Source organism: Oryctolagus cuniculus, chromosome 10 (assembly GCF_051225735.1).
Source record: "Oryctolagus cuniculus isolate XC-2025 breed Fujian yellow rabbit chromosome 10, ASM5122573v1, whole genome shotgun sequence".
In the NCBI taxonomy this organism is placed as follows: domain Eukaryota; kingdom Metazoa; phylum Chordata; class Mammalia; order Lagomorpha; family Leporidae; genus Oryctolagus; species Oryctolagus cuniculus.
This window is the reverse complement of record NC_142876.1, coordinates 16,037,177-16,098,124: the sequence shown is the minus strand read 5'-3', so window position 1 is coordinate 16,098,124 and position 60,948 is coordinate 16,037,177. Positions and strand designations below refer to the sequence as shown.

Below are 60,948 nucleotides of genomic sequence, written 5' to 3'. Positions count from 1 at the left end.
TTTCAGCCACTGTTGTGGTGCAGCAGCTCAGCTGCCACCTGCGACACCAGTATCCCACAGCAGAGGGCAGGTTCCAGTCCTGGCTGCTCTGCTGACCCAGCTTCCTGCTAATACTCCCCGGGAGGCAGTGGAAGATTGCCAAAGGACTGGGACTCCAGCCACCTAGACAGGATACCCAGATGGAGTCTGAGGCACATGGCTTCTGCCTGACCCAGCCCCATCCATTGAGGCCATTAGGGGTGTGAACCAGCAGAGGAAGATCACTCTGTTTAACTCTCAGAAAAAGAGGGGGAGAGGGAAGCAGGGGGTAGAATCATGGAGTGAGGTGAGAAAGAGAGCAGGGGCAAGGGGGATGGAGAGACAGACATGGGGGTGGGGAGAGAAACCCCTGTTGGGGGAACCAAGAGAGACAGAGGGGGAAGATGGAGAAAGACCAGGGGGGAGGGGGGAAGGAAGGAGGGAGAGAGAAACCTGGAAGGGGGAGAGAGAAAAGGACAGAGAGAGAGACTCAGGGAAGGGTAGAGAGACAGACAGACCCCATGGGGGATGAAGAGAGAGACTGGGGCAGGGTGGGGCAAGAAGAAAGACCCAGGAGGGTGGGAAGAGACGTGATGAAGCAGAGTCGGGAGATAATGGAGAGAGGCAAACAGGCATGCTGACAGATGGGGCCGCAGAAAAAGACATGGAGGGGGAAAGAAGACAGACATGGTGAGGAGAGAGACATTGAGGTGGGAAGATAGAGACATGGAGAGGCAGAGAGACAGACAAATGGGCATACTAACAGATGGGGCCACAGAGAGAGACAGAGATGGTTGGGGAAAGAGAGACATGGTGGGGAGAGACATGGAGAGGCAGAGACAGACAAACAGGCATACTGACAGATAGGGCCACAGAAATAGACACCATTGGTGGAGAGACAAAGAGAGGAAAAAAGACCAAAAACCAGAGAGGACTGGATTCGATTAAGATGACAGAGTATGGGCCGGTGCCATGGCTCAATAGGCTAATCCTCTGCCTAGTGGCACCGGCACAAGGGGTTCTAGTCCCGGTCGGGGCGCCGAATTCTGTCCTGGTTGCCCCTCTTCCAGGCCAGCTCTCTACTATGGCCTGGGAGTGCAGTGGAGGATGGCCCAAGTGCTTGGGCCCTGCACCTCATGGGAGACCAGGATAAGTACCTGGCTCCTGCCTTCGGATCAGCGTGGTGTGCTGGCTGCAGCGCACCGGCTGCAGCGGCCATTGGGGGGTGAACCAACGGCAAAGGAAGACCTTTCTCTCTGTCTATCTCTCTCACTGTCCTGTCCACTCTGCCTGTAAAAAAGAAAAGAAGGAGAGTATGCAGTCTCAAGGAAGAGTTAAAGAAATGATAGAGGAAATGCCACACAAATTAGAGGGACACTGTGGACCTACGTGGAGGGTGTAGACGCACACAACTCAGGACTCCAGCAGCTGAGAGCCTTCAAATCAGCTTTGGAGAGTGAGGCAAGACCAGTCTGCAGCAGCCCAAATCACTGGCGATAAAGCTGCAGGAAAAGCCTGGAGAAAATCCAGCTTGGAGCCCTGTGGGGAATAGTGTATCTGCCAAACCAGAGGAGAAAATGGGGGTGCTCATTTCTCTCCCCCGATCATCCTGCAATGGTGTCCTGTAATAAGCATATAGAGAGTGGGCACCACTCTGGACATACGTAACAGCTGTACCAGCTCATGTCTGTACCTGGCAACCAGCCAAGACAAGACACCCAAGTCTGGCAGAGAGAACTAAAAGGGGGCTGGGTGCTTGTGACTGTGGGAGGCTTGTGTGCTGGGGCTGAAAACACTGAAGCTGCGTGGGAGGGCTAAGGGTGTGGCTGGGACTTCAGGCAATCACCATGGGAGGCTCCACATGCTCAGGACTCTCCTGGTGGTGGACACTGCTGTGGAATCTGTGCTTACACCGAGGACTGCACAGATCCTTTATGTGGTTCTTGTGCAGTGTGGATGAACGTTGTACCTGCTGGGGCTAGCACCCAGGCACTGGTCTCCTTTGAGGAGAGAAGGTGAGCTGAGTCTATGCCAACAGAACAGAACAAACCCCCCTCCAATTGAAAAAAAAAAAAACACAGAAGATTTACCACAACTAATGTGGGTGTTACGTTGGATACTCCCTTCACCCTGGAGCACTGAACAAGCTCCCTGGCCACACCCATGACATACCTCAATATATTCACTGAAAAAGTAGACATTCAACTAATCCAGAGGCATAGTCCGAAGATAAAAGCTGCCACAGCAAAAAAAAAAAAAAAAAAAAAAAAAAAAGAAAAAAGAAAAAAGAAAAAAGAAAAAGAAAAGAATATCAAGAATATCTCCACAAATGCCAAATAAATGCATCAATTCAAGAAACAATAAGGAACACAACATGACACCCCCAAAAAACACTTCTAGATTGTGAATATGAACATATTGAAGAAATGTGGCTAATGGAATTCAAAAGATTGATCGTAGGATTGCTTAGAAAAACAAGAAGCAAAAACACAAACTAATGTAATCCGTACATCACTTGAAAGAAATTTTCCATGAAATTGAGATCTTAAGATAAATCAAAATGAAATCTTAGAAATGAAGGATTCAATAGAATAAAAAAATGCAGTGCAAAGTCTTAACAGAATTGGCGAGGCAGAAGAATATCTGACTTAGGGCCGGCACTGCGGCTCACTGGGCTAATCCTCCACCTTGCGGCGCTGGCACACCGGGTTCTAGTCCTGGTCGGGGCGCTGGATTCTGTCCTGATTGCCCCTCTTCCAGGCCAGCTCTCTGCTGTGGCCAGGGAGTGCAGTGGAGGATGGCCCAGGTCCTTGGACCCTGCACCCCATGGGAGACCAGGATAAGTACCTGGCTCCTGCCATCGGATCAGCATGGTGCACCGGCCGCAGTGCACCGGCTGCGGTGGCCATTGAAGGGTGAACCAACAGCAATAAGGAAGACCTTTCTCTGTCTCTCTCTCTCACTGTCCACTCTGCCTGTCAAAAAAAAATCTGACTTGGAAGACAAATTTCAGGAACTATATAATGCCAAAAACAAGAAGAAATTAGAAAACTAAAAAACACTGTTGGGAATCTACAGGATGCTACCAAATGATCAAACATGCAGGTTCTAGGAGTTCCTGAAGGCTTGGAAAGAAAAAGGATTAAAAGGCCTTTTTAGTGAAATAACAGAAAACTTCCTAATTTGGAGAAAGAAAGGGCCATCCAAGCATAGGAAGCACATAGAACTCCTAATAGACATGAACAGAAAAGATCTTCATCATAACATATTGTAGTCAAACTCTCCACAGGAAAATAAAGAAATGATTCTAAAATGTGCAAGAGAAAAATGCCAGATTACTTTCAGAGGATCTCCGATTAGACTCACAATGGACTTCTCCTCAGAGACCCTATAGGCTAGGAGAGAATGCAGAGATATAATCCAAGTCTTAAGAGGCAAAAATTGTCAACCCAAAATACCGTACCCTGCAAAGCTCTCATTTATGAATGCAGGTGAAATAAAGATCTTTCATAACAAACAGAAATTGAAAGAATTTGTCACCACTGTCCAAAAGATGCTTAGGGATGTGCTACACAAAAACACAGAAACATGGTCATCAATACCAAAGAAAGTAAAGGCAGAAAATCTCACAGTAAAAGTACAAAGGAAATCCAAAGTAAAAAATAGGAATATTTCTAGGAAAATGTCATGGCAAAGTCATTACTTATCAATAGTCACCTTGAATGTAAACGGCCTCAACTCTCCAGTTAAAAGATACAGACTGGCTGAATGGATTAAAAACAAAACCCATGTATTTCCTGCCTATAAGAAACACATTTCACCAACAAAGATACATGCATACTAAAAGTGAAAAAGATGTAAAATTATATTCCATGCTAACAGAAACCAAAAAAGAGCTCGTGTAGCTATCCTAATATCAGAAAAAAATGGACTTTAATACAACAACCATTAAAAGAATCAAAGAAAGGTACAATGTAATGGTTAAGGGATCAATTCAATAGGAAGCTGTGACTATTATAAATGTATATGCACCTAATTACAGGGCACCTGGCTATTTAAAAGAAATGTTAAGAAATCTAAAGGGAGACAGACTCCAATACAGTAGTAGTGGGGGACTTCCATACCCCACTTTTAGCAATGGACAGATCAACCAGACAGAAAATCAGCAAGGAAGCAGAGTTGACTGACACTGTATACCAAATGGACCTAACATTTCTACAGAACTCTCCATCCTATAGTCACAGAATACATATTCTTCTCACCAGTGCATGAGCTTTCTCTAGGATTGACCACCAGTTAGGCCATGAGGCAAGCTCAGCAAATTAAAAAAAAATCATACCATGCATCTTCTCTGATCACAATGGAGTAAAGCTGGAAATCAGCAACTCAGGAACCTCTAGACCATATGCAAACACATGGAGATTGAACAACATGTTCCTGAATGAACAGCGGTTCATGGAAGAAATCAAAAGTTAATTAAAAAATTTTGGAAACAAATGTAAATTAAAATACAACATATCAAGACTTATGGGATACAGTAAAAGCAGTGTTAAGAGAAAAGTTTATAGCAATAAGTGCCTACATCAAGAAATTAGAAAGGCAACAAATAGCTATCAATGCATCTCAAGGATCTAGAAAAACAGAAACCCAAACCCAAAACTAGGAGAAAAGAAATAATTAAAATTAGAGAAGAAAATTGAAACTCCCCCCCAAAAAAAAACCACCCAAGATCATCAAAATGAAGGGTTTTCTTGAAAAAATTGACACAACATTGACCCAGCTAACCAAAAAAAAAGAGGAAGAGTCAAATCAATAAAATTAAAGATAAAAAAGGAAATGTAACAATAGACACCACAGAAATAAAAAGAATCATCAGAAATCACTACAAAGAGCATATGCCAACAAACTGGGAAACCTAGAAGAAATGGATAGATTCCTGGACACATACAACCTACCTAAATAGAGCCATGAATACATAGAAAACCTAAATAGACCCATAACCAAGATGGAAACTGAATCAGTAATAAAGGCCCTCCCAAAGAAAAGCCCAGAACCAGATGGCTTCACTGCTGAATTCTACCATACATTTAAAGAACTCCAATTCTTCAAGTTACTCAAAACAATTGAAAGGAAGGAAATTCTCCCAAATTCTATGAAGCAAATATCACCTTAATTCCTAAGCCAGAAAAAGATGGAACCAAGAGAATTACAGACCAGTTTCCCCAATGAACACAGATGCAAAAATCCTCAACAAAATATTAGCTAATTGAATCCAATAACCCATCAGAAAGATCATCCACCCAGACCAAGTGGGATTTATCCCTGGTATGCAGGGATGGATCAACAGTCACAAACCAATGTGATACACCACATTAACAAACTGAAGAACAGAAACCGTATGGTTATCTCAATAGAGGCAGAGAAAGCATTTGATAAAATATAATACCCTTTCATGATGAAAGCTCTAAGCAAATTGGGTATAGAGGAACATTCTTCAACACAATCAATGCAATCTATGACAAACACATGGCCAGTGCCCTATTGGATGGGTAAAAGTTGGAAGCATTCCCACTGGGATCTGGTACCAGACAAGGATGCCCACTCTCACCATTGCTATTCAATATAGTTCGGGAAGTTTTAGCCAGAGCTATCACGCAAGAAAAAGAAATCAAAGGGATACAAACTGGGAAGGACAAAGTTGAACTATCCCTATTTGCAGATGACATGATTCTATATATAGGACATCCAAAAGACTCCACTAAGAGACTATTGGAACTCATAGAAGAGTTTGGTAAAGTAGCAATATATAAAATCAGTACACAAAAATCAACAGCCTTTGTATACACAGACAATGTCATGGCTGAGAATGAACTTTTAAGAACAATAATATTCACAATAGCTACAAAAAAATCAAATACTTTAGAATAAATTTAACCACAGATGTCAAGGATCTCGATGATGAGAACTACAAACATTAAAGAAATAGAAGATACAAAAAAAAAAGGGAAAATCTTCCATGTTCATGGATTGGAAGAATCAATATCATCAGAATGTCCATTCTACCAAAAGCAATTTACAGATTCAATATAATAGCAATCAAAATTCCAAGGACATTCTCCTCATAAAAAATGCTGAAATTCATATGGAAACACAGGAGACCTTGAATAGCTAAAGCCATCTTGGACAACAAAAACAAAGCTGGAGACATCACAATACCAGATTTCAAGACATACTACAGGGCTGTTACAATCAAAACAGCCTGGTACTGGCACAAAAACAGATGGAGAGACCAATGGAACAGAATAGAAACACCACAAATCAATCCAAGCATCTACAACCAACTTATATTTGACAAAGGAGCTAAAACCGATCCCTGGGGCAAAGGTAGTCTCTTCAATAAATGATCCCAGAAAAACTGCATTTCCACATGCAGAAGTATGAAGAAAGACCCCTAACTTAGACCTTACACAAAAATCCACTCAAACTGGATTAAAGACCTAAAGTTATGACCCATTATCATCAAATTATCAGAGAACATTGGTGGAACCCTGTGACATTGGCACAGGCAAAGAGTTCTTGGAAAAGACCCCAGAGGCACAGGCATTCAAAGCCAAAATTCACAAATGGGATTATATCAAAACAAGAAGCTTCTATACTGCAAAAGAAATAGGAAAGTGAATAGGCAACTGACAACATGGGAAAATTCATTTGCAAACTATACAACTGATAGAGGATTAATTACCAGAATATATAAAGAGTCAGGAAACTCAACAATAACAAAACCACCTAGTTAAAAAATGAGCAAAGGTCTTAGACATTTTTCAATAAAAGAAATCCAAATGGCCAAAAGACACATAAAAAAGTGTTCGGGATCACTAGCCATCAGGGAAATGCAAATCAAAACCACAATGAGGTTGCACCTCACCCCAGTTAGAATGCTTCATACAGAAATCAATAAACAACAAATGCTGGCAAGGATGTGGGGGGTAAAGGTATCCTAATCCACTGTTGGTGAGAATGTAAACTGGTAAAACCACTGTGGAAGACAATATGGAGATACCCCAGAAATCTGAATATAGACCTACCATATAACCAACCATCCCACTCCTGGGAATTTACTCAAGGGAAATGAAATTGGCATATGAAATAGTCATCTGTATCCCCACGTTTATTGCAGCTTAATCCACAATAGCTAGGACAAGGAATTAACCCAAATGCCTGGCAGCTGAAGACTAGATAAAGAAAATATGGGATATGTACACTATGAAATACTACCCAGTGGTTAAAAAAGTGAAATCTGGTCATTTGCAACAAAATGGATGACTCTACAAAACATCATACTCAGTGAAATAAGCCAGTCTTAAAGGGAAAACACAATATGTTCTCCCTGACCTGTGATAAATAGAGTACCTAAAAGGCAATCTGTAGGAGTGAAATTGACACTTTGAGTAGCAAAGACTTGAACAGACCTTGTCTTGACTGTTGAGCAACAGTTTTATTTTTTCCACACTATTTGTTGAACTCTTTACTTAACATAGAATTAATCAGATGTGTATAGAGTCAATTGAAAATAGATTTTAGTAAAAAAAATAAGAGAATAAGAGATGGAGGAGGAATAAGTGTGGGAGTATGGCTGGGAAGGTGCACACAGTTGGAAGAATCACCATGTTCCTAAAGTTGTAGTTAGGAAGTATATGAATTTTATAACTATAAAGCTGTATAGTTCTGCATACATCATTACGAACTTACTTATAAGAGTACAGTTTGAAAACTTGCCACGGGACCTTAAATCCCCTTAAGCTGGGTCATAAAAATACCATCTTAATGTTATCCATATAAGTAGGATTAAGTGCCTGGTAATAATAATAGAATTAAAAGGAGTGAATGCTACAATATGGGAAGCAGTCCACACAGCAGACTCATAGAATGACAATTGCTTTAAGTGGCAATCTGATCTCAATCAGCCCTTAAGGCATTCTGGTCTGGCTGAAAAGCCCACGAGAACATTTCAGTAATGGAAAGCCAAGACACTATGCAAGAAAATGTCCTACATGAAGGACTTCAGTGGGTGAGACCCTGCATTCTCTCTGCTGTGGTCCAGGAGGGCAGTGGAGGTTGGCCCAAGTACTTGGGCCCCTGCACCCACATGGGAGACCAGGAGGAAGCACTTGGCTCCTGGCTTCGGATTGGTGCAGTGCCAGCCATGGCGGAAAGAAGTTGTCAAAGAAGGATGTACATTTCTCTGAAGGGAGGAGAGAACTTCAACTTTTGTTTATAGCATTATCTAAATACTGACAAAGTTGTGGATTCAAAAGTTTTCCATAGCCTAGGCAGCTCATCAAGAGCCTCAGGTGATCACTGATGTTATAAGAGTATTAATTGTTAACAATAGGAGTCATCGTGCATTAATTTCCCATGGAGGACCTCTATCTTCAAAGAATTGTATTATGAGAGTTAACAAGTAAAACATTCTCAAAGATTTATTTCATTTTAGTGTATTAAGTGGAGGATATTTTTATATCTCATAAGTTTTAGTTATGCCTAAGTGTCCAACTCCATTGCTTGTTTTCCTAGGTGCTTCCTTAATGATAAAGCTCATTTACAAGGACGTTCTTTTAATCTCTTAAATGGAGGAATGGAAGATAGTCTTATGTCTCATAGTTATGTCTAAGTGCTTTCAAAAGATGTATCATTTTTAAGGGCTGGCACCAGGGCTCACTTGGTTAATCCTCTGCCTGTGGCACTGGCATCCCATATGGGCACCGGGTTCTAGTTCTGGTTGTTCTTCTTCCAGTCCAGCTCTCTGCTGTGGTCCAGGAGGGCAGTGGAGGTTGGCCCAAGTACTTGGGCCCCTGCACCCACATGGGAGACCAGGAGGAAGCACTTGGCTCCTGGCTTCGGATTGGTGCAGTGCCAGCCATGGCGGCCATTTGGGGAGTGAACCAATGGAAGACCTTTCTCTCTCTCACTGTCTGTAATTCTACCTGTCAAAAAAAATGCATCCTTTTTAGGTGCTTTAAATTTCTTAAAAAAAAAAAAAAAAGTGAACTTCGAGATGCAAGGACTTTGAACAGCCCTTGTCTCAAGTGTTGAGCAGTTTTTCTTTCATGCAAATTGTTGAACTCAGCCTAGAGTTGGTCTTCTGTGTGTAAAGTTAATTGAAAATGGACCTTAGTGGAAAATGAGACTGGGAAAGGGAGAGGGAGCAGGAGGAGGGGTGGGAATATGGGTGGGAGGTGGGTTTGGTGAGACGAATCACTACATTCCTAAAGTTGTACCCATGAAATATATGAAGTTTGTATTCCTTAAACAAAAGCTTTCTCTGCAGGGCTGACACTGTGGCTTGGAGGGTAAAGCCACTGCTTGCAATGTTAGCATCCCATATGGGTGCCAGTTTGCATCCTGACTGCTCCACTTCCAATCCAGCTCTCTGCTTCTGCTATGGCCTGGGAAAGCAGTGGAAGATGGCCCAAGTCCTTGGGCCCCTGCACAGCGCAGCTCTGGCTGTTGCAGCCATCTGCAGAGTGAACCAGCAGATGGAAGACCTCTCTCTCTCTGCCTCTCTGTAACTCTGCCTTTCAAATGAATAAATCTTTTAAACAACACACACACACACACACACACACACACACACAAAGGGTTTCTTTGGGGAAAAAAAAAGACACACGGAGACCCAGAGAGGGAGAAAGAGAGCAACTGAGGACAACAGAGAAAGTGACACATGAAGTTGGAGACTGAACGACAGATTTGGAGCAGACAATGGCAGAGGGGGACAGAGAGGCCAGGAGCCCGAGAGGCAGAGAGAACCCACTGATCCTCCTGTTCTCCTGTCCGCTGCGCAGAGATGCTCTAGATGCACCTGCTCCTTGTACCGTGTGGGCCCCAAGTGGTTAGTCTGACCACAGCAGATGGAGTCCGTGTGACAGCGAGACAAGATGGGATCTGTTCATTCGGTTCCTGGACCCACGAACTCCCTTGATGGCAGAGACAGCACCGACGTGGGTGCCTTGTCCTCAGCCTCCACCATTTCCTGGCCACCTATGGGTGCTGGGAGAGCCTGGGGTCCCCATGTGCCCTCACATCTTCGTGGTGAAGTGGGTGTGTGGCCGCCACACCCGAATTCTTGAGCTTCTGCCTGCTAGGAGGCCACGCCACACCTCGGCCAGGGCCCGAACCGCAGAGCGCACTACCTGGTTTCCCACATGTTCCAGGGGCTCAGGGTTCAGCGAGGGCTCAAGCTCCCTGCAGCCTTTGCTGAGCATGACCTAGCCCTCCGTGCCAGGCTGCCGTGTCCAAGACGACAGCTCCTCCCAGGGCTGCCCTCGGCGCCCACGCCACGGTCTCTGGCTTCCAGGCGGAGAGCTCTGCCTCAGTCACCTGGACAGCCGCAGCCCTCAGAGGGCAGTTCTCATCGACAACAGTGGAATCCCGACCACTGAGCGCCAGGGCCTCCCCCTCCAGCTGTGGTCACCCCGGCACCCAACACTCTTCCTCCTCACTCTGATGCCGACCTGTGGCGTGACTGTGGCCTGGATGGCTTCCTTGTAGAAGCTGTGGGTGGGGCAGGCACAGTGAGCACACCCTGCAGGCTGTCATTATGCTCTGTGAAATTCAATGGCATTTAAAAATAAACCCAGTGCGGGGGCAGCCTGCCCGTGGGCCGGCTCTCCCACACCCCAGAGGCGCACACCCTGCTTCCCTGCTGTGACCTCACTGGATCCTCAGAACGACCCTCCTGGCTGCTCTTAAGGGCCTCCAGTTCAAAACTGAGGCCCAACAGCTCAGGCGATTGGTTCCAGGTTCCAGGGCAACAGTAAGAACCTTTGTACCCTACTTCCGGCGCTGTTCTGGGCCTTTAGTTTGATGTTAATAGCTCTTTACAGGTTAGCAGGGCGATGTATGCCCGAGTGGCATTTCTCGAGGGCGGGAGGCCCATGTTAGTGAATGTGCAAGGTCACCCTACCACGCCCTGGGGCTCCTGTCTGCTTCCTCACATCTTTGTTAGAAATGCTCCTCACTTTTTTCTGCACTCATTAGGCTTCCTTAAGGCGGGGGGGGAGGGGGGATAATCCACTGCAGCCTTTGCCATCCCTTTGTCCCTGGCACTTCGTGCGCACGCGTGCGCGCACACACACACAGTCTTTCTCCTCCAGCGATCAAACCCTTTTATCCCTTTCTCTGCTTCCCTTTGAAGTGAGCTTTGTGACGGGGAGATGTGGTCAGCTGGGTTCCAAGGACTGGAGGTCACCTCAGTCCCCGCCTTTGTGGAAAGGATGGATTCGGGGGCAGCATCCCAGCATCCCCCACCCCCCACCCCCCGCCTGGCTGGTGCGTTTGCATAATCCGTTTTCCACAGTAGATGTCCTATATGTGAAGACAGGAAACCTTATGTGACAGCTGGCAGTGTTCTGGATATTGGAAGATGTCGCTGGGAGGAGGGGGTGGCAGCAGCCGGCGAGCGCAGCTGGGGTCTGGGGTGTGCGCTGGCCGGGCATCGCATTCATTTCTGCTTTGTGTTTTCCCTTGTCCTGGGCTGGATGTCAGGAGGCGGCAGGCACCACAGAACCAGGAGTTCCTAGCATCAGAGAAGAGGGGGCGGTGGCAAGAGGGAAAGGACACAGAAAGGAAAGGGAGCAAGCAGGAGAGGACCACAGGAAGCGGCAGAGGAGTGCAGTGGACACCCCCTGAACGTGGGGAAGACACACTGGGGAGCAGGTGGCCATCACAGCGGGTGGGCCAATTTCACAAGCCCGGCTTTCTTCCGCTATCCAGAGACTGCTTACCAGGAGCCTGCGTACAGGGAGGCCGGAGCTCACCCGCTTCCCCTGCAGGCTGCAGACAGGGCTCCCCACAGCGGACAGCCCCTCCCCAGCTCAGTGCAGCAGGGCACGGCTTCTTCAGCAGGTGGAGGTGAGGTGAGGTGAGCAAACCACCAGCCCTGGTCTGTTCCGCTGCTGCCTGTCCATGAACACCCACCACGGGAGAAGCAACCTTCTCCTTTTTCAGGGTTCTGTGGCAGCCAGTACGTGGCCCACAAGGCTACAGTGCCTGCAGCTGCCCTGGCTGCACCCCTGCCCCCATGGTGACATCTGTGCTGGCCACATCCTACCCACAGCCCCCCACTGTCCTTTCACTCGCCATTTCCTGTTACCACCACCAGGAAGCACAAGTCCACCGCCCAGAGAGACCCAGGCTTCATGGGGAAACCTGAGCAGTGCTAATCCTGCAGGCTAAGGAGCCCCTCCTCTCACCCATGCTTCCCTGCCTCATGTCAGGGATGGCCTCAGGAGCAGGTGTGGAAAGTCCTCCAGGGTCTGTGACTGGGGACTGGTGTGGACCAGTGGCCTCTGCCACTGTTAGCCATCAGGACTGGGAAGGACAGACAGGTACTCCCTGGCCCCTGCCCACACAGCTCCTGGGCTTGCCTCTTCAAACCTAGATGGTCACGCCCAATCAGGGCATGTGTCGAGCAGCCTCTGGCCCCAGGCTGGGCAAGACCACACCCCAGGGCTGTTGCTGGAGGGGCCAGAATGTGCCTCGGGGTCAGCTGCACTCTCCTTTCCAGTCTGAGCGGCTGAGCCCAACCGGTGGCTCCTTGCAGCCCTCTTCCAGGCTGGGAGGCATTCTTTCCAGTCACTGTCCCCAACTCAACCCAGCCAGGTCACTGGATAGGCAAGGGTAAGAGTAGGAGGGACCCGGATGAGGGCCTGGAAATGGGGAGGAAGGAGGACACACAGCGTTTTTTTCTTCAAATGAAGAAATCGGGTGCCTGGCATTCACATCATGACAGTTCATCGGTTCCGGTCTCCCAGCTGGGAGTGACAAGTGACCCCTTTTCCCTCCACTAAGGAGAGCATCTCCAAGTACAAGCACATGGTAGCCACTTCACAACACAGAGAACACAGAAGTCGTCTGTTCGCTAAGACATAATTAGAGTGTTACCTTAACCATTCAGATTACTTGCAACATAACTCAATACCGTAAATCAAAAACTTCCATGAGATTGCAAACTGTGGTAATTCAAGTAACACTCCTGTGTCCTCACACTTCCCTTTTTCAAAAATATTAATGAGAGCAACTTACAGGAAAATCTGGAAAACACCAGGTATTTCTTTCATAGGAGTTCTTTTGGATTTACGCCGGTATGTACATTCAGTTTACAAGGCTGTAATCAACGTGTGCATGTTTTCACGTTCTACTTTTCATTATGTTTTTCATATACACATTCCCACTTACTGCTCTATTCCAGGACATCTAGTAGCTCAGAGTATCATGTTAATCAATGATCTCCTATTGTGAAGTATTGGTCAGCTCTCATAGTTCACTCTATAAATAGCAAGGCCGCTGGACTATTTTCAGGGGCAGTCTCCCAAGGTGAAGTACAAGGCCAGAGGGTATAAAGGTTTGCTACCTCAGTCTGTGTTGCCAGATTCATTTTTTTCTTTCTTCCTCCACCTCCTCCTCCCTTGCCTTTTAAGTTTTTTTTTTTTTTAATTTATTTGAGAGAGTTACAGACAGTGAGAGGGAGAGACAGAGAGAAAGATCTTCCTTCCGTTGGTTCTATCCCCAAATGGCTGTAACGGTCGGAGCTGTGCCGACCCGAAGTCAGGAGCTTCTTCCTGGTCTCCCATGTGGCTGCAGGGTCTTCTACTACTTTCCCAGGCCACAGCAGAGAGCTGGACTGGAAGAGGAGCAGCCGGGACTAGAACTGGCACCAATATAGGATGCTGGCGCCATAGGCGGCGGATTAACCTAACCACAGCACTGGCCCGCCTTTTTTTTTTTTTTTTTAGTTTAACATGCATATCTAATTTAGAAGAATTATTTTCAAGTGGTACTTATGAAGTTGAAATTAGGGTAGCACCTGATGCCAACTCAAAGTATCTGAGCCTCTTTGCCTGACAGTTCCTGTCACACGTTTGAATTCAAAGGGAGTTTGTTCAACACCTAAGACCAGACAGCCAGCTTGCAAGCACATGTGACTGGTGAGAGGGGCAGGGTAGCTGGCCTGGAGAGGTCACAGCAGCCGATACCTCAGTCCCTGGTGGAGGGGATACGGCGTAAGCAGGTGCCCACCTGGACGGAGGCGTGTTAAGGAGCGTCATGTTGAAGGTCCCTCCTCCCTGGAAGTGACATAGCAACCACACATACCTCCTATAGAACTTGCCCTTTTGTCTTCTGTCCTAAGCAAGGCAGCTTCATGTCCGAAATCCACCAGCATTCCAAACACTTGGCCCAGTTGTCCCCATAAAGTGCGCCCATTCTTTTGAAACCATGTGTTCCAAATTTGGATTTGAAAAATATGGTCACTACTATTTTGGTACGTTGGCCTCACACACTCCACCAGAATGTAAGCTTATTAACAGCAAGAACTGTGCCTTAGTCATCATGTCAAGCCTGTATCATCCTTTTCCTACTACCTACACCGTCCTTTAATTATAAAACAGTTCTACTTGCTCTCTCGCCACTTAGATAACCGCTCTTCTTTCAAAAGAGATCCTAGAATAGCACTGGCACACCACAGGAGCCCAAAATCCAAGAGGACTCACACGCAAGTTCGTTAATTCCACAGAAGGCCACCTAAAAGTCAGGTTGGGAGAGGCGTTCACCTTCACGCATGAAAGGGACTGACGGAGACTGACGGGGACTGGCGGGGACTGGCGGGGACTGGCGGCCCACAGCAGAACGCGGCGCCCCAGTGGCGAGCCCAGCGTTAAATTGTGCAGGAGTCAACCAGCACAACTGGCTCGTCCTCAAGACAGCCGCACGTGGTCCCGGGTTCTGCAAGCTGCAGCTGCATTGGGCCCGCGTTGCCCTCCCAACCTGATTCTGTAAGTTGTTTACCGTGAGGGGCAGGGCCGGGCCTCTCCCAGGACCTGCCCCAGGGCGTGGAGGGCTCTTTCTCGTGGGGGGAGGGCAGCATCATGCACTGTCCCTGCAAATGCCCATCTCGTTTCTCTCTTCCAAGTTTTGTGTTTGTGGGTGGAAATGGATTCCAGAAACATCACCTCCCTTAATGTTTTATATGTGGCAAGATGGATGCTGAAGGCAAGACTCTATCCAGTTTCATAGCCTATCAAATTCATTCTTCTGAATACTTCATTTTTCTACTGACAACTCAAGAGGGTTGTATTTCAAAGCCACAACTTCGGGTGCATAAAGTAAAGCTGGCGTGGCCATGGAAGAGGCAAGTGTTAGTTACAGGTGTCACTCACAGAAGGTTTACAGTACTGCGAAAGCACAGCGTTCAATACACGTCATAGAGATGAAGATGACCCTTTCAGAAGTGATACAGTAACTCAGCATGTCCACACAGCAAACCCTTAGGATTTCAGAAGAACAATCTGGCAAGTGCGTTGCTTCTAAACGCTGCCTTTTCCTGACTTTAGCACAAATCCAATCACTTAACATTTTGCCTCAGCTCTCTCCTCCTAGTGTAACTCTCCAGGAGCCAGTCTTGTTAAACTGGCACAGCATTCAAAAGGCCAGAAAACCACAACCACCTCAACTAGAGCTCAGACTCGAGCTTTGCTGCTAGACCAAAGCGTCTAGACAGGTGGGGTGAGTGTGGAGTGAAGTGATGTCATCATCACTTGTAGAACAGTAAATCTCATTCATTGAGAATCATCTTTCGTTATTCACTAGGGTTTTTATTTCTCCACCAAAGAACATGAACCCCAAATTCAAGGTCTGCAAGGAGACATCCTCTGGGTGGTGAGCACCCATTGTTAGTCCCGTTTGTAGGTTTCCAGACAGCTGGTGTGAATCCAGGCTCTCAGGAAACCTCTTCCCCACCTCTGACGCTTCCACACCTGGCGTCAACCCAGAGTCTCCCAACTCTGAAGACTGACATTTCACAACCTTCTGCTGCTCACTAGTCGCGCTTGCCGGCACGAGGGCCACCGAGCTGCAGATCGGCAATACCTGCTCTGTCCCGACTCTGCATAACACGAGCTTCAGACCTGATGCACGGCGGGATGGAGCAAGCCAGAACTCACCCGGGGCCGACTCTGAGCCACCGCCACTCCCGGAGCCCAAGACCATGGCAAGACAGGAGCTCCACTGGTGGTGGAGAATGAAGGGGAGAACACGAATATAGAAGCCCAAAGAGTGTCCATCAGGAAGCTGTCTGTATATGGCGGGATGTCTGTGTATGGCTGGCCATCGAAATCAGAACAACAGGGCATCTGGCTCAGGAAAGAGGTCTGGCATGACCAAGAAAAGGCCTGGCCTAGGACAGCAAGGAGGACTCCAACTAGCAGAGGCAGCTTCCAGCACAGGCTGGGCAGCCCATCCGTGAGTAGCAGAGCTGCCTGAGGAGCCTGGTTCTGAACACGAGTGAAGGGGAGAGATATTCTGCGACCCAACTACCTCCCCTGGGAGACCCAAGGCCTCAGATATGGTGTACTCACTAGGCACATAGAGTGAGTTCTTCTCATAGCTGGGCAGGACTCTGGGAGCTGGGACCCAGCAGGAAGCGAGACAAACAGATTCCTGCCCTTAGGGGACATTCTGGAGGGAGAGGCTTTCAGGAGGAAGGGTTGGGTATTAGAGCAACACTTAGCAGTTGTACCCAGATCCAGAACTCAACACCTGAGCCAGTGACTTAACCCTAACCTCTGCCAGGTTATTCATCAACCTCTGCCGTCCCCATATTCGGCTCAAGACCAAGATGACACTGCATCTAAAGAACATCAGTGGAGTCCACTGGGAGAACCGGGAAGAAGCCCTCAAATGGATTTTTATTTATTTTACTTATTTTTAGTATTTAAATTTATAAAACAAGCAATGCGGCAGTAACACAATGAGTTCTCATGTACCCTCACGCTGTTTGTACACACCTGTTCATGGCAGCTCTAGCCACAGCAGTCAGAAGGTGGAAACACACAAATGTCCATCGATGGGAAACAGAAAGCATGACACACATGTGCACACACGTGCAGCCTCGAGAGAGAAGGAAATCCTAAAAGTTAAAACTCAAACAGGAAGGAAACGCCTTTCGACACATGCTATAGTGCACACGAAGCTTGCAGATGCTTCGCCCGTCCTTATTCCATGAACTAAGCTTTAGTCTACCAGGATAAGAAAGATCAGCGGATGCTTTCTCCATTATTTCGGCCAGGCAGTCTTGGCATTCGAGTCAAGCTTCCAGAAAAGTCTTACTGGCCTTGAGCAGAGGTCTCGCCGACCCTCGCCTCTCAGTGGGAACTTTCTAAGTGGCATGCATTTGATCACTTTTGTTCCTGTGGAAATTATCCCTGTGCTGGCCCATGCTTAGTCTATTTTTTGCACATGCTTGAGCATAAATCAGAATATCTTAAAAGTTATGATTTCCACCCAAGACAAACCAGTAAGACAGTTTCTTTATAGGCATTACAATGATGTTTAGATTTTCAAGGTGTTTCAATCTTTCACAACCTTAAAGTGGATCCAGGAAAAGTTACTCTGTTCAGATGTATTTAGTCCATGTTTCTATCCTGAGGTGGATTCTTTAAAATAAAATGTCCTACTTAAGAAAAAAGGCAATAGTTACGTGAAATAAGCAGTCACAAAAGGAGAAAATGAGTTCACTTACACGAGGTATTTAAAGAAGTCAATTTCAACGAGGCAGGAAGTAGCATGGAGGTTGCCAGGTGTGGGCAGCTGGCTGTAGGGAGCTGAATTGCTGATTCGCAGGAGGGAGAGTCCTGCAGAGCAGTCACCCAACAGTGGGCACTAGGCTCCAGTTTGGAAGTTAACAACAAATGCTGGTGATGGCTGCACAATGGCGCGAATGTATTTAATGACACTGAATTGCACCAAGCACTGGTCAGAGTGGTAACTTCTGTGTCATGTGCATTCCCACGATGAAGCCATCTCTCACCACATCCCAGAGCCGGTAACTCCCCTTCAAACTCAGCAGCTTTTGCTGGGCCAGCTTTTCCACTTGGCTGTCAACTCCTTGAAGCTCAGGCAGTGCAAAGAAGAATCAAACATGTTCTCTTACGAAAAAAAAAAAAAAACAGCAAAACAACAACAACAACAACAAAACCCAGAGCTAGGAGGCAGAGAGACTGGCATCTGTATGAGCTTTGCCTGTGCTGCTGGATCCGGAACACGGGCGGGCGTGTGTCAGACTCTGCTGGAGAGCGAGTTAAAACATGGGCTGTGCTTGTGGGCCTAACACGTTTGCAGATGATGCCGATGCTGCTGGCTTGGGCACTACACTTTGAGACCCACTGGCCAATGCTCACTGCTATTCCAGATTCCTAAGCCCTGTAAAAACGCACACTCTGTAAAGCCGGCCCAGCTGGTTCCGAGGCAGCAGGTTCTCATTCCACTGGTTAGTGAGCGCCACCTTGAGCATGCACTAATTGGCCCAGTGGTTCTCAAAGTGTGGACCCCCAGCGGAAACATCACCTGTGTGCTAACTAGGAAACCAAATTCCCAGGCCCCACCGCCCTCCTGAATCAGATCCTGTGCAGGAGGCCTGGAGCCGCAATCTGAGTTTTAACAGGGCCTCTGGGTGGTTCACACACTACAGTGTGAGAACCATTGAGCCAGCATTTGACCATTCTTGTTTCACGACGTGCTGATGGTTACAGCCGAGTTTTCGGACAATTGGATGAGTAGTTTCACCACATACATGATGAATGACTGGGGAGAGGAACCATTTACTGTCTCTACGTTGCTTTGGAAATGTGGTTTGTGGATTACTGAGATTGGACAAGTTATGAAGAGAACAAGGGATACCCTGGCACCAGAGGCCACACTTAGCGCAGTTGATAGAAGCATCAAAGAGGCCAGTTTTGGCTTAGTAAAAGGAGTGACTGTCTCATACTCAGAGGCCTCCAGCCATGAAGTACCTTCCTGGGAGCAATCAGAGGTGCTGTTAGAGGCGCTCCAGGTGCGCGTCACAAGAAAATCTGAGAACGAACTAGACTGGGTCAAGTGTTCCCAGGTTCCCCGGTGCCTATCTGCACACTGTCAGCATCGGAATCCCCTGGGATTGCTGCAAGCCTTCTGGAGGCCCCGCACAGGCTCTGCTGCGGCGTACTGGGTGGGACTTGCTTGTGGCACGGGTCCTCGGGTGATTTTTCAGAGGGACAGACCCGAGAATTACTAAGCCAGCAGAGTTTGAGGTCCTTCCCCAAATTTAGGACTGTACTAAAGATGCTGGACCAGTGAGTTTCCAAGGATTGGGAAATGAGAAGTGACTTGCTTTTGCCTTCAGATGAGAGGCTGGTGTTAAAAAGTCTCGTGGGTGATGGTGTCTTCAGCTGCACCAGGGCACCCACAGAGACCATGGTGAAAGGGTTCCATTAAAAGAAGAAAAATGTTTGGCAGTCAGTGTTATTCAACATTGGAGTGAGCCGAATCAGTTGATGGTGGTAGACTATTCTCTGGAGATTTTTTTTTTTTGGGGGGGAGATTCTTGGAAACAGGATGACTTTGCATCTGTCTGCAGTGATGATGGGGAATCATTTTAAATCCCCTTCCAGTCATGATTCTGATGCTCATGTCTACACAACAGTTTATTAAACCAATGTAGATTCTGTTCCTCCAGCTTATAAAGGAGCCAGAATGGATGACTCTCTCTTTACTACACAGCTAGGAAAACAGACCCAGCCAGTGGCAAGTAGATAAACTCTAAATACATTAATAGGACTTGGTTTGACCAGGAGGGAAGCCCAGTTTCTTGTTTACCTGCCACTAAATCCTCTGGGACACTTGAAGGCATCAGCTTTTGTTGGAGTCTTAGTCCTACAGGGACCAAATCCCTACTAATGAATAATAAAGCTTCTACCTTGTCGCTCCCCATCTTCGTGGAGGAACGACACAGGACCCTGCCCTGTTCTTTCCTCTGCTCGGCCCTCCCCGGGTTTGCTGCTGGTTCTTCCCGGGTTGGCTGCTATCCCTTCCACCTCCGTGGAAGGGCAGTTCCCCCTGCCACATTCCCCACTTCCGCAGGGGAGCGGCACACCGCCAGCCGGCTCTCTCGGGGGCTGCACAGGTGTTCCCCTTAGATGTTCCTTCAGATGTTCCTGGTGCATGCCGTCTCTCTCCTCCTTTATAGTCCTCCTCCGCCAATCCTAACTCGGCTGCCCACACGCCGAGTACGCTGCTCTCCTCCAATCAGGAGTAAGTCCTACAGTTTATTGGCTGAACTGGAGGCAGCTGTGTAGAAGCTGTTTTCTTCTCTCCCAGCGCCATATTGTGGGAGAGCAGATGCATAGAATAAGTCTTAATTCCAGTAACTCAGTCCAGTCCGAGTTGCTCCCCACACTACCTGGCAGTCCTTCTATGGTTCTGATTCGCAGGCAGGGAGAAGTCAGACATCAAGGCAAAAGCTGCTGAAGAGGGAAGATCTCCGAGTGAAAAGGGGGCCAGGAAGGAAGCCTCTGAACAAATAGAGATAGGAAGAGCAGCCCTGGAGAGGGGCCTCCACCCTGGATGGGAAGGAGCGGCCGGCGAGCCAGGGCAGAGGCGAGGGCCGGGTGACCCAGCTGGGGACCGGCCAGGAGAGCGAGCTGTGCTGGGTTTAAATCTCTCGTTTCTGCACTGGAGACGACTTTGTAGGGGGAGCCTTGTGTTTTCTGAGTCGGAGGCACAGGCACAACAGGAGGGCTCATGAAGACCTTCCCCAGCTGCCCAGAAAAGCCCTCCGGCAAGGAGCTAGGGTTTCACGATGTTGCCCTGCAGCCAAGTGACTCAAGTTAAAACCTTCCTCCACTGCTTGGCCACGGGCAAGTTGCTAACATTTCCCCGCCCGTCACTTGAAGCAGGACAGTAACTAGAAGGTGTTATCGAGTGTTGCGTGGGATACTAATTGAGTATATGGGTTGGCACATGGTCAGGGCTTGATACATATCAGCCTTTCACCATTTTTCTACAGAGGCAAGGCTGAACTAGGTTCACTAAAACCGTGTTTCCCAAGTGCCAGGACGAAACAAGGCACCTGTCTGGGACAAGGTGTGCAGCACTCCTCGGTATAATGCGTGGGGTAAGGAGAATGTTGTGGGTGCGAGGGTGGGGGCGCTCAGTGGCTGACGACCATTTTCTTTCTTGAGAAGCAATGCCCTTTGCTTTTGGAAATACCGATGAGAGAAGAAGGTGCTTTCAGTTTTATGTGCTGTTACGGCGTTAAGTTGCCCTTGATTTGTTTTTCAGTCTTCCGGTCCAGGAAATCCAGGAGTATGGGAACTACTCTTCTAAAGGGTATGAGATGGGCGGCACTGTGGTGTGGTAGGTTGAGCCTCTGCCTGCAGCACTGGTATCCCATAGGGGCACCAGTTCAAGTCCCAGCTGCTCCTCTTCCAATCTAGCTCCCTGCTGATGGCCTGGGAAAGCAGTGAAAGACGGCCCAAGTGCTCCAGCCCCCGCATCCACATCGGAGACCTGGAGGAAGCTCTTGGCTTCAGATTGGCCCAGCTCTGACAGGTGCAGCTTTTGGGGAGTGAACCAGTGGATGGAAGCCTTTTCTCTCTGTCTCTCCCTCTGTCTGTAACTCTGCCTCAAGTAAATAAATAAATCTTAAAAAAAAAAAAAAAAAAAAACAACAAAGGGTATAAGAGAGGACAAGGAGGAGCGAGCAGGGCAGTCACCAGTGGCTCTGCCTGAGGTGCCAAGGGCATGAATCTGGCAGGACCATGTTCTTCTCTTCCCTCCATGAGCCTCTCCATGCTTCTCCTGTTTCTTCTCACTTGTTTCCTAGCCAATGGCTTTCTCTTTTTGAGTACGTTTCCAACCTTGTTCTCTCCCTTGCTTTTGCTCCAGCTCAATGGGCTATTTTCTCTCTTCCTTGTAGCATTCTCCCCTCTCTGTGTCCCGTTTCTCCTCCTCCTCCTCCTCCCACACTGCATATCCGCTCTTTGTTCTGCTCTGATTCTTTTATTTAGCCACAGGTCTGTGTCTCCAGGTGTGCCTGCTCACCAGGTGCGGACAACGGAGGACACACAGGTGCTACAGGAGGTGGGCCGGGGGCCCACTGTGTCTCCTCCCAGTGGAGGTCTGTGCTGAGAACAGAAGAACTGACCTGCCTGTCTTCATGTTTGTGACATCACGGATACGTTTCCTCCCAGCACGGAGCATTCTTCCTCCAGTGGGAGCCTTCCTTCCCCAGAGAGAGCCGGTGAGGCCAATTCCTTCCTATTTGCTAGGGACTTTTCTGGTTCTAGCATTGAAACTCCCACTTCCTGGGAAGCCTCTGGAAAACCTGCTTTGTTGGTTGCCCTAGGAGCCAGCCGTGATCACCCTTTCATTGGACTGTGGGTCACAGATTCGGCACCACTAGGTCTAAGTTCAGAGAATGAAACCCGTGAGGCGAGATGAAAGAGCTGGTCTGCTTTAACCCAGAGCAGCCAGGGCTGGGGGCAGGGCTGGGAGGAGGCTATTTTGGTAACAATCTTCACGTGTGTTGGCCGGGTGTGCTGGAATGTGCGCCCGGCTGTGGTCCACCTCCGCCTGAGATCAGAGCCAGAGGAAATGGGTGTGAGAGGAGCCCGAGTTTACTCACAAAGCCGAGTTTCCTGACAGTAAGTATTCTTAGACACCAGAATGAGTTGTGGAGACAGATTAGGCATTGTCCTGGGAGGTCTTCAGTTCTGGGGGTTTAGGTGTGGCCCAAGAACTGGAGAGACACACAAAACACAGTTCCAGGACTCCGTCCAGTCCCGCGATTCTGTTTCTATCTACCCATGTATTATGGGCCTGGTGATTTTTCTGGCCCTCGCTGGCATGCAGAGAAACCTGAGGATGAATGGGGAACAGCCCAGGGAAGTCCCCGCAGGGTGGAGAGGAAGGATTAGCGTGTTGGCTTGTTTTCCCTCAACAGGGCTTTATTATAGAAAAGCGTATTTGTTCTCAACGTCCTGACAGTAATACTAGAATTTTAAAACAGGGGAAAAGGTTCCCTATGATCCTGCTGCTCCAACACGCGGAGCGGCCCGACTGGCTCCGCTCACTGCCCTGAGAGTTCCCCGGGACTTCATTAACATCGAACCCAGCCTCTGACATTACCCGGAGCAGAGTCTTACGTTATGGCACTTGGGTCTTATTGAGTGTTTAAAGTCAAATTGGGGGACCCCAGAGTCCCGGAGTCAAAGCCGGTTCCCAGCCCAGTCCTGTCCCGCAGTCGCCTGGCTCCTCTTTCCTTCCAACATGACAGATGCCGCTGTGTCCTTCGCCAAACACTTTCTGGCAGGTGGAGTGGCTGCGGCCATCTCCAAGACCGCGGTAGCACCCATCGAGAGGGTCAAGCTGCTGCTGCAGGTGCAGCATGCCAGCAAGCAAATCACTGCCGATAAGCAATAAAGGGCATTATAGACTGCGTGGTTCGTATCCCCAAGGAGCAGGGAGTCCTGTCCTTCTGGCGTGGTAACCTGGCCAATGTCATCAGATACTTCCCCACCCAGGCTCTCAACTTTGCCTTCAAAGATAAATACAAGCAGATCCTTCTGGGTGGCATGGACAAGAGGACCCAGTGTTGGCGCTACTTTGCAGGAAATCTGGCATCAGGTGGTGCTGCTGGAGCCACATCCTGTGTTTCGTGTACCCTCTTGATTTTGCCCGTACCCGTCTAGCAGCTGACGTGGGCAAAGCTGGAGCTGAAAGGGAATTCAGAGGCCTTGGTGACTGCCTGGTTAAGATCTACAAATCTGATGGGATTAGGGGCCTGTACCAAGGCTTTAATGTGTCTGTACAGGGCATTATCATCTACCGGGCTGCCTACCTCGGTATCTATGACACCGCAGAAGGAATGCTTCCAGGTCCCGGAACACGCACATCTTCACCAGCTGGGTGATCGCGCAGTCTGTCACTGCTGTTGCTGGGTTGACTTCCTATCCATTTGACACTGTTCGTCGGTGCATGATGATGCAGTCGGGGCGTAAAGGAACTGATATCATGTACACAGGCACACTTGACTGCTGGAGGAAGATTGCTCGTGATGAAGGAGGCAAAGCGTTTTTCAAGGGTGCATGGTCCAACGTCCTCAGAGGCATGGGTGGTGCTTTTGTGCTTGTCTTGTATGATGAAATCAAGAAGTTCACATAAGTTATTCCCTAGGTTTGTTCCCCTGTAAACAGGCATGTTGTATTATAATCTTGAGCATTCTTGACAGGCTCTTGTCTGTCTTATCAAAAGCAACTATGTGCTGGTTGAAAATGGGAAGCAATAATATTATTCTGACCAGTTTTCTCTTAAAGCCATTTCCATGATGATGATGATGATGGGACTCAATTACATTTTTTATTTCAGTCACTCCTGATAAATAATTTGAAGAAATAAAAATATACACAATAAAAAAAGTCAAACTGGGGGGAAAAATGAGTTATTTCTCATTTTAAAAATCAGCTTTTCCTTGATGGGATTGCCTCACATTCTGGGAAATAAAGCTGAGTCATCGGTTGTGGTTGAAATTGTTAGGCTTTGGGGCTGATGGTGGGTTCTTACTGTTTTGGGAAGTTCCTCCTTCGTGTAAACAGTTTCCAATATTTATTGGAAATTGAGCACATCTGCACGAAATCCGAGCATCTCTCCCACCACGCTACTTCTGAAGAAGTTGCTTTATTCATCGCTGGCCCAGGCTTCCAACCCCAAGTTCTGAGGCTGGTGGCCTATGTGCCCTCTGGCTGACTGCTTCCAATCCACCCTCTACAGGGCTCCCTGGATGCTGTCGGCCCAGTGCTTCGCACAGCCCCACAGCCTAACACTGTGCTCTCTCGATGACCACATCCACACCTGTCACCTCATCAGGTCTGTGGTCCATGTTCACAGACCCAGTGGCTATGAAAACCTTCACCAGCTGTAACCAAGTAATCAGACTGGAGCCAGGAAAATTACTCAAAAAATAAATACCACCTTGATTCTTGCGTGAATGGCTTTTTCAGGTAAGAATATGGTATGTTGTTTGTTTTCACTTTTGGATGTACGCTAGATGCTCACGAGTGCTGTGCGGGAGGAGGCCCTGTGTAGAACTCCCCTCCATTCCATCACAAACATGAAGTAGACTCTGCTTTACATGGCTGACATGCTGCTGCACATCTCATCTCATCCTGTTTGTTTTCAAGAGAAAGCTTTCCCTTTGATACATTATATCCATCCATCTCTCCTTTGAGACTTGTACTTTTGTGCCCTATGTGAATCACATAGGGTTTGCTGTACAACAAACCACTCCTAAACGTGTGGCTTAGACCAGCCATGATTTGTTGCCATGGATTGGCAGGGTGCTTCTTTTGGGTAGGGGCTGGACAATCTCAGGTGACCTCACTCCCTGCAGGGACCTCGGCTGGGATGGCTGGACCTGTTCCTCCACGTAGTCCCTGGGCCTCCAGGTAGCTCTCTGGTCTACAGTGACACTCCAAATGCATAAAGATATTTTTCCTGTATTTCCTTGTAGTAGTTTTGTAGGTTTTTTTTTTAATAATATGTGACTGTATCATCTAATATAATTATGTTTTGTTATATCACTATGAAAATAAATTAAAATATTTAAATCCACTTTTTCCATACAGTGGGCCACAGCTTCCAATGTTTGTTCTTTAAATAATCTTTTCCCTTTGATCCATTATGTCAACTCTACCATATACCAATTTCCTATAGATATGTGCTTCTTTTAAAAAACAAAACAAAACAAAAAAAACACAAAATTTATTACTTATTGATTTGAAAGGCAAAAAGAGAGAGACATATAGACAACTTCTATTTGCTGGTTCACTCCTCCAAAAGCCTATAACACCTGGGATTGGGCCATGCTCAAGCCAGGAACCGGGAACTCCATCTGAATCTCCCACACGAGTAGACAGGAACCCAAGTACTTGGGCCATCATCCTTTGCCTGCCAGGTGCATTAGCAGGAAGCTGAATCGGAAGTAGAGGCAGAACGCAATCCCAGGTCCTGCAATATGGGATGCAGTCATCCCAAACTGCAGCTTACCCTGCTGTGGCACAGTGCCTGCCCCAGATGCGTGGTTCTGTTCCTTCACACCCTACTCTGTCCATCGGTCTGGGTCTCCTTCTGTCTGTGCTTTGTGACAGGGGTTGCAGACTGACACAGCTAGTCCTTCCCTGCTTGCTTTCTCAGAATTGCTTGGTGATTTGTTGGATCTTTTTTCTAATTTTATAATTTAATTTTCTAATGTCAAAAATCACTTGAGATTTTGATTACAATTATACTGATTCAGAATTTAGTGTATTCTATGCTGAATTTGGCCATTAATAAACATGGTATAGATATCTCTGTTTACTTGGTCTTTTGTCATTTATTAGAGTTTTTCTTTTCTATAATACCACGTGATTTTGGGGGGGACCAGGTTAAGCATAGATACTTTATAGTTTCAGTGATATATTTTTTAAAGATTAATCAATTTTAAAGTCAGAGAGAGGGAGCTAGTTCACTCCCCAGATAGCTGTAACAGCCAAGACTGGACCAGGCCAAAACCAGGAGCCAGGAGCTTTTTCTGGGTCCCTTGCATGGGTGATTGGGTCTCAAGTACTTGGGCCATTTTCCACTGCTCTTCCCAGGCCATTTGCAGGGACCTGGATCAGAAGCGGAGCAGCAGGGCCCCAGTTTCGGTGATATTTGTTCAACTTTCCAACAACATTGCTTTCTCCCCCTTGCATTTCACCATACTTCAAGCGTTGTAGATGAAGCCTAATGGAACTGTTGAGCAGTTGTAAATAGAACTTTGACTCTGGGTCAGCGGCATGCTACCAGGGTTATAGCAATATTCGTATTTGAGATGAAATCATTTATCATGCCTTCTAAAGTGCGCCAAATGATTAGCTTCAAAATGAAATCAGCCTGTTGAAGTATTCACCCAGGAGATTTTAATAGATTTTTCTCTCCCAGTAATGCAGCAGGTCAGTTCTCAGCAAAACACACAAAGGCATAAAAGGTCATGACCTATTCTCTCTGAAATCTCCTTTATTTCAACAGCTCCCAAGTGTTAGAGAGAATTAATTGCTCAACTGTAAAAACTGGGTACCAGAGAAGTTTCAAAAAGCAGCCAGATGGGAGAGAGTTTTGTGACACACGCGGTATTATACCCTAGCAACGAAAACCCAGAGGGAAGAAAAAAGCGTCCACTTCCATTGTCAGCACAATGCCTCTCATTTCCCTTTGTTCTGGAAGATACAAACGGAGCGAGATGCAGGGCTAAACTGTCGCTCCCCCTCTTCGTGGAGGAGCAACACTAAACCCTGCCTAGGCTTCATATCCGAGTCACGGCACCATTATGTCGCTCCCCGTCTTCGTGGAGGAACGACACAGGACCCTGCGCTGTTCTTTCTGTCTGCTTGGCCCTCCCCGGGTTTGCTGCTGGTTCCTCCCGGGTTGGCCACTATCCCTTCCACCTCCGTGGAAGGGCAGTTCCCCCTGGCCACATTCCCCACTTCCGCAGGGGAGCGGCACACCGCCGGCCGGCTCTCTAGGGGGCTGCACAGGTGTTCCCCTTAGATGTTCCCCTTAGATGTTCCTGGTGCATGCCATCTCTCTCCTCCTTTATAGTCCTCCTCCGCCAATCCTAACTCGGCTGCCCACACGCCGAGTACGCTGCTCTCCTCCAATCAGGAGCAGGTCCTGCAGCTTGTCAAGTTGGTGAGAGGCAGCTGGGTAGAAGCTGTTGCCTCCTCTCCCAGCGCCATATTGTGGGAGAGCAGATGCATAGAATAAGTCTTAATTCCAGTAACTCAGTCTAGTCCGGGTTGCTCCCCACAGATCCCCCTTTCTTTTTATTTTTTGGCGTTGATACGCGCCTGTCTTCGGTGTCCCGCAGCACACACTCTGCTCTACTTGCTAGAGTTGCCACAGGTTCTTACAAGTCCTATCAATCAGGCAAACCGTATCCGGGTCCTCTCTTCGCCATATTATGAGGAGGTTTTTAGGCGCTGATGCGTGCCTGTGTTCGGTGCCCTGCAGCGCATGCTCTGCTCTGCCTGCAGGGGCTTACAAGCCCTAACAATCAGGCAAACCGAATCCAAGCCTTCTCATTGCCATATTGTGGGGGAGACTTATTAGTGTTGGTTTGTGCCTATCTTCGGTGACCTGCAGCTCATACTCTGGTCGAGCTGCTTGCTGGTGCTTACCGCCTTAATCAGGCAGACCGAATCCAAGCCTCCTAATTGCTGTGTTGTGGGGAGGCCTTACTGATGTTAATTCGTGCCTGTCTTCAGTGACCTGCGGCGCATAAGCTGCTAGCCGCCCGCAGGTGCTCATCGCCTCACTTAATCAGGCAGACCGAATCCAAGCTTTCTCATTGCCATGTTGAGGGGAGGCCTTTCTATTTCTCTATTTCTCTATCTCCGGGCATTCCTATTTCCCCCATTTTACTTCTATCTTCCAGCATTCCTATTTCTCTCATTTTACTTCTAAACTTCTGTCTCTCATCCCTGCGGCTTCCCGGCGGCGCTCGCCCCGAGGCTGCTTCTCGGCACCTCGCCCCGCGGCAGCTTCACGGCTCTGCGCGGCTCCCCGGCGCCTTGCCCCGCCGGCGGGCTCCCGGCTCTGCGCGGCTCGGCTTCTCGCGCACACTCCGCGGTCTCCACGCCCCTTCGCGTCTGAACCACGGCCTCGCGCCAGCCCCGCGTTCCCTATCTATTCACGCCCCGTGCTCTCTCTGCACGCGGCGGCTTCCGCGAATGTTTCCGCCACCACCGGCATTCAGTCCAAGTTCCCCGGACTAACCTGGTGAATCCTGGCGGCCCACGTCTCTGCCTCTGGTTCCAGATCTTCGCCTCTTGCTCCCCGAGGTGACTTGAAGAATTCCAAGGTGGCTTATGTCTCCGCCTCGGCCTGCACTCGCGGCTTCATCCTCCCTAACATTTTTCTCTACCCAGTATGTTTCCTTAAGTTTTCTTCCAACAATATTCCTCTCATTTCTCCTGGTTACTCCCCACAGTCCGTATCCGAGTCCAAGTTTCTTATAGGTTTCACTTTCACTTTCAACCTGCAGTCCGTATCTGAGTCTAAGTTTCTTCTTGCTTTCACTTTAAATCCTAACTTCTTTCCCACAGTCCATATCCGAGTCTATGCCTAGGCTTTCAATAGCTTCTTCCGGCACCTAGGCTCTTTGCTAGTCTCTCTCTCCGGTATTTTCCACTTCTTGCCGTTTCTTCCCTCCTAGGTTTCCTATCCGTCCTAAGTTTCCTATCCGAGTCACGGCACCATTATGTCGCTCCCCCTCTTCGTGGAGGAGCAACACTAAACCCTGCCTAGGCTTCATATCCGAGTCACGGCACCATTATGTCGCTCCCCGTCTTCGTGGAGGAACGACACAGGACCCTGCGCTGTTCTTTCTGTCCGCTCGGCCCTCCCCGGGTTTGCTGCTGGTTCCTCCCGGGTTGGCCACTATCCCTTCCACCTCCGTGGAAGGGCAGTTCCCCCTGGCCACATTCCCCACTTCCGCAGGGGAGCGGCACACCGCCGGCCGGCTCTCTGGGGGGCTGCACAGGTGTTCCCCTTAGATGTTCCCCTTAGATGTTCCTGGTGCATGCCATCTCTCTCCTCCTTTATAGTCCTCCTCCGCCAATCCTAACTCGGCTGCCCACACGCCGAGTACGCTGCTCTCCTCCAATCAGGAGCAGGTCCTGCAGCTTGTCAAGTTGGTGAGAGGCAGCTGGGTAGAAGCTGTTGCCTCCTCTCCCAGCGCCATATTGTGGGAGAGCAGATGCATAGAATAAGTCTTAATTCCAGTAACTCAGTCTAGTCCGGGTTGCTCCCCACACTAAACTGATATACCTGAGTGTTCATGATACTGGGTGCTAGAGGTTGTTCTGAAAAACATTATAACTGCTTGTCATTTTTCAACAGAAAAAAAGAATGGCACAAGCCTTTCAGGAAACACGTTTAGACACTTTGAAAGTGCTTTGTCTCATAGATGCCTGGCTGTGTTCAGCAGAACCTGGTTTAAGGAGAAAATGCCACATGCTTTATTATTTTTAAAACTACAGTGTTCACAGAAGCACTATTTTTTTTTTCTTAAGATTTTATTTATTTACTTGAGAGGTAGAGTTACAGAGAGAGAGAGACAGAGGAAAAATCTTCCCTCTGCTGGTTCACTCCCCAAATGGCCACAATGTCCAGAGCTGAGCCGATCCAAAGCCAGGAGCCAGGAGCTTCTTTCGGGTCTCCCATGCAGGCGCAAGGCCTCAAGCACTTAGGCCATCCTCTTCTGCTTTCCCAGGCCATAGTGGAGAGCTGGATCAGAAGAGGAGCAGCCAGGACTAGAACCAGCACCCATATGGGATGTTGGCACTACAGGTGGAGGCTTATCCCACTATACCACAGCGCCAACCCCCACATTATTTTTTGTCTAAGACTTCCCCCTTCTTTTTGCATTTTTGATTGCTTTTATTGTAACTTTATTTGCTCCCTGTTTTGCATTCATTTTCAACATCTCAATCCCCTACAAGCATTTCTTTCCTTTTTTTTTTTTTTTTTTTTGACAGAGAGAGAGACAGAGAGGAAGGTCTTCCTTTTTTTTTTTTTTTTTTTTTTTTTTTTACTTTTATTTAATGAATATAGATTTCCAAAGTACAGCTTATGGATTACATTGGCTCCCCCCCCCCAATGATTTCCCTCCCACCCGCAACCCTCCCCTTTCCTGCTCTCTCTCCAGGAAGGTCTTCCTTTGCCATTGGTTCACCCTCCAATGGCCACCGCAGCGCGCTGGCCGCGGCGGCTGGTGCACCGCGCTGATCCGATGGCAGGAGCCAGGTACTTATCCTGGTCTCCCATGGGGTGCAGGGCCCAAGCACTTGGGCCATCCTCCACTGCACTCCCTGGCCACAGCAGAGAGCTGGCCTGGAAGAGGGGCAACCGGGACAGAATCCGGCGCCCCGACCGGGACTAGAACCCGGGGTGCCGGCGCCGCAAGGTGGAGGATTAGCCTAGTGAGCCGCGGCGCCGGCCCCCTGCAAGCATTTCTGCCAATGAGCAGGTGTAATGTAGTGGAACTTGGGTTGCTCTGTTGACAGCACCAACGTTTCACTTGATTGATGGACTTCAAGCAGGCCACTCTTCTCTGAGCCTCAGTTACTCTGCCACGGGTGAGGTTTAGATGATCCCAAAAGACCTCTCCAACTTCAGAAGATCCTTCTTGAAGCTTCTGTAAATGGAAGTGGAAACTGCCCACCTCCTTAACACCAGTGAGAAGCTGGGTGAGTAATCAGAAGCCGTCTGTGATCCCCAAGAAACTGAATCAGAAATTGCCTGCATGCTGAGGCACTCTCGTGTTAGTGAGGGGCAGAGGGCAGACTTAATGTGCGTCCACGTTTCCTCTCCCGCGATTTCTCGGGTTGCCATGAAAATTGGAATGAATGGAATTGGTTTGCAACATAATAAAAGGCTCACAGATAAGTGAGGGATCTGCTTTTTTTGCTCAGACCAAAAGGTGACTTTACCAGAAATTATGCTGAACATCTAAGAAATGAATCTGGATGAGTGAGCTCAGCCCGCCAGAGAGATGCTCCTTGCCCATCTTAGCGATGATGCTGACATAGCAAGGGCTTCAGTTCGCTGAGACAGTCCCCGCTGCCGGGGGCAAAAACAGGCAGAGAAACCAGAAAACCGAAGTCATTCCCAAGGTATAGGTGGCAAGTAAGAGACTGCCCTCCCGTCTCTAAAGTCTTAAGTAAGCAATCAATCAACCAATAGTGCTGATTGATTACTGATCAATATCTCCACCTTCCAGAACCTATGACTTAGTTAACAACTACCCTCTCTTCTCCAGAATAAGGAAGCCAAGTATCGGCAACTCCTTCTGAGATTGCACCACACCCATTAGGAACCCTAGTCTGCATGTCTTACATCCTTTGATGTTGGATTTTTAATCTCTTCTAGTTCACAGGTTCTCTTCTTAGGAATCTACCCACTCTTGGCTTTTAGCTGCCTGGGTCCTGGCACACTCTGGCTAAGCCATTCTTCAATCTTGGAATCCGCTTCAGCTGCTATTGTGTTAGCCTTTCCAACTCCAGCCTGTATTTAGCTCCTGCCTCTGCTGGATTCTGTAACCCAAGGCCTTCCAGGCTGGTGTGGCACACTGGGGACTCCACTTACGTTAAGGCAGTAGTTGCCCCAGCAGAGCCTCTCTGTTGCCTGGAAGCTACCCTTCAGCCTGTCCTCTCCCAAATGTGACCTTTGGACCCATAGATTGGGCCATGACAAGACAAATGTGGTGCCGAGTCCCTTCCTCGCTCTGTCTGCTCATCCACCACTGGACCTCATTACTGGCAGGTCCAGAATGGGGCTTGCTTCGGTCTGAACAGAGGCAATAAGAGCAAACGCAACCTCTCCTTTGTCCTAGGAATGCTGCTCTCTTCAGGGTTCCCCCAGAAGATTCCAACTGCCACTTTTTTTGAGTTAGAGCTATACAGTCCCTAGAGGTAAAAGATTCCATGGGGCAGGTGTCTGGTTCAGTAGTTATTACACTTCTGGGACAGCCACATCCCTTTGCAAAGTGCTAGGCAGCAGGTGATGGCTCGAGGACTTAAGTCCCTGCCACCGAATGGAGCCCTCAGTTCCTGGCTTTGGCCTGGTGCAGCCCTGGTTGTTGAGGTTATTTGGTGAGTGAATCAGTGGATGGCAGATTTCTGTCTGTCTCTGCATTTAAGAACGAAATAAGTAAAAATAAGTTAAAAAATTATTCTTCTAGATGGAAGAATAATTGGCTTCCTCCAGAACGAGCCATTTTCTCTGGAAGAGGAGGCACAGTGAAGAGGAGAACACTCCCCCTTGCACGCCTCGCCAGCAAGAGGAGGACACGGTCCTTAAAAGTCCACATCTCTGTGGGCACTGGGGTTACAAACCACAGCTCTGACAGATTGTCAAGGCGGATGCAGTAGTTCAAGGTTAAGTTCATCTTCCTTACCCCATCATCCTTTCTTCCTTATCTCTGTTGGTGGCATTATTATACAGCCTGGAAAATCCGCTCCTCACCCTGATGGAAACTGTCAGGTGTATCTGTAATGTATGTCACCTTCTTGCCCCTCTCTTCTGCCACCTTGTTCACACTTGTTGCCTCGCATCTAGACCAATGCATAATGTCTTAGCCCTGAAATGTTCACCCCCGAAGTGTTCACCCCCATGTTTGCCATCCCTTCTCTACTATAAGGAAATAGCTGGAGAAGGGAGGTTCCATTTCTTAGTATGGGACCCAGAGTTTCCACAAATTAGCCATTGCCCATCACTCATTCCTATGTTCCTTCTGAAATCTGGTGAAGAAAGGCAGGTGATATCCTGATCCAATCTGATGTTGTGATCTCAGACTCATCTCTGTGTCTGACACAACAAATGGCCACTGCTTAAACATGCCCTACCTTTTGACCTCTGGCCTGACCTCATCTTAATCCTGGCTGGACGGTCCTCCTATCACCTCTACTCTCTTCTCAGGCAGACCTCACAGATTGCTCCGCCTGGCCGATTAGTACAGTTCTCCTTGGCTTTGGGCTACTACGGCATTTAGCAACTTTGACCTTGTGCTGCTCATGGTTGCATATGCACCTGTCTTTCCTGCTTGATGACAAGCTCTGTGTGTTCTCTTTATGGTTACCACAGTCATGGGTCACCACAGATGCTCAAGGAATGTTTGTTGAAATGAATCTGTCCAAATCTGTACCTGAAAGCCTGGTTCTAAAGCTTGGTGTATTGTGGGGAGCAACCCAGACTGGACTGAGTTACTGGAATTAAGACTTATTCTATGCATCTGCTCTCCCACAATATGGCGCTGGGAGAGGAGAAAACAGCTTCTACGCAGCTGCCTCTTGCCAGCTTGAGTGATGACCTCCAGGAGCTGATCCTGCTCCTGATTGGAGGAGAGCAGCGTACTCGGCGTGTGGGCAGCCGAGTTGGGATTGGCGGAAGAGGACTATAAAGGAGGAGAGAGACGGCATGCACCAGGAACATCTAAGGGAACATCTATCTGAAGGAACACCTGTGCAGCCCCCGAGAGAGCTGGCCGGCGGTGTGCCGCTCCCCTGCGGAAGTGGGGAAAGTGTCAGGGGGAACCGCCCTTCCACGGAGGTGGAAGGGATGGTAGCCAACCCGGGAAGAACCAGCAGCAAACCCGGGGAGGGCCGAGCAGACGAAAGAACAGCGCAGGGTCCTGTGTCGTTCCTCCATGAAGAAGGGGAGCGACAGTGTATGTATTTGTGTTACAGACACACCTAAGAACAAATGTTCAGGCACACTTGCACAGATGTTCACGCATGATTGCATGCTCACACAGAGGCCACATCCAGACTCATAATGCACACGTATGCACAGGCAAACACACTTGAATCATAGGCAAACCTGCATACATGTTCACACACATGTATACACACACACACACACACACACACACATACAAGGGTACTTGAAAAAGCTTGTAGAAAAATGGAATTGAGTACATTTCCACAAGCTTTTGGAGGAACCTCAGATGTATATACTGCATCTTCATATATATGCCCGCTTATCCACAGGTTCACACATATATACATGCCTTATCATTTTTTATAAAGATGATTTTTGCTAAGGGCACTTGGGTGTGGAACGGTGAAGAACTAGAGGGTGTGGTCCCTGAGGGAGGTGAGTCATCATGACTGAATCTGGGGATACACTTACTCTGCACATCCAATGGTTCTTTCAGGAGGAAGGAGCTCTATATTGGTAACATCCTGGCCTGTCAGTCATTGCTCGGGTATGGAAAGAATTGGCTGATAGGAAATGTAGAGAGACCCAAGTGGTGTGATGGCTCAGGCTCTGTTTTCCTCTGGGAGCTAACAACCCTCAGGCGGCACAGGCTGGGGGGGTGGGCAGGGCAGGGCTGAGGTGATGGGAGCTGGGTACTGGGAAGTTTATTTGCTCCACTGTGCTACCGATGGTATCATAGCCTCCATCTGTGGTCTTTCTTGCTCAGTGGGCTCAGGGATAGGGAGTGCTGTGCTTTAGGACCTCGCAAAGATCCTAGCAGGAGCTGGACTTGGGTAAAGTGCCTCTTCTCTGCCTACCCAGGAGCCTTAGAGGCTGAGGAAACTCTGTCCGACTGTTTACTCCCTACTCTTGATGTGCAGGCCTCAAAGACATCTAGGACACTTCTCAGCTTTCCCAGTACTTGGAGCCTCGTTGAACAAAAGGCTGCATTCACACTGACTGTTTGTTTACAGCCGGTTTTGCTGGCAAGGCGCTCACACTCTGCGACTCCATCTGGCTGGGGAGCAGGTTTCAAAGCAGGGAGATTGGTTTTCCTCCCCTGGGTGTGACATCACGGTGTTGGCCACACTTCGGCTGGCATCCCCTCGGCAGGAGCCGCATTTCATTCATTGTAATAGGACACTGCGGATACATGGTTCTCAGTCGTGCACACCAGGCTGGTGCAGAACGGCCTCTTGCTCTGTCCCACGGTGGCACTGAGCGCTGCCTTCTCTGGGGTCGGAGAGGAGGGTTCAGACTGGACTCACACGCAGGGCCAGTGAGGACAGGCTGAGGGGACAAGGGCGGTTCTGGGGAGAAGAGGCTGAGGTTGATGGCTGGGGCATGCAGGAGCTCGGTGGTGTTTCACAGAGGCAGGGGCCCTCAGGCCACGCCTACTGAGGGGGGCTGCCGGGAGCACCGCTGGCTGCGGCCGAGGGGTTGCATCTCGGACTGGGTGATACGGGGACTTGGTGGGAGTGACTCTTCTTAAAGAGCTTGACAAGCAGAATACATTTCGGTCTGCCCACAATGGTTGGCGTTACTCTTAAAATACGGCTCAGAAAGAAGCAATACATCTGTCACTAAAGCGTTTTTACCAACTCTACTGACACCGAAAGCTTTTCTGTTTGCTTTTGTTTTGCTGTGGGGAACCCACTGATTGCCATACACTGTCCCCTCCCTGGGATCCCCTCAAATACTTGCCGGGTGACCACTGGATCTTCATGTGCCCAGCAAGAGACCCACAGCTGCCAGCCCAGGGGGAGGGCTGAAAAGCATATGTTTATTTTTAAAAGTATACAAAATAAAACATTTTTCTAGGATTATATGCTTTGAGATTTTGAAACCGGAATGGGAATCTCAAAAGGTCGTGTGACATATTCCCTACCCAGACAAGTGAGTCCTTTTAACATCACCCACTCCACCCTCCCCACGCTGAGCAGAGCCCCCGCTTCTCACACCAGCTCAGAGTTTCCAAAAATGCGACATGTGCCACTGTTGCTGTTAGCGACAATTTTCATGACACACAGATGATCTCTTTTTTCTTTAATACGTACGTATTTCTTTTCTTACACATTGGACAAAAATACTCAAAGGGTGGATATTTCAGAGAGAACGGAGGAGAGGCTGAGAATAACGTGAGCAGAGGAACACAGCAGAGTATGATGGGGACCGAGTTACAATCCAGGAGAAATATATTTACACAGAAAATGTGAGTGTGGCAGGGAGGGCCTGTGGGGCAGACATTGAGCCTAACAATTAAGACACCCAGGCCCACATGGAAGTGTCTGGGCTCAATTCGTGGCTCCGGCTCCTGATTCCAGCTTCCTACCGGTGCTGACCCTGGGAGGCAAGCAGGTCATGGCTCATCATGGGTTCCTGCTGATATGGGATGAACAGGTAACTAGGTTAGGATTATAGAGATGGAGGTGTCTGTAGGCCACAAGCCCCCGCCCCATGTGTAATAATCTCCTCCTACTTATTCATCAGAACTGCCCCCAAGCCCAGTAAGTCTCCTATAACTGGGCAGGAAATGCACCAATCTGCACCACTCCCCTTCCAACCTCATAAAAGAGGCTGGCAGTTGGGAGGGGCCCTTCTCTCCTCTGAGACCTGGGCAAGAGGAGGAGCTGAAGGTGCCCTTTCTCTACTTCCCCTCCCCCACCTGTTTTCCTTCTAGCCCACTCCACCCCTCAGCTATGCCCATATGTCTGTGTGTGTTTCCTAAGCTTTCAAGTAACCGTTATCACTTTGTGCACTGTACATGTGCCTGTACTAAGAATGCTTCTCCAGGTAGACGACAAGGGTCTGGGATAATTAAACCCCACTTCCCCCACTTCACTGCCACCCAGGCCAGCCCCTGCTGTTGTGGGCATTTGAGGGAATGAAACAGCAGACAGAAGTGTGCTTGCTTGCTCGCTTGCTCTCTCAGCTTCTCACATAAATATACATATATATATATTTTTTTTTAAAAAGCAGTAATACATGTAATTAATGGCACATTAGTAATAGAATTAACATGGGCATTGGAGACAATAAGATGGAATTCTGACATGAAGTTGCTTAACTCTCTGGCCATGAATGCAATGATGGCTTCCCCACCACCACCACCACTGGAAAATGGGGTACTGGTGATCCATAGGTTGCAGTGGCATCAAAACTAAATTACCAACTGGTGGTGGTTATGCATTTGGGCAATAGCTGAATAGGTTACTTTGTATCATACTTGTTTCTGAAAACAACTAGAAAGTTGGACTAAATATAAAAACATCTTTTTTTTAACACACTGGAGTGCTACCAAAGCACTGAGAATTTGCAATACCAAGATTATTTTCTCTGAGCACAGTGAAATCAAGCTAAAAATAAACAACGAAAAGTTCAGGAGAAAAATCCCCATATGTTTGGAAATTAAGCAACACACTTATGATGCCCATAGGTCAAAGAAGAAATCACAATGGAAATTGGAAAATGTTTTTGAATTAAGCCCTAATTAAATCTCTACATCTCCATGTGGGGTGCTGCAGAAGCCAGGCTTAGAAGGAAATTTATAACTTCAAAATGCTCATATTAGGAAAGGAAGGAAAGGCTGAGAAAAACCAGTGGTCTAAGAGTCTATCTAAGGAATTACAAAACAATCAGAACATCAAATCTAACTCTAAAAATAGCAGAATAATGAAAAAACAGCAATTAGCAAAGACAGAAAATAAAGATACAGCTGATAAAATCAACACTGCCCAAAAGACAAATTAACAGAGAGGACACAAATAATATAAGAAACTAAAAATAGGATCACTATTGAACCTACACTGCAAACATGAGGGTATAGTAGAAATTTTCATGCCCATAAATTTCTTGATTGGCAAAAGAATGAAATAACCCAGGGGCCGGCATTGCAGTGTAATGAGTTAAGCCAACATCCCATATTACAGTGACTGGCTATTCTGCTTCTGATTCAGCTTCCTGCTAATGTGTCTGGGAAGGCAGCAGACTCTGCCACTCATGGGAGAAACCAGAATGGAGCTCCTGGCTCCTGGCTTTGGCGCGGCCCAGACCTAGCTGTTGCGGGCCATTTGAGGAGTGAACCAGTAAGTGGAAGAGCATGCCTGCTCTCTCGCTCTCGGTCTCGCTCTCCCCCCTTCCTCTCTTTCTCTGCCTTTCAAACAAAAAAATAAACTTTTTTCTTAAATAGCTCAAACAAAGCTGTACCTAATGAAGAATTTAAGTCCATAAATTAAAAAAATACTGTGACTAAACACAGATGCTTTAGATTACTTCACAGTAAATTCTACCAATATGTTAAAAAGCTCTTCCAAAGAATGGGGTGTCGCTCCCACTCTTCGTGGAGGAACGACACTAAACCCTGCCTAGGCTTCCTATCCGAGTCACTGCACCATTATGTTGTTCCCCCTCTTCGTGGAGGAACGACACAGGACCCTGCGCTGTTCTTTTGTCTGCTCGGCCCTCCCCGGGTTTGCTGCTGGTTCTTCCCGGGTTGGCTACCATCCCTTCCACCTCCGTGGAAGGGCGGTTCCCCCTGCCACTTTCCCCACTTCCGCGGGGGAGCGGCACACCGCCGGCCGGCTCTCTCGGGGGCTGCACAGGTGTTCCTTCAGATAGATGTTCCTGGTGCATGTTGTCTCTCTCCTCCTTTATAGTCCTCTTCCACCAATCCCAACTCTGCTACCCACACGCCGAGTACGCTGCTCTCCTCCAATCAGGAGCAGCTCCTGCAGCTTGTCAAGTTGGTGAGAGGCAGCTGGGTAGAAGCTGTTTGCTCCCTTCTCAGCGCCATATTGTGGGAGAGCAGATGCATAGAATAAGTCTTAATTCCAGTAACTTAGTCTAGTCCAAGTTGCTCCCAGTTGCTCCCCACAATGGGGGAAAAGGCATTTTTTAAAAAAGATTATTTATTTATTTGAAAGTCAGAGTTACACAGAGAGAGAAGGAGAGAAGGAGAGGAGAGAAGAGAAGGGGAGAGAGAGAGAGAGGGGTCTTTCATTTGCTGGTTCACTCCCCATTTGGCCACAATGGCTGGAGCTGCACCAATGTGAAGCCGAAAGCCAGGAGCTTCTTCTGGGTCTCCCATGCAGATGCAGGGGCCCAAGGACTTGGGCCGTCTCCACTGCTTTCCCAGGCCACAGCAGAGAGCTGGATCAGAAGTGGAACAGCCAGGACTCCAGCCGGTGCCTGTATGGGATGTGGCACTGCAGGCAGCAGATTTATTGGCTACCCCACAATGTGGGCCCCCATTTTTATGCTTTTTTATACTTTTAATTTCATTCCTCTTATTTTAGCTTCAAGATGGAAACCTGGGTTAATAATTTCAGATCTTTTTTCTTTTTAAAATTTTTATTTATTTGAAAGGCAAAGAGAGAGACAGAGACAGAGGTCTCCCATCTGCTGGTTCACTCCTCAAATGCTTGTAACAGCTGGGGCTGGGCCAGACAGAAACCAGGAGCCTGCAACTGAACCTGAACATCCCACGTGAGTGGCAGGGACCCTACTACTTCACCATTGCCTGCTGCCTCCCAGTATATGCATTAGTAAGAATCTGGAACCAGGAGCATAGTTGGGACTCCAACCCAGGCACTCCAACAGGAGATGCAGGTGTCAGAGCAACATCTTAACCACTGTGCCAAATGTCTACCCCTTCTTTTCTAATATAAGTATTCAAAGCTATAAAATTTCCTTTATGCACTGCATTGGCCTTGCTATAAATTTTGATATGTTGTTTTCATTTCCACTCAGTTTTAAAATACTTCTACATTTTTCTTGGGACCGGTGCTGTGGCTTACTTGGTTAATCCTCGGCTTGCAGTGCCAGCATCCCATATGGGTGCTGGGTTCTAGTCTCAGTTGCTCCTCTTCCAGTCCAGCTCTCTGCTGTGGCCCAGGAAGACAGTGGTGGATGGTCCAAGTGCTTGGGTGCCTGCACCCGTGGAGACCAGGAGGAGGCACCTGGCTCCTGTCTTCGGATCAGCGCCAGCCGTGGCGGCCATTTTGGGGGGTGAACCAACGGAAGGAAGACCTTTCTCGCTGTCTCTCTCGCTGTCTAACTCTACCTGTCAAATAAAAAAAAAATACTTCTACATTTTTCTTGAGATTGCTTTGCACACATTGGACTAATTTAAAATCAGGACTTTATGCATGAAAGGATTCCATTAAAAGAATGAAATGACAAATCATCTCTTTCTGTCACTTTGCCTTTCAAATAAATAGATCTCTTTTAAAAGACATGATTCATAATGCTCTGTGGTGGGCTGAATAATTCCCCACAGAGATATCTGTGGCCTAATGCCTGAAACTGTGGATTTGTTGCCTTACCTAGCAAAAGGGGCTTTGCAGATGTGACCAAGAAAGGCTTTGAGAGGAGGAGAGTGTTCTGGGTCATCCAGGTGTGCCCAGTGTAATCACGAGTATCCCTCCTTAGGGCCAAAGTTAGAAGCAGCAGCTCAGAAGCAGAGTCCAGAGAGAAGAGATGCTACGCTCTTCGCTTTGAAGGCAGACAAAGAAACCACGAGCAAACAGGCCGGAGCCGCGGCTCACTAGGCTAATCCTCGCCTTGTGGCGCTAGCACACCGGGTTCCAGTCCCGGTCGGGGCGCTGGATTCTGTCCCGGCTGCCCCTCTTCCTGTCCAGCTCTCTGCTATGGCCCAGGAGTGCAGTGGAGGATGGGCCAAGTCCTTGGGCCCTGCACCCCATGGGAGACCAGGAGAAGCACCTGGCTCCTGGCTTCGGAGCAGCGCGGTGCGCCAGCCGCAGCATGCTGGCCAAGGCGGCCATTGGAGGGTGAACCAACGGCAAAGGAAGACCTTTCTCTCTGTCTCTCTGTCTCACTGTCCACTCTGCCTGTCGGGGAAAAAAAAAAAAAAAAGAAACCACGAGCAAAGAATACATGTGGCCCCTGGAAAGTTACATGGACGTGGAAATGGATTCTTCTCTAAAGCCTCCGAAAGTAAAATAGCCCTGCAGACCCGTTTTAATCTTCTGACTTCCAGGACTGTAAGATAATGTATGTGTGTTATTTCAAGCCACTAAATTTGTGCTAATTTGTTACAGCACCAATGAGAAATAAAAACATGCTGAAACTGCCCAAATATCCATTGTGTGCAGAATGGATGGACAGACAGTGGTAATGGCAAGCTACATAGCACTTAAGTGGACAACTATAACTTCACACCACCACAGGATGAATTTCCACAAACATGAGCTTAAGCAGAGAAGCTAGATGCCGAGGAGGGCACACAAGGCTATTCCCTGTATATGAAATGGGGCAGCCTGTGTCCTGTCCCCAGAGTGGGAAGATGCTCAGCTATGCAAGTGCACTAAGTCCTGGGAGGGCTCCCTTGTGAAGGCTACTGCCTTCAGCGATGTGGCCACGCTGGTCACAGGAATGAGACAACCACAACAAACGCTACTTGGAAGTGCACGTTTACCTTAGGTTCTTGGCCTCTCTTGACCACCTCTGCTTTGGAGGCCACCTCAGTGAAACCCAGCGGTAGGGTAGCAGAAGGAGAGCCATTCCCTCCGATGACCTCTCAGGGGTGAATCATGGCCTGGGAAAGCTCGGTGCTCTGCTCTTTAAATTGCCAAGCAGGAAACAGGCCAGAGGGTGGAGCTGGACTCCCCCCGCACAGTAGGGCCACTTTCAGGAAAGAAATTAGGGAGGTTTTGAGTGTTTTACAAGACTTAATTTTAAGAACTCTTCCCTAGTCTGCTGTAACGAGAGCTGGGCAAGCTGAGGGGACGGGTGGATCCTCTCTCAGGGACACTGCAGGTGCTGCTGCTCCTGACCTGGCGTAGGCCAGCCTACCACCTACGACTACCTAGCACCACCTGATGGGGTGATTCCACCTGAGTCCCCACACTGCCGGGAACAGGGCCATGAAGCTGATTATTCAGTCCCACGCGTTTTACAGAAAAGCAGATTTGGAGAATGAAAGTCCCCGGGCAAGGTAGGTTTACTCAGCTCTGTCAACACAGACGTAGCCAAGTCTAGTATCACCCAAGTACTTACCTGATGCGGGGAGCGGCTTCCCCCCAGGCAGCCTCACTCAGTGTTGCCTGTGGTGTGTGGGAGGCCACTACATGCTTTTGTCAAGGGGCGCTCTCCTCTGCAACCCTGCTGTGTCTCCCAGGCCTGATTTATTCTAGGTGATTCAAGCTCCATCTTTGTGCAGTCTTGTCTTTTCTTTTCTTTTCTTTTTTCTTTTTTTTTTTACAGGCAGAGGGGACAGTGAGAGAGAGAAAGAGAAAGGTCTTCCTTTACTGTTGGTTCACCCTCCAATGGCTGCTGCGGCTGGCGCATTGCGCTGATCCAAAGCCAGGAGCCGGATGCTTCCTCCTGGTTTCCCATGCACTCCTGGGCCACAGCAGAGCACTGGACTGGAAGAGGGGTGACCGGGACTAGAACCCGGTGTGCTGGCGCCGCAGGCGGAGGATTAGCCTATTGAGCTGTGGCTCAGGCCAGTGCAGTGTTTTCTAAAGAGTGGTCCAGCTGTTTCTCTCACAAAGTTGTTCAACTTTTTCCTTATCTGTGTAGTCATCTCGTAGAATGTCATGTTGTTCCATGTTTTAATAGAAAAACTTCAGATTTACTTCTCAAGATGTGTTGTGCTTTCTATAGTGCTGATCCAACACCAAAGTGCAGCGAAGCCAAGGCTCTCTCCAAGGTTTCCCATTCTCTCACTGGGCTCTCAGCTCTTTCCCAAATAAAACCCCTCTCAAGACAAAACGTGAAGCCAAGTCACGTCAAGTATAAATGATGGTAGGCCGTTCTCAATTCACATGGTTGCCTCTACCACTTTGAAAGGGGTCAGGGTCTGAAATTGAAAAAACAATGCACCTGAACTGGAGCTTTTCAGGAACAGTACACAGGAAAGAGTTTGATGCTCAAAGAAGCTTTCTTGGTTCCCTATAAATCATGTTAAATAATCGTGTGACAGTTTGTAATATTCCCTGCATCCCTATTTTAATATCTCAGGATTAGCAAGAGGGATTTAAAACGATAATGACCATTGATCCCTTAGCTGATTCAATTCCAGAACCTATAATTCTAAACATAGTTAGTACTTCCCCAACCCTTGATAAAACAACCAGCAATTTAAACAGTACATTTCTCAAACACTGAATTCTTCCTTATGAGAAAAAGTTTTGTTTATAAATGGAGACGATAGTTTTTTCTTATTCAGTCCTCTGAAATATCTATCAGAGAGCTGAATGCTATAAGTATTTGACAACTTTATTGGATAAATATCAGAATGTTACTTACTCATGGATTCCCGGTTCTAGCCCTGATGCCTGCCTCAACAGGGTGTAACATAAATCAGTGGAAATTCATGCAGTTTTATCTACATACTTAAGAGAGAAAGGAATGTTTCACACAGAAAATATTTGTCACTTTTTTCTAAAATTTTGAGTATTTTCTTAAGAAATCAAAATAATGCTATTTATATGAATGACCTAACATTCAACATTTGTGACTCCTACTTGATGTATTTATAACCAGTCTTCCAAAACCATGTTCATAAATTAACCCCTATACCAGCAATTTTTTCCAGTTCTTTATTTTTAGCAATATTATCTCTCTTTTTCTGTTGTTTTGAAAATGCTGGCAGTGATAACACTTGTAGGAGCCAGCACTTGGTGCACCAGTTAAGCCGCTGTCTGTAACGCCCACACCAAAGTGCCCGGCTTCAAGCTGGGTCTACTTCCTACTTCAGCTTCCTGCTAATGTGCACCCTGGGAGGCAGCAGGTGATGGCTCAAGCACCTGGGTCCCTGTCACCCACATGGGAGATGCAGCTGGAGTTCCTGTCTCCTGGCTTCAGCTCGGGCAACCCCCGGCTGATGCAGGGACTCATCAGTGTCAGTGGTGGAACATCTCCTCTGTGTCTCTATGCCTTTCAAATAAAGAAACAAAAGCACGAATAAATATTTACAGTTTCAACTCTAATGTATTTTTTAAAATATTTATTTTATTTATTTGAAAGACAGAGTTACAGAGAGAGGTAGAGCCAGAGAGAGAGGTCAGCCTTCCATCCGCTGGTTCACTCCCCAGATGGCCGCAATGGCCAGAGCTGAGGTGATCTGAAGCCAGGAGCCAGGAGCTTCTTCTGGGTCTCCCACACAGGTACAGGGGCCCAAGGACTTGGGCCATCTCCTACTGCTTACTGAGGCTACAGCAGAGAGCTGGATCGGAAGTAGAGTAGCCAGGACTTGAACCAGTGCCCATATGGGATGCTGGTGCAGCAGGCCAGGGCTTTAACCCACTGCACCACAGTGCTGGCCCCCTCTAATGTGTTTAGTTTTAAAAATTCTTCACGTATTTTATTGATTTCATCTTTACACATATTCATGTAAAACCAAGAGAGATAAAGAGCTTTTTGTCACAAAGAAGATAGCAAAGGTCACAAGCAGTTCTTCCAAGAGATCTAATTTGGGGTGGAGCATGGAGAATGGGTTGAGAAATGTACAGCTGGAGTGAGAACTGGGTGGGTACCATGTTGTTCCCCATCACATATCCATTTGCTTTCTGAGCCAACTGTGAGTTGTAAAGAAAGTGCTGAAGAGATGGAACAACCTCAACACAAAGATGAATGCTTTGCCATCTCCTGAGCCCCCATGATTTCTCGGCAAATCTTGGAAAGTTCCCTGCTTCCGAGTTTCTGCGGACTTAGCGCATGCATTCCTCCCCTTCTTCCGTGTGCCTCCCTTCTGACGTCTCAGGACTAGGCCAATTTCAATGGCTATACAAATCCAGAAAAGTCAGCCTATAAGAAAAAAATCACCATATAGTCAGTTTTGAAAATTGCCTAGGAACAGAGCTCACTTGTCATAGGCTTGCATGCATTGTGCCTGTATTTTTGGCAGATCAGAAACAGATATGTGACACTCCTCCATTCGTGCATGAGATGTAGCCCTCAGAAAGTCCTAGAGCACACCAGCTTCACAGACCATTTGCTCTGTTGTGGTGTGGCATCCTGACAATGGATTGTACAAATGTCCCACTCAAAGCGGTGATTTCTCTGAGGACCTCAGTATAGCTGTTGTATCAAGAACAATCAAGGGGCCAGCACTATGGCGTAACAGGTAACGCCACCACCTGCAGTGCCGGCATCCCATGTAGGCGTCAAGTCTCAGCTGCTCCACTTCTGATCCAGCTCTCTGATATGGTCTGGGAAAGCAGTAGAAGATGGCCCAAGTCCTTGAGCCCCTGCACCCACATGGAAGACTCGGAAGAAGCTCCTGGCTTTGGATTGGCCCAGCTCTGGCCATTGTGGCCATTTGGGGAGTGAACCAGCAGATGGAAGACACCCCTCTTTCTCTCTCTCTCTCTCTGCAACTCTACCTTTCAAATAAAATAAATAGATCTTTAAAAAAAAAGAACAATCAAAGTGTTTATCCCCTTTACACAATAATCTCACTCACTTCTGGAAACTGATACTAAGAAAAATTTTTTGTTAACCAGTATACTTAAAGATGTTTATTGCAGTGAAGTCTGCAAGGAAGGATGGGTTTACAAAAAGGGATACATAAATGATCCATTACTAGTACAACAGAGATAGTGTATTACCCAGTAAAATTGTATGCTGCAATCAGAAGTTGTTATTATGTAACAACATAGGAGAATGTTCATGATATAATATTAAATAGAAACAGCAGAACACAAAATTGTATCTATCCTATGGTCAAGAATATGTACAGAATGCAAATGCAAAAGTTGAATGGAGTCTGGAAGGGAATAGAGCCTGGAAGGAAACAGAACATCAAAACATGTAATCAGATGCTGGAGCTGAGGCAGAGGGTTTTGTTTCAAAATTCCCTTTCATGTTATTTAATAGAGGTTTTATATTAAGTGAAAATACAAAGATAAATTGGAACTGCCATGGGGAGAGTCAAAATAACAAGACAGATTGTCTCAGCATTTTTTGACTCGAGTTGATTTTGTGATATGATTGACTGTAGGGCTGTTTAAGTACCATTTGTCTGGTTCTCCAAGGTGGGAAGCTAGAGGAGACAGAGGACATAGCTAATTGTTTAGTGATGTCGGGGCAAGGGAGCACATATCAGCATCCAGTGTCTCAATAAGAAATATGCCATCAGATTTTTCTCTCATAAGCACAAATTACATGCTGTTCACCTTTATGCTGCCTTGAAATAATCATAGTACTATTGTACCCTTTTTAAATACCTGAAACTATAAATGGATCCTGGAGGAATAATCACGAGAAATTCCATGCTAAACTCAGGACTCAGATCTGGCCAGGAAGCAGATCATGCAGATGATACAATGTATGGACTGCTAGGATGTGTTTTACATGAAAGGGACAATGCCATGCAGTAGAAAAGAGGAAAAAGCCAGAGTGTGAGGAATGATAACTGAGGAATTTCAGCAAACAGAGATGCAGAAAACATTCCAGGAGGAGGAGAAAACTCAGGCAAGATCTGTGCTCCATAGAGGAACCCCAGGCACATCCCAGGCATGACTGGGTCGTAGGGAGGAGACAATCAGATTGCTGCTATGAAAAGAAGGGGAAAATGTTGTTTTGTTCCCCATTGTGCTGAGTACAGTCTGACACCAAATAAGCACTCAATAATCTACAGAGTGAAGAAATAATTGCAGAAATACACACAGGATGACTGGTAAGAGAGTGGAAGAACCCGGGGAAGAGTGGCAAGGACCAGGGGTAGAAATGAAAGAAGAAAGGAAAGCCAAAGGTATGCAGTAGTAGAATTGACAGAATGGACATGAGAGTGGCAACATGGTTTTGGGACTGAAAACTTGGGAAAATCCAACTGTGGCTGAAATCACCCAAGAAGCAGTCATCCATGGTTCTCCCATCACTGAAGCATAGTCAACCTCTCAATTCAATCTCTTAAATAAAATGAAGTGAAAAGTGTAAACATACAAAAATGTATTACAAGACCCTATATTGGCCATGTGGGACCAAGAGAAAATGAGAAGACAGGAAAAAGTATCTCAAAAATAAAGTACCAGAATTGCTCAGGAATAGGGGTGAGGAATCATATTTTATAAAAATGACGGGGTTCTTAAATATCCACCAAGTGTATGGAGACACAATTCATGCTGTCTCCTAGTAGAGATGCTATTTTGTCCCATCTGTCTGTTGTCACGGGCTACCAATCCTGAAGGGAAAACTAGCTCTGAAACAAAAAATTAAATTTAATTAATTTGGAAAACATCAATGGAGTCTTATGGGATTTCTTTCTGTTTGGCTGAGCTTTTGTGACGGTCATGTGATTCCTTGCTTTGTGCCTTGATGAGCTACTCTGATTGTTGTATGAATTTCCTCTAAAGCTGTGTATCCATGTCTGACATACACTTTCTCTCGTGTCTAGAGAGATCCTGGTCAAGGGGGTGTACTTTTTGAAACACTTGTCCAGCTGTTCAAAGTTAAAGGCAAGCTATGGGGCAGAGGTGAACCTGTTTTACAGGGTGAGAATCAATCCAATTTTTGTTTTGTGGTGGGCTAGAATACCCACTTCAATATTTTCTTCTTTAGGTAAAGGCCAAAGGTAAGTCAGAGACCTGAGACGTGTGCGAGACCACATTCACCCCCATTCACCCTGAGACTGGGGTGATGAGTGAAGCACAGAGCCTTCTGCTCTTGCACAGGTTCCTGTGTAAAATACAAAGCACCCAGTTATGAGTCTCAGATAAGTAATGAAAATAATTTTTCATATAAGTATATCCCAAGTATTGCATGCGATATACTTATATTAAAAAGCATTCTCTGTTTATCCACAATTTAAAATTACCTGGGTGTTGTATATTTTTATTTGCTAAGTCTGGCAATCCTACTTTGGTGGCACTTAGATTGTAGTGGGGAACACAGACAATAAGAATGCACACTAATATAAAGTAGCAATGTTGTCCAGTGGTTATATTTGCAATAAGAAAGCAAAAGAGTAACATAGAAGAATGTGGCATCAAATAGGTTAGCTAGGGAATGTCTTCCTGAGGAGTTAAGAGCTGGCTAAGTAGATTGCTGAGGGAAGAACTTCCCAGAGAAAAGGCGCATTAGTGCCATGACTGACCGAAAGACATCATGGGTGAACACGGAGAGTGACAGATTCAGAGGGAGGAGAGGCAGAGGGGAGTGTGTCAGGAGGGTGATGTCTCAGCTCCTGTGAGCAGAATGATTGGTAGGAGAAGGAAGAGTGAGAAGAGGCAAGTTAGAAAGGGTGATTAAGGTCCAGGCAGGAAATGATAATGAATGTCTGCAGTAGGCTAGGATATGGGAAGAAATGGGCCAATTTTGGATAGACTTTGGGGAGGAGTTTGACTACCAGAGCATACACTTGATAAGTCCCGGCTGACTGTTTCCAATCTACCTCCCTGCTAATGTATCTGGGAAGGCATTAAAAGATGGCCCAAGTGCTTGAACCCCTGCCACCCACTCGGGAGGCTAGGAGGGAGTTCAGGCTCCTGCTTCCATCCTGGCCGCTTGAAGAGTGAATCAGTAGATGAACGATCTCTTTTTCTCTCTGTATTTTGCTCTCTCTATCATTCTGCCTTTCAAAAAATAGAATTTTAAAAAAGAAGAAGGAAGGCGTAGGAGTGAATTTTCCTACAAAAAGAACAAGAGAGGATAAGAGTACCAGCATCAGGGGGATATGAAATCCCTTTGATGGGAATAAAGACAGCTTATTCATTATAATAAGAAGGCATGGATAAAAATACAGGAAAGGTTGGCAAGGACACAGTGGGAAAGTTCCAAGAAGAAGTGTTTTTTTATTCAACATCACCTTGATCACAATGTTTTTTATGTGCGTATAGTAGTGTAGTTCTGTGTATATGTGTTTGTAAAGTATGTCAACTACCAATAATATTTAAATTGAAGACCACTATAGCTTGATTGGATGCAATTAAAAATTATGTATATGCCATGAACAATTCCAAATATGTTTCTGCTCCATTGATTTTTTAATTTTTTTATTTTTTACAGGCAGAGTGGACAGTGAGAGAGAGAGAGACAGAGAGAAAGGTCTTCCTTTGCCATTGGTTCACCCTCCAATGGCCACCGCGGCCGGTGCATTGCAGCCAGTGCACCGCGCTGATCCAATGGCAGGAGCCAGGTACTTATCCTGGTCTCCCATGGGGTGCAGGGCCCAAGCACCTGGGCCATCCTCCACTGCACTCCCTGGCCACAGCAGAGAGCTGGCCTGGAAGAGGGGCAACCGGGACAGAATCCGGCGCCCCGACTGGGACTAGAACCCGGTGTGCCGGCGCCACAAGGCGGAGGATTAGCCTAGTGAGCTGCAGTGCCGGCCCTCCATTGATTTTTTTTAAAGATTTATTTTATTTATTTGAAAGACAGAGTTCCAGAGAGGTAGAGACAGAGAGAGAGGCCTTTCATCCACTGGTTCACTCCCCAAATGACTGCAATAGCCAGAGCTAAGTTGATCTGAAGCCAGGAGCCAAGAGCTCCTTCCAGGTCTCCCATGTAGGTGCAGGGGCCCAAGAACTTGAGCCATCTTCTTTTTTTTTTTTTTAAGATTTATTTATTTTATTTGAAAGTCACAGTTACACAGAGAGAGGAGAGGCAGAGAGAGAGAGAGAGAGAGAGAGAGAGAGAGAGGTCTTCCATCTGATGGTTCACTCTCCAGTTGGCTGCAACAGCCAAAGCTGCGCTGATCTGAAGCCAGGAGCCAGGAGCTTCTTCCAAGTCCCTAACATGAGTGCAGGGGCCCAAGGAATTGGGTCATCTTCTACTGCTTTCCCAGGCCACAGCAGAGATTGGAAGAGGAGCAGCTGGGACTAGAACCAGTGCCCATATGGGATGCCAGTGCTTCAGGCCAGGGAGTTAACCTGCTGCACCACAGCACCGGTCCCATTGAGCCATCTTTTACTGCTTTCCCAAGCCATAGCAGAGAGCTGGATTGGAAGAGGAGCAGTGCCCATATGGGATGCTGGAGCTTCAGGCCAGGGCATTAACCCACTGTGCCACAACGCCGGCCTCTCCATTGATGTTTTTAAAAAAATTGTGCTACAGGCCACACAGCAGACTCATAGAATAACACCCTAAACAGCACTCTGACCTCAGAATCAGCCTTTAAGGCCTTCGGATCTGGCTAAAAAGCTCATGAGAACATTTCAGGCCTGGAAAGCCAAGACACTGTGACTAAAAATGATCTACATGAAGGATCTCTGTGAGTGAGATCCTGGTGGAAAGAAGGGACTATCAAAGAAGGAGGTACCTTCCTCTGAAGGGAGGAGAGAACTACTTTACTTATGGCCCTGTCTATATACTGACGGAGTTACTTATACTTTGTGTGTCTGTGTGGGTGCAAACTGTTGAAATCTTTACTTAGTATAGAGTTGATCTTCTGTATATAAAGATAATTAAAAATGAATCTTAATGAAGAGTGGGATGGGAGAGGGAACAGGTGGTGGGAAATTTTCAACTTTAATGACTGAAACTCTATGCTAATTAAATACCAGATTCCCATTTCCCCCCAGCCCCAAACCCCTAGCCCCTGCCAACCACTTTTTTTAGTATTTATTCAAAAGTTTTTAAATTATTATTTTAACTGTACTCTTTTATGGGTTACAGTGTGGCAATTAAAAACATGTATTCAGAGTATGATGATCAAATTGGTGGAAAACACCATTCTACTACTTTTATGAGTTTATCTACTCTAGATCAATATGAGTATAAATGGGATCATGTAGTATTTGTGCTTCTGTGTTTACCTTATTTCTCTTACCTTAATATCCTCAAGGTTCTTCGATGTTGTTGCATATTATGGGATTTCCTTCTTTTTATTTATTTTTTAAGTAGATAATTATTTTTATTATTTGCTGGATGAAATCTTTGCATCATACATATTTCTTTTATTCATTTGCTGTTCTACTACTTTACATCAACTCCATAATATTGAAGTAACATTCTAGTTAAATATCAGGAACAAAATAGGATGTCAAGGAAATTCTTGTTCCAATATAATTGGAAAGACAAAGTTGATTGATAAGATTCACAAGTAAGAAAGAAAATGCTTCACCAAACTAGTAAATTAGCTTGGGTAAGTATGATAAAATAATTTAAAGTGACCATCATAAACTCAAAAAATTCAAATTACAGACAAAAACTGAAGAAATAAAACAAAATGCAAATTCATAATATATGCAAGAAATACAAAAGAAAATTCCAGAGGGAACAGATATGGGTGATGGGGGCTGGCACTGTGGTGCAGCAGGTCAATGCCCTGGCCTGAAGCACTGGCATCCTATATGGGGCGCTGGTTCGAGACCCGGCTGCACCACTTCCAATTCAGCTCTCTGCTATGGCCCGAGAAAGCAGCAGAAAATGGCCCAAGTCCTTGGGCCCCTGCACCCGCATGGGAGACCCAGAAGAAGCTCCTGGCTCCTGACTTTGGATCGGCATAGCTCCAGCCATTGCAGCCAATTGGAGAGTGAACCATTGGATGAAAGACCTCTCTCTCTCTCTCTCTCTCTTCCTCTCCTCTCTATGTGTAACTCTGACTTTTAAATAAGTAAATGAAATCTTTGAACAAAGAAAAAAATGGGTCATGAGGAAGACGTAACATAATGATGTTCATGAAGAAAGACAGAAAAAAGAACCCCAGGCCAGCACTACAGCTCACTTGGCTAATCCTCTGCCTGCGGCACCGGCACCTGGGGTTCTAGTCCCGATTGGGGCACCTGGCTCCTGGCTTTGGATCGGTGCAGCGTGCCAGCCGTAGCGACCATTTCAGGGGTGAACCAACAGAAAAGGAAGACCTCTCTCTCTCTCACTGTCTAACTCTGCCTGTTAAAAAAAAAAAATCTGGACCTTTCCTGATAACCAGCAGTGAGCCATATACAGCTCAAAATGCCAAATCCAAGGGAAAATCCCTCAATTTTCTCTTGAAGAGCTAGCCCATCAGTGTTTAGAGAAAGAGCAGAAGTCATCACGAACCTCCATGGGCTGTCCCAAAGCAATGGACAATATTTTTCCTTATTGAATATTGTTCCCAGCCTTAGTGTAAATGCTGGTTGAACATCTGATGGTTTATCTCTTTTTTTTAACTTTTATTTAATGAATATACATTTCCAAAGTACAGCTTATGGATTACAATGGCTCCCCCCACCACCCAGGGATCTCCTTCTTTTTAAAGGCTGAATAATATTCCATTGTATGTATACATCACATTTTTTGTATTCATTTACATATCATTGAGCATTTAGTTGTTTTGACCTCTTGGCTAGTATGAATAATGCAGAAATGAACATGGGAGTACAAATATCTCTTTGGTATCCTACTTTCAATCATTTTGGATAAATGTCCATAACTTACTGGCTCATATGGTAGTTCTATTATTCATTTTTAAAGGAAACTCCATTTTGTTTTCACACTGGCTACATCATTTTATATTCCCACCAATAGTTCACAAGACATCCAATTTCTCCACATCCTTACCAATACTTACTATTTTATATTTTTTCATAATGGCCTTCCTAAGAGATATAAAGTGATGTTTTGTGGTTTTGATTGGCATTTTCCTGGTTATTAGTGATGGTGAGCACCTTTTCATATACCTGTTGGACATTTATGTCTTTTTTGGAAAAATCTCTATTCAAGTCCTTTGCCCATTTTTCAATTGGGTTATTTGATTTTTTTGCTACTGAGTTGTTTGAATTCCATATATATATATTTATTTTATTTTTTAACTAAACAATGGAGCTTTATTTGATCAGTAGTTGCAATCTTTTTCTTTTTTTAATAGAATGCTTTTATTTAATAAATATAAATTTCATAGGTACAACTTTTGGATTGTAGCAGTTCTTCCCACCATACCCTCCCATCCCCAAACCGTTCCACCTCCTACTCCCTCTTCTATCCCATTCTTCATTAAGATTCATTTCAATTATCTTTATATACAGAAGATCAAACCTATACTAAGATTTCAACAGTTTGCACCCACACAGACACACAAAGTATAAAGTACTGCTTGAAGACTAGTTTTACTGTTAATTCTCATAGTTTAACACATTAAGGACAGAGGTCCTACATGGAGAGCAAGTGCACAGTGACTCTTGTTGTTGATTTAACAATTGACACTCTTATTTATGATGTCAGTAATCACCTGAGGCTCTTTTCATGAGCTGCCAAGGCTATGGAAGCCGCTTGAGTTCATAAACTCCGATCTTATTTAGACAAGGCATAGTCAAAGTGGAAGTTCTCTCCTCCCTTCAGAAAAAGGTACCTCCTTCTTTGATGTCCCCTTCTTTCCACCAGGATCTCACAGAGATCTTTCATGTAGGTCATTTTTTGCCAGTGTCATGGCTTTCCATGCCTGAAATGTTCTCATGGGCTTTTTAGCCAGATCCGAAGGCCTTAAAGGCTGATTCTGAGGCCAGAGTGCTATTTAGGGCATTTGCTGTTCTATGAGTCTGCTGTGTGGCCTGCTTCCCATGTTAGATCGTTCTCTCCTTTTTAATTCTATTATTATTAGCAGACACTTTGTCTTATTTATGTGATCCCTTTGACTATATATATTTTAAATATTAACCATCTATCAGATACGTGGTTTTAAAATATTTTCTCCAATCCTTTAGATTGTCTTTCTACTTTGTTGTTGATTTCATTTACTGTGCTGAAGCTTTTTTTATTTGATGTAGTCCTACATGTCTATTTTTACTTTGTTGCCTGAGCTTTTGATGTTATATCCAAGAAATCATTGCCAAGATCATTTGGTTTCTTAGCAGTATTAAGAGTAAATGTTATTTTTCCTATGGTGCAGTGCTCCTCCAAAAATTATATTATTCTTGCAAAAAAACAATTTTATTTTCAATGATGACTTTTTATTTTTATTTTGACAGGCAGAGTTAGACAGTGAGAGAGAGGGACAGAAAGAAAGGTCTTCCTTCCGTTGGTTCACCCCACAAATGGCCACTATGGCCGGCACTACGCCGATCCAAAGCCAAGAGCCAGATGCTTCCTCCTGGTCTCCTATGCGGGTGCAGGGCCCAAGCACTTGGGCCATCTTCCACTGCCTTCCCGGGCCACAGCAGAGAGCTGGACTGGAAGAGGAGCAACTGGGACTAGAATCTGGTGCCCATATGGGATGCCGGCGCCGCATGGGGAGGATTAACCAAGTGAGCCACAGCACCGGCCCCCAATGATGACTTCTTAAACTAAATTTATAATAAGGAATAATGTCAGACATTTTACCTGTAACAAGAAAAAGTTCTTTACATTGATTCCATGAATTAAATGAAGAAAAAAAATAGAGTCACTGTTGGACTAAACTGCCTTTCTTTTTAAAACATAGGATGACATTATCAAACCATCATCACTAACCATTTGAAAAGTTCTGCTGCTGCTAATGGAGCCAACATAAACAGTTATTACCTGGGGCCACAGTCTGCAATGCCATCATCCCATATGGGAACTGGTTTGAGTCCTAGCTGCTCTACTTCCAATCTCACTTCCTGCTAATTCACCTGGGAAAACAGCAGAAAATGGCCCAAGTGCTTGGGCCCCTGCACCCACATGGGAGATAGGGAGAAGTTCCTGGCTCCTGGCTTTGGTCTGGCCTCGCCTTGGCTGTTGTGGCTATTTGGGGAAGTGAACCAGCAAATGGGATATCTCTCCCTCTCTCTATAACTCTGCCTTTCAAATAAAATCTTAAAAAAAGTTACTGCCTCATTTCTCACATCTTGAAGAAGAGTTGAAATGATAAAAGCAAAATTAAGTAGGATGCCAGTTACTCAATATAAACAGAAAGTCAAAACTCACAGAATGAGCTGTAAATGACAGCTGCATGTGTCAAATTGTTATTTTTGGGAATAACTACTTAAAATAACTTCCTAAACTAAACACCAACTTTTTAAAGAGATGCTGTTTTTTCCTGTGTCCCCTGGCTTTCCTGTGGCCAGTGATAGAACCACAGCTCCCATGGTGGGTGCCAGAGGTCAATGAACATTTGACCAAGCTACACATTCATCAGGAACTTTCATAATATTGAGAAATCTAGTTCTCAGGTTTTTTATGCAACATGCATTTACTTAGTTTTTTTAGCTCATTGTTGGTAAAATGTTATTGCAAAATAAAAAGGCATTTCCTCTAGTTTATGCTCAGGTAAACCAACCTTAAACTTCATACATTTCCCACTGGCCTCCTGGACTCGTGGTCTGTTTCTTCCTCAGCCTTAGCAAGGACCATAGCATGAAGGACTGATGTATGCACCAGCAGCCAGGACAGTTTTTCTCTTGCTATCCCCTGAACCCAGAGAGAGTTGCTGTCTCAAATTACTCATGTGTAAGTGCACCTCATTTTATTATCATTTTGCATGGAACACAGATCTGGGAATGATCGGGGGGAAAATAAATGATTATCACCAACCAACTTTCAGATTCAGGCACATGTGAAGGCAAGAACTGTGGTCACTGCACCTCTCATGTACTGCCTGCCTTGATGACGGCAAAAGCTGGAAGCAGTCTTTTTTTAAGATTTATTTATTTAGTTGAAAGGGAGAGAGAGAGATTGGACCAGGCTGAAGGCAGTAGCCAGGAACTCCATCCTGGTCTCCCACATAGGTGTTAGGGGCCCAAGCACTTGTGTGATTCTCTGCTGCTTTCTCTGGTGCATTAGCAGGGAGCTGGGTGGGAAACGGAGCAGCCAGAATCTGAACCAGTAACCATATGAGATGCCGGCATTGCAGCTGGCAGTTTACCCCACTGTGACACAATGCTGGCCCCAGAAGCTGGAAGTAAACTAGGAGTCTTGTCAGTCCATTCAAGCTTGTTTTACAGCGATTATTAATAATATTCTTTGAGGGCCGGCGCCGCGGCTCACTAGGGTAATCCTCCGCCTAGCGGCGCCGGCACACCGGGCTCTAGTCCCGGTCGGGGCGCCGGATTCTGTCCCGGTTGCCCCTCTTCCAGGCCAGCCCTCTGCTGTGGCCAGGGAGTGCAGTGGAGGATGGCCCAGGTGCTTGGGCCCTGCACCCCATGGGAGACCAGGAAAAGCACCTGGCTCCTGGCTCCTGCCATCGGATCAGCGCAGTGCGCCGGCCGCAGCGCGCCAGCCACGGCGGCCATTGGAGGGTGAACCAACGGCAAAAGGAAGACTTTTCTCTCTGTCTCTCTCTCTCACTGTCCACTCTGCCTGTCAAAAAAAAATATTCTTCGAAAATGAGAGGTGCAGGACAAACACTAAACTGAAAAAGGGCAGTAGGACACCAGTCATGAAACAGACCTCCCTTGGCAAACCAGATTGTGCTCACTGTATCTCTAGGTCAGCTACATTGCTTTGTCCTAGAACTTTCTGAAAATCTCTGTCTCTCATTAGTGTTGGATCCTGGTTTTGTATGCATGCCTCTCTTTTTTTTTTCCATTTACATCCTCATTTTAGTGGAGCACTACTTCCAGTACCTTAAGGCCCTCACAAAGGGTAAATGGGATGTAAAATTTATGAAACCATCTTGAGTATCTGGAAATGTTTTCATTTTTAAAGCTTTATTTATCTGAATGTCAGAGTTACAGAGAGGGAGAGAGTTACAGAGAGGAGAGAGAGAGAGAGAGAGAGAGAGAGAGAGGTCTTCCATCTGCTGGTTCACTCCCCAGATGGCCGCGATGGCCAGGTGTCAGTCGGGCTGAAGCCAGGAGCTTTATCCAGGTCTCTCATGTAGGTGGCATAGGCCCAGGTTCTTGGGCCATCTTCTGCTGCTTTTCCCAGGCCATTAGCAGGGAGCTCGATTGGAAATGGAGCAGCACTTGAACCTGTGCTCATACGGGATGCCAGTGTCACAGGTGGCAGCTTTATCTGCTACACTATAAGAGGGGCACCCAGGAATGTTTTTAATCTTCCTTTTCCATTGCTTGGCTGGCTGTAGGATTTTTGGATGAGATGAAGTTTCTTCAGGTTTTGAAGGAATTGCTCCATTGTTCAAAGCTTCTAGTGTTGCTTTTGAATTGATGCCTATTGATTGTGATTCCTTGTAAGTGATCTGCGTGTTCTCTCTAAAAGCTCTTATGAGTTTTTAAAAAGTCTTAAAAGTGCTTGACACGTTAAGACGTGTTATGTATCTTTTTCTATTTGTTGTTCTAGGTGCTCAGTAGGCCCTTTAAATCTGGGTACTCTTCTAGGGAAACTGTTTATTTCTGTAGGTAAGACTGCTTGTTGCCTACCAAGTACACCTTTCCTCCTTCCTGCTAGCAGAATATCTACACAGGATGACAACATGCCCAGCTAAAGTTTCCTAACCATGTTTGTTGGTAGATAGAGTCATGTGATGTGGTTCTGTCCAATGAGATGTAAGCTGAATTCTGGTAGAGGTCATTTTGTGTGAGGTTGAGAACAATACTAATAATGTCTAAGTCAAAGATTCAAATGAAGGAACTTGAGTCCCTGTTGACAACATAGAAGCCCTCTATCTGCTAACTACCCATATCCATTAAAAATGAAATCAACAGGCCAGCGCTGTGGCTCACTAGGCTAATCCTCTGCCTTTGTCGCCGGCACACCAGGTTTTAGTCCCTGTCGGGGCGCCGGATTCTGTCCTGGTTGCCCTCTTTCAGGCCAGCTCTCTGCTGTGGCCAGGGAGTGCAGTGGAGGATGGCCCAAGTGCTTGGGCTCTGCACCCCATGGGAGACCAGGAGAAGTACCTGGCTCCTGCCATCGGATCGGCACGGTGCACTGGCCGCAGCGCGCCAGCTGCGGCAGCCATTGGAGGGTGAACCAACGGCAAAGGAAGACCTTTCTCTCTGTCTCTCTCTCACTGTCCACTCTGCCTGTCAAAAAAAATTAAAATAAATAAATAAATAAATAAAATTAAAAAAAATGAAATCAACAATTTGTTTAAGCCACTATTATTTGGGTTTGGGGTTCTATACAATCAAACTCAAGTTCCAGCTAACACAACTTATTTGATAATATTTCCCCTTAATTGTCTTTGTTTTCTCATTCAGGGGCCTCCCATTAATCAGAGGTTAAACATTCTGAATTGACCTTCTACTTTTCTTTTGGTTTTCATCTTTTGTCTTTTTATTCTAGCTTTCTCCTTTTTATCTTTTAACCCACTGTTGAAATTTTTCATTTCTATGACCTTATTATTTTTTTGAATTACCATATAATTCACCCATTTGTTTTACTTTCTAATTTACTTTTATTTATTTGAAAGTCAGAGAAACAGAAAGAGATACAGAGAGAGATTTCAAATCAGCTGGTTCACTCCCAAAATTCCTGCAATAGCCAAGATTGGGCCAGGCCAAAGCCAGAAACCCAGAACTCAATCTGGGTCTCCCATATGGGTGGCAGTGATTCAAGGACTTGAGCTACCACCCACTGCCTCTCATGATGTGCATTAACAGGAAGCTGTAATTGGAAGCAGAGGCAGGACTTGAACCCAGGCACTCTTATATGGAATGCAAGTATCCCAACCAGCATGCTAACCGCTTTGCCAAAGATCAACCTCTATAATTCACCCATTTAAATTATTCAATGAATGATTTTGAATATCTTTAGAGTTATGAAACTCAATTTTTTAAAACATTTTTGTCACCCTAAAAGAAATTCCATATCCTTTATCTCTCACCTTCCAATCTGCCTATCCCCTACAGCCCTGATTAACACTAGCCTCCATTCTATCTCTATGGATTTGCCCATTCTGCACATTCACACAATATGTCTTCCTTTGTGTCTGTTTCCAAGGGTCGTCTGTGTTGCAGCATAAATGGTACCTTATTCTTCTTATGGCTAAATAATATCCCATGGTATGGGTAACACTACATCCTATTCTTTTTTTAAAATGTAAACAGCTGTATTTTCAACATAATTGACTACAGGTCTCTGAAGTGCATATAAAACATTTTAGTGAAACATCTTACAAAGAATTTTTCCTTTATAAAAAACAAAACAATTCAACAGCTCTCTACGTCATGTAAGGATAGTTGTTTTCTTACCCCATCTTTTTTTTCCCCTTCAACAATTAACACAGAAAAAACTATTGTTTGAAAAGAATATGAAAACTTGCTACAGAAACATTCTGTTCTTATTTTCTAAGAATTCTCTCATGTTCTGACTTTTGGACCTTCCCATAGGTTGCTGTACTTGTGTCACTGATATATTCTCTTCCCTTTCTGAAGATGTTAATCATTGTTTGTCTGAAGTCATCTTCCTGCCCCGTTTCCTTTGAACTCCTTTTCTCTTTGGTTCAGTAAGATGGGGGGGGGGTATTTTCCTTTTTCTCTTGAGATAGCTAGTTCCCCCAGGTGCTCCCGGGAGCACCATTCACACTGTAGTCTATGGGAAGATAGTTCCTTAGGATTCTGTGGCCCAGTCACCCTCCACAGAAAAAGCAGTGGGCTAGCATACTATCTCAGGGCTGGGGTGGAGACAGTGTCACATGTGACTGGCAGTCTGTCTCATGGCAGTGAGGTCTTATGCTCCTGTCCTCTGCTATGCCTCGCGTCTCCCGAATCAGAACATTTCTGCTTCCATCTCCTGCATGGCAAATCTGCTGTCATCTGCTGGTAGAGAGCAGTTGATCCTGGTTATGGGGAGAAAGATCTGGGGTCCAGCTCCTTATACAGAATTTGAATGAATCCCCTTGTTTTCAAAGGGGACATCTGGTGCTTCCAATTCCCAGGAATTTTGAGAACTTGTGACTGATTCAGTCTAGTTTTCATTGGCCTCTGCAAGTGTAGACACTTGGCAGAATAGAAAAAGTTGAAAACTAGACTACATGCCCTTTGTCCAAACACTTTACACCTTCCAAAATTTTGTTGGTATTTTTTATAGCTCTTCTGCCATTCATTTCTTCCTCTTTGATTCCTTTAGAGCTATCTTTGGAGAGGGAGGAGAGACATACACAGGTATTCAATCTGCAGAGTTAACTGCAGTGAGAAGGCAAGCCTAGGTGAGTCCTTATCAGCATCTATCTGAGACTGCTTAGGTAGGGAGCCACAGAGACATGTGGACTTAAAAAAGAACAGGAGCTTATCAAGAAACCATTAAACTACTTCACAGTTTTATCCAGAGATACCTAAGTTGAAATAAATGTCTAAAATAGCTATCAAGTTTCCTCTTGAGTGATCAAAAAAGCAGCTGCACATAATACAACAAGGAGAAACATCCTTGCCACTTAGAACTTTCAGACTCCCAGTCCAGTGTCTTTGCAGGCCTTCAGCTTTTCCTTGAGTTCCCTAGCTGTCCACAGCTGCTGCTGCCAACTGCCACTGTTGGGTGATGCTTATATAGCACTCAGTGTGTCCACGCACTTTACATATTTTAACATTTTAATGCCCACAACCATCATTTCCTACATATATCATTATTGTCCTGCAGAGGCTAGTATGCCACAGAGCAGTTAAATAACTTGCACAAGTTCACACAGTTAGAATAGTTCAACCAGAATGAATGGCTAATAGCTCCCATGTAATAGAATGGTTCAAAGCTAGGACTTTTAAAAAAATATTTATTTACATTTTATCCACTTGAGAGACAGAAAGAACGAACTCCTATTTACTAGTTTACTCCCCAGTGCTCATGACAGCCAGGGCTAAGCCAGGTCAAAGCCAATAGCCAGGAACTCAATCCCAGTGTCCCATGTGGGTGTCAGGAACCCATCACCCCTGCCTTCCACTGTGTGCATTAACATGAAAGTAGAATCAGAAGCTGGAACCAGGAACCAAACCTAGTCACTATATTGGACACAGACATCTTAACTACAAGGTTAAATGCCCACCTTCAAAGCAAGGATGTAAACCAAGAAGTCCCACTTTAGACTATTTCTCTTATGAATTCACTATATCT

The 60,948-nt window shown here is 46.4% G+C and overlaps 1 long non-coding RNA gene and 1 pseudogene across 2 annotated transcripts; both read left to right on the top strand.

The window, feature by feature from the left end:
* Window positions 1–19,359: 19,359 nt before the first annotated feature.
* LOC108177154 (uncharacterized) lies at window positions 19,360–25,401 on the top strand. The gene is made up of 7 exons (XR_016213896.1): window positions 19,360–20,798; window positions 20,894–21,001; window positions 21,169–21,216; window positions 21,324–21,438; window positions 21,917–22,129; window positions 24,658–24,887; window positions 25,277–25,401. It is a non-coding gene; the product is annotated as an uncharacterized LOC108177154 (long non-coding RNA).
* LOC100352409 (ADP/ATP translocase 2 pseudogene) lies at window positions 23,048–24,305 on the top strand (annotated as a pseudogene). Its single transcript, XR_016213895.1, has one exon. The product of XR_016213895.1 is annotated as an ADP/ATP translocase 2 pseudogene (transcript).
* Window positions 25,402–60,948: the final 35,547 nt, after the last annotated feature.